The 72,089-nt window shown below is 36.9% G+C and overlaps 2 long non-coding RNA genes and 1 other non-coding gene across 7 annotated transcripts; 1 reads left to right on the top strand and 2 right to left on the bottom strand.

The window, feature by feature from the left end:
- The first annotated feature begins 36,462 nt into the window (after positions 1-36,462).
- LOC128132251 (uncharacterized) lies at positions 36,463-38,969 on the top strand. The gene is made up of 2 exons (XR_008230476.1): positions 36,463-36,952; positions 38,493-38,969. It is a non-coding gene; the product is annotated as an uncharacterized LOC128132251 (long non-coding RNA).
- A 4,409-nt stretch (positions 38,970-43,378) lies between these two features.
- On the bottom strand, positions 43,379-43,484 carry LOC111916810 (U6 spliceosomal RNA). The gene has a single exon (XR_002858671.1). It is a non-coding gene; the product is annotated as a U6 spliceosomal RNA (small nuclear RNA).
- Positions 43,485-46,336: 2,852 nt separating this feature from the next.
- LOC111916768 (uncharacterized) lies at positions 46,337-51,616 on the bottom strand. 5 transcript variants are annotated; one of them, XR_002858647.3, is made up of 8 exons: positions 50,800-51,612; positions 50,409-50,596; positions 49,505-50,330; positions 49,330-49,420; positions 49,018-49,230; positions 48,056-48,138; positions 47,908-47,960; positions 46,337-46,706 (listed from the first exon to the last, which is right to left on the bottom strand). It is a non-coding gene; the product is annotated as an uncharacterized LOC111916768 (long non-coding RNA). The 5 variants fall into 5 exon arrangements; XR_006188109.2 differs by having other exon boundaries at positions 50,456-50,596; XR_008230473.1 differs by having other exon boundaries at positions 50,256-50,596; positions 50,800-51,616.
- Between the last annotated feature and the right edge of the window lie 20,473 nt (positions 51,617-72,089).

Below are 72,089 nucleotides of genomic sequence, written 5' to 3'. Positions count from 1 at the left end.
TGAAGGGCTTTACTCAAACTTCGAGAGTTGACTATGATGAGACCTTCTCACCAGTAGCAAAGATTAAGTCTATTAGGGTTCTGCTAGCCATAGCTGCATTTCATGATTATGAAATATGGCAAATGGATGTCAAAACTGCTTTCCTTAATGGAAAGTTGGCCGAGGATGTTTACATAGCTCAGCCAGAGGGTTTTGTCGATGCAAAGTACCCTAATAGAGTGTGTAAGCTTGAGAAATCCATTTATGGATTGAAACAAGCATCTCGCAGATGGAATCTTTGTTTCGATGAGAAAGTTAAGGAGTTTGGCTTTTCGAGGAACGAGGATGAGTCTTGTGTATATGTTAGGGCTAGTGGGAGTATAGTTAGTTTTTTGGTACTGTATGTGGATGACATAGTACTCATAGGAAATGACATCCCAACTTTGCACGAGGTCAAGTCCTGGCTTGGGAAGTGTTTCTCTATGAAGGACCTTGGAGAAGCTACCTATATCCTATTGATAAGGATACTGAGAGACATGAGTAAAAGACTAATTGGACTTAGTCAGAGTACCTACTTGGATAAGGTGTTGAAAAGGTTCAACATGGAGAATTCCAAGAAAAGAGACTTACCGATCAAGCACAATGCCAGACTGAGTAAAACTCAGAGTCCGAGTAGAGAGGCTGAGACAACACAAATGAGTTGATTATCATATGCTTCCGTTGTTGGCTCGATCATGTATTCTATGACTTGTACTCGTCTTGATGTGGCCTTTGCTTTGAGCATGGTCAGTAGATATCAGGGAAATCCTGGCATGGCTCACTGGACTACGGTAAAGAATATTCTCAAGTACCTACGGAGGACTAAGGACTGGGTTCTTACCCTCGGTGGGAGTGATGACTTGAGAGTAGCAGGGTATAGTGATGCTAGCTTTCAGACTGATAGGGATAATTTCCGCTCTCAGTCAGGCTGGGTCTTTACCCTAAATGGAGGAGTAATTACTTGGAAAAGTTCCAAGCAGGAGTCAGTAGCTGATTCTACTTGTGAATCAGAGTACATAGCAGCAAGTGAAGCGGCAAAGGAGGCGATATGGCTGAAGAACTTCATTGGAGACCTTGGAGTTGTACCAGCTATACAGGAGCTTACGGAGATTTTCTGTGATAGCAATTTTGTGGTTGCCTTAGCTAAGGAACCAAGAGATTATGGTAGATCCAGACACATTGACAAAAAATATCACTTCATAAGACACAAAATAGAAGGACTCCTCGTGGCAAAGAGGGTATTGTCGGAAGAGAATCCTGCAGATCCCCTCACGAAGGGACTGACTAGGGTTCGACATTTGCAGCATGCGAGAAGCATCGGGCTGAGAGATGATATTAGTTTTAATAATTAGATAGTTTTCTGAAACTTGTAAAATGTAGTTAACATTTTATGATTAAATAAAAGTTGTTATTTATTTATGAGTAAAGTGTTACTATCCTATGTTGGTCGCTTACTATTGTTTCAATTTTGCATATTTTGAGTTCCAGAATAATTATTTTTATTCAAACTCTCTACAGTCGGTCATACGTTGGAAGTAGGTATTGAATTAAGACTGTCATGAATCTGGATTGTAAGATTTGTCTAAGGTGCATTAGACATAGCAATGGTTGCTACAACATTCATGAGTGCTCATAAGTTCTGAGTATCGGATTAAACCCACGCTCACTTGTATCACTTCATGGAATTTATCTCGAGTGATCGTGAGACGGTAATATCATATATATCTTCAAACCTAGAGATATGAGTCGTTGACTATGAGTTGGTTATCCATTGATTATACGAAAACGCATCATTAACTTGATGTCATAAAACTTGCTTTTGTGCATAATTCAACTGGTAGTTAGTACAAGCATATGAGTCGAAGTTTATATGTTCCTTCTACAATAGAAACGATATCTAGGCCCCTCGATGATTTAGTTTTGACTTATGTGCCGGGCCCAGTCAGAACCTAATTAATGTGTTCAATTTAGTTCTATCTCGAACAAATCAAAGATCAAGAAACAACTGTTGGACAATAAGTACGACAGTGTCCCATGTGTTTGTCCGGCTGATATCTTGAGAATACAGGATTATATGATCACTTATCTAAAATGGCGCTTCATAGTTAAGCAGAGTTTTAAAAGAGCTACGATTATTGGTTGGTTCCTGAAGTTGTACTTGCAACTATAGTTATCAGACTTATCTAAGTGGGAGATTGTTGGATAAGGTGTCTAAGTCCGTAACTATATTTGGTATAACTTGACCCGACCCGACATGGTCCATTTGGGTTGCATTTCACCTAACCATTTGTATGGATATATTTTTTAGAATAAGATGTTTATGATCCATTAATATATTATAAGTTATAATATATTAATATTATTTAATTAGTGTTGATCAAGAAATAATTTAATGATCAAAAGAGGCTAATTAAATATAGACTCTTACATATATATGGATTGGGCTAAGAGTATATGGAAGTCCATGGATAATCCATGGAGCTTTTAACCCATGGATCCTAGATAAATGAAGAGTCATGGGTATTAGGGTGTAACCCTAATCCTCCATAGTATATAAAGAGGTCCTTGGTTCTAGAATTGGCACTAGTGTGTGTGAGAAACAAGGGTGGGCCGATTATAGCAAGCATCATATTCTCTCAAGTATTTCCAAGTTGTTTTCGGTGATTTGTGACACCACTTGAGGCATCCACACTATTGGTGCTAGGCTTTAAAACTCCAAGCAATCAACCACAAAAGAAAGGTATGTTATTATACTTAATGTTTTATATTACAAGTACCCCATAACATGCTAGTTAGGTTGTAAACCTTGGAAATCAAATTTGCATGTATTTTAGAGAAAACATAGATCCAAGGTTTCTAAGGTTGCATGTATGCCATAGGAGTGTTAGTATGCTCAAAACCCTACACGTATTCCTCAAATAAGCCCATTACAAGTCCAAAAGTCCTTAGCCCAAATAATAATTTCAAAATGCCCAACATGGCCTAATATTCTAATTCCAAATTCCCATGTCTAGAACCATACTCCACAATGGGCCACGGGCCCAATAGTCCAGGACCAGTCCTCTAAGGCCCAAAATCCCAATGTAGCCACTATGCATGCGTACGCGCGGCATACCTAGCATGGACGCCCAGCGTACGCTGGCCTTGACTGAAAACGGGAAATTGACCCAGTACGCATAGCGTACTAGGGCGTACGCCCAGCGTACTGGCCAACTTCCTAAGGGTTCCATTTTTGACTTAATCCATTAAGTCCTCATGTCCATAATGTAGATCCAGGTCTTCTAGGCCACCCTAGTTCATAAAGCAACGGACTTTATCAGCTTGCATGCATGAGTGGGGCCAAAACATGATTTTGGGCCGTTAAACTAACTCCATGGCCTGTGGCTTAACCATCAAGGTCCGATATTTATGACTCTAAGAGTCTCCATGAACCCAAAAGGACAACTTTTATGGTCTGAAACTGTGAAGATGCAAGAAGCCTCCACAATGGAGTCCAAAAGTGACATACAACACCCAAAGATCAAATCTAAGCATGCAATGATCAAGTTTGAGGCTTTATGCCTCAAATAAGTCAAAAATGGTGCCAATCTCATGGATCTACAAGCTCCTTTTGAATCCTTGCCTCTTCTTCAACCTCCTCTTCTAAGACACCAAAATCAGACCAAGAAACACTCAAATGGCAAGAACACACAAGAATGGGCAAGGGTTTTCGAGGTGGTTGCTTAAGGGTGATAGGGAGGTTGGTCCAAGGACATAAGATCCTTTAAATAGGGATCAAACCCTAAAAATTTGGGTTTATGTAACATCCCAAAAATACAGTCTAAAAATTTCGTTTTAATTTAATAATAAAACTATAACCATCGAACATCATATATAAATCATAACAGTGTATCTAAAAAATATCATAACAATTGTCAAAATATCAGAGTATAAACATCTCAGGCTAAACAAATGATGTGTGCACTGCAATCTTCCCGACCTCCTCTTTTGAAAACTGAGTACCTGAAACCAAAATTGAAACTGTAAGCACGAAGCTTAGTGAGCTCCCCCAAACTACCACATATCATACAATAACATATATACACATATTGGGCCTTGCCCACTGCATTAGACCGAAGTCCAGAAACTGCATCAGACTGAAGTCCGAAACTGACTGGGACCCCGTCCCCTGCATTGGACCGAAATCCAGAACTAACTGGATCGGACCGAAGTCCAGAACTGACTGGGACCCCGTCCCCTACATCGGACCGAAGTACTGAACTAATTGGGACCCCGTCCCCTACATCGGACCGAAGTCCGAAAACTGACTGAACATAGCATATCGTAAATAGGGATGAGAATTTGGCCCGAAAACCCAAATCGAACCGAAACCCGAACCGAATTAGGCCTGAATAAGCAATTCGATTCAGTTTTCGGGTATCTATATGAGGCTTATTCAGTTTTCGGGTTTTTCGGTTCGGGTTACCCGAATAAGGGCTTATTCGAGCCAAATGGACCGAACCGAATTTGAAAAGTCACATTTTTCCCCTTGATCGATAGCTTATTATCACACCCCAAAACCACGAACGGCGGAAACGTTCAGGGGTGGAGGACGTCATGTACAGTATCACAACAGTGTAATATAATAAACAAGCAACAACATCATCCATTCCATTATAAGTAGAGTTTTAATACGTGTGTGTTCTTTCATAATGTACAACAATAAAATGAATAATCAAAATAAGGCGAGTCTTGTCTGTGCTCCATCTTCTCAATAACCTGGCCATCGCACATGTCTAACTGATGACCTGAGAATACAAGTTATTTTGAAAGCGAGTATTAGCTTTAAAGTTGGTGAATTCATAAGTAATTAAGTGTCGTTGTCTGGCTTATGAAAATCTATTATGAAGGCCATGTAAACCTTTAATGAAAATGTTGATGTAAGTATGAAAAACCCTAGAAAATCCCTTGCTTTCTATAAGTATGAAATGTAGTCTTCTACCAAGACCCGAATGTCTTGTTATGATAATGTAGTGTTCTACCAAGACCCGAATGTCTTGTTATGATAATGTAGTCTTCTACCAAGACCCGAATGTTTTGTTATGATAATGTAGTCTTCTACCAAGACCCGAATGTTTTGTTATGATAATGTAGTCTTCTACCAAGACCCGAATGTTTTGTTATGATAATGTAGTCTTCTACCAAGACCCGAATGTTTTGTAAGTAAAATGATAGTTTTTCCTTCAATTGTTTAGTACTAACATACTTAGTCTAACTCATCATTTATGTGAAAGTATCACAAAATAAAGTAAACAGGAAAATGTACTACTGTAAGTGTTGTCACTGGGTACTAGGACTAACAAAACATCGCATTAAGCGAAAATATGTAACCTAATGAACATCCGAAGATTGTCCAGAACAAGTATTAATGTAAGTGCCATTGCTGGGTACTAGGAGTAACACAACATCGCAATAAGCGAAAGGTATAACCTTATGAACAATAGAAGATTGTCCACTTGTCCTCTGTAGCAGCAGCAGGTGGGTGGAGGGGTTAGCCCCGGTCATCGATCTTCCTAATATAAATAGTAACCTTAGACCTCCGTAGATGGTCATCGACCACTGGTGCTAATCAGTGGGGTTCAGAATGGTAAGTCCCGCCAAGCTATCCCATTGAACCGAGACAGGAAAGATAATTTACACAGTAAGTACTAATAAATCATCCTCGTAGTCCTAAGTACAAGTATCCAGGTAAGTGAATACAGGATAATGAACCTATGTAAAAGTGTTCCTGTATGGTATTCATGTAAGTGTGTTCATGTAACAGGTAAGTATATGTAAACATATTCATGTATCATGCATTCCTAAGTACGTGTACTCATGTATCATGTAAGGTATTGGTATAGAATCATGAATGAACTGACTCTTGTGTGATTCCTTGTAGTAGTAATAATGTTTTGTTTCTTCTAACTATCCCTATGATAATTAACTGGAAAGTAAGTGATTTCTCAAGTAGATTTATGCACCCTCGATACACCAGAGTGTGGGAAACTGAACGAAGGATGAAAACTATAATCTCTAACATATAAATGAACATATGCACCTAAGTATAGTTTGATTCAAGAAGGTAAAATAATGGTTTTGCAAGATATCTAGGAGTTTTGAACAATAATTAAGAATGACTTGATGTCATTTTAAATAAACATTTCAAAACTAATACTTTTGTTATCAAGGTATTTTAAGATAGAAAACCACTTCATGTGTCACCTTTTGGAATATGTGAAATCTACTGAGTGAAAACACAGTTACAAAATATATAAGATCGATTTAATAACATATTTTTTTCTACTTGTATTCACCCCCCCCCCCCCATTAAAACGTTTAAAATCATTTAAAACATTGATTAAGGGGTATGAACTCACCTGTTGCGGGTGATACGGATGAACTGAAGAGGTAGGACTGCTAGGTGTCAAGTGAAGTCTTGAACACACTTACGATCCTAGTTAACATATAATTTCACATATATGTAACAAATTAGTCTATAAACAACTAATAAACAAGTCAAGACACCCTAGGACATGCTAGACACCTTTATCAAGTGTTATTAGCCTCTAGGATTTCATCTAAGTGTTTGTAGGGGAAGCTATAGTGTGTAGGGCTCAAGGAATACTCCACCATGAGGTTCACGACCCTAATGACCCTACTAAGTGAGTTTATGGTTGTAAACTCATGAGTTTACGGCCGTAAGCTCACACTTATGTTACCATTTGATGTTTGATGCTCTATAAGGCCCTAATAAGCATTTCTACTTAATGGCTTGGTCTATGGAAGAGTTTAGGGCATAATATAACTCCTTTTAGGAGTTTACGGCCCTAGGACCATATTCCCTTGGAGTTTACGGCCGTAAACTCCCTTGGAATGATGTTTTTGATGCTTTCAATTCCCATACTCACATATGATATGTTCTAGGCAATTGTTCAAGGCTTTAGGAGGAATTATGGCACCATTTGGCACCATTTATTGGAGTTCACGGCCCTAGAACCTTTTGGGCCATGAACTCTCTTTCTCCCTTGAATATTAATTGATTTGGTGGTCTAAACATGTAATGTAGGCTTCTAGTTTGAGATCTGAGGCTTTGAGGGACTTTGGGACACCTTTAGCTCTTAAAATGGAGTTTACTCCCCAAGTGTTCTTGGGCGGTAAACTCCCGAATCTTAGGGTTTTGTTTGTTTTCTAGTATCAAACACACTTATATACAAGCCTAAGTTCATTACCTAACACGGGGAAAAGACTACGTAGCATTTAAGCCACATATAGGAGTTTACTATCCAAGAACGTTCTTGGGCGGTAAACTCCCGAATCTCACAGATTTGATATGTAATCTAAGTTATTAAGCACATAATAAGCATTATAAGACAACTAGAGAAGTGTACTCACGATTTGGGATAAAAACCCGAAGATCCGTGAGAGAGAAAATGGCTTTTCTCTAGTTGGAAATGCGAATAATGAATGAATTTGGTTCAGAATTCTATTTATAGTCCTGAGATATTTTTGGCAGAAAGTATGTTTATTCCTGAAATGATTTCTAATATAACTGAGTGTTGGAATAACAGTGTTGCACAAAACCCTAGTGCAACCACTCTCCTGATATCTCCTTAAGTGTAAATCCTGAAAAACTGCCAAACTTATACCCGAAGTCTGGAATTTCACTGAAACTGTTCTAACCTCTATTGTCTTGATATGGTTTGTTCAGAATGGAAATTTCGGGTTGTCACATCATCCCCCTGTTAAAGGGAATTTCGTCCCGAAATTAGAATCTAAGCAAGTAAGTATGCACGAATGATCGAGTCGTTATCTGAACTTCCTAATCGATTGGTTCTCGCACTCCTAAGTGAAATCGGGTCCTCGGTTGGTATCCCAACGAACCTTCACCAATGGGCGATGGCGTTGCTTCGTCCGCTTGGCCACTCGGTCGAGGGTCACTACGGTTCTAATACGAAGGCAAGGATCTCATAAATCTCGATCTCGTCGAGAGGGATTACGAAAGTCCTAATGGAAGGATATTGTTTCAAGTTCGAGACGCGAAGGGGAAAGTGTACGTTACTGAGTTCGTGGAGTAGGTCTAGTTTGTGAAATGCAGGACCGATTCTGGTAAGAATCTCGGAGGTCCTAACTATATTGGATTTTTAGCTTTCCACGCTTTACGAAGCGTATTAAGCCGTTCCCAGAGTGAGGTTTCCTAAAGAATTTGGTCTCTCACTTGGAATTCCAAATGTTCTTTCTCTCGCTTACTTCCCAGTCAAGGGCCATCCCTTGCTGGGTCAAAGTCGAAAGGGATTCTGAAATTTGTGGGGAGTTCCGAAGGGACTATGATAGTAGGTCTGTAACTGTAAGGCCTAGAATTTGGCGAATTTTCCATCAGTGACTACGGTGCCGAAAAATTCCCAACGGTGTTGGATAATTTGACAGAGCACTCAAGAATTTCCACAAAACTAATGGTGTGTCTCAGGAAATTTGACTCTAAATTCCAAAACTCTTGATTAGAGAGCTTTGCGAAAAGTATCTCCGAGGGTAATGTTTCTATGGGTTCTTTCTTATTACGAGGGTAGATAAGTAAAGTCATTACATGTAGAAATGACGAACTGATCCCAATAAGAAAGGCGTACTCCACTCATTTAGCTCATGAATACTATGGGCGTATTGGTCCTATCCGAGGGGTATCACTACGGACTCGAAGTGTCCGCGTCGAGTTCGGAGGGTAGTCTTTAGGACATCCTTCCCTAACACTCGAACTGGTGATATTCGGATCTCAGGTCCATTTCTGAAGTAATTCTTTCCCTGTGTTTGCCCAATTAATAATTGGATTCCATTACATAAATATAATTACATACTTTGGATAATTACTACATTACCCCAAGCTTGGCTTACCCAAGCCCAAGGTCTAATCCATAGGCCCAAAGTCCAACCATGGCTTAAAGTCCAACATATGGCCCAATTTTGCAAATTGACCCAAACCTCTACATGGACTTCCTTAAGGCCCAATTGTTCAGTCCAGTCCGACATGTCTCATTCACAGGGCCCAATATGATACAACCATCTAGGCCCAAATTGTGGCCTAATTTTTTGAATTGGGCCCAATCCTTCATATGGGCCTTACCCTAAAGCCCAACTAATTACTCTAGTCCATTTGATTATTCTTGGATGGCCCATTAATAAGCCAATTACCAAAGCGCAAATCGAACGACCCAACTCTCGACCCAAGTAAAACTAGAGTTTCACATAGAATGACAATTAGGGTTAAGTGTTTCTCACTTAACCCGTTAAGGAATTAACCCACTAGGGACTTAATCCATTAAGTCCAGTATTGCTTAGATTAATTTTTGCCAATGATTATTATTATTTAATATTTCGATTATTAAATAATTCCCGTGTGCGTCCTGATAAATTCTCAAAGATTAGGGTTTTATTGACATTAGGGTTTTCCAAACCCTAATTAGGGTTTTCAACCCAAATACTAGCCCATTTATCAATTTGTTGGGCTTCTAGGTCAATTAGGGCTTTATTGGGCCTATTAATCCCACTAGAATATCATTAAGCCCATTGGGGGTTTATTGGGTCAATTAGGATCCATTAGGGCTTACGAGGCCCATTAGGGTTTCAAGCACCTTAAACGAATCAAACTCAACGAGGCAAGCACCCCGCCACCGACACGGAGGTCGGTGGCGGCAGGAGGCGGCAGCCACCACCCTAAGGTGGTGGTTATAGTTTTCTATTATTATTTCAGGCATCATTACACTTTACAACACAATAACACACACTCACACATATTAATATAAACATACACACACAACCACCTTGAGGTGGCCGGTGGTGGTGGTTCTCGGTTTTTCCGGCCAAGCTACACTACACACACACATATTCACCGAGTAAACAGAAGCACACCCATACAGACTTCCGGTTGAATCACCCAACCACCCTCCTGATGTGACAACCTGAAGTTCGTTCTGTCATCGTAACCCGTTCCGTCATTAAAAATCCGTCGTTTTTGAATTGTTTCCGTTTCGTTTCTAAATTAAGTCATTAATTTTGAGTTTGCTATTATGACTTAATGGTTGTGCAAACACATTAGAAACTCAAGAAAACACCCCAATCTAGTAATTAGAAAAATTTAGTTTAGACCACGTCGGGCTACGACAACTAAATCGGGTGTGACCAAAAGCCTCGTCTAACGTCAGTATCAGGTAGAATTCCACCAGGCCATAAACTCAACCCCTATATAAGGGATTAAGTGACATCATTTTGAAACTTTTTCTCTCTCTTAAATCACTCTCTCTCACTACTCTCTCTCTCTCTAGAACTCGAGATTGATCCAAAAACCCCTTTTCAAGCTTCAATTTGGTAAGCAATCTATCCTAGCTTGTTGTTTAACTTGATTGGCATGCAAATTTATGTTTGAATCACCCAAAACTGTGAACACCCATAAAGAGGGTTTTGTAGCATCACCCCTCCCAAAACTGTGAACACCCCTAAAGAGGGTTTTGTAGCCCCAAAACCCCTCCAAGCCACTTCTAGTGCTTAGAAACATGCATACATGAGCTTAGGACCCCAAAATCGCACCATTTAGGGGGTAAACTTGAGTTTACGGCCCAAGCACATGCTTGGACCGTAAACCCTCATTCATGGACCATAAACACCTTTTAAGGTGTTAGTTTGCCCCTAAACACCTCCAACAAGCTTCCATGAGAGTATAGAACCTTATAATCTTTCAAGAAATGCACCAAAACATACACAAATGGAACAAACTTGAGTTTACAGCCCAAGAACATTCTTGGACCTTAAACACACCTCCTTAGACCATAAACTCCTCCAATGGGTGTTAAAGTGCCTTTAACACCTTGTTGATGGGTTTAATACAAATAATCCTATGTGTGCATGCAACCCTAGTATTGGATCTATGTTTTCACTATTAGTTATACAGCTTTATGAACACAAAAAGAAACCTGGCATGCTACTATAATTTTCGAAATTCATATATAAAGCTAGAATACATACCTTTGTTGTTATATAGCAATAACAACTAGTTCCTTGAATTTCCTTAGCTCTTGAAAGCAAGTACCACAAGTGTAGTACCTCTAATGGAGTCACAAACACCATATGCAACTTGGATGAAGAGGAGAAGAAAAGGAGGCACCAAAAACGGCTGGAAACCCTAATGGAAGACTTGTCCACGTTTTTGGGGCATAGGGGCCCTTTATATACATGTAGGCTATTAGGGTTTACAACTAGGAAACCCTAATTTGACTGCTTAGGCCCTAAGCAGCCCATGGACTCCTTAAACATATCCCTTGGACGATTTCTAATGGGCTACCCATAGAATTCGTCCAACCTATATATTATTTGGTGATCCATAGCCCAATTATAATTATCTTATAATTACAACTTCAGTCCCCTAAGTTTAATTAATCTCTTTTAGCCACAAAATTAATTAACAATTAATTCTTGATTAATATTAATTAAACAATATGATTTCTCCTTTAATATATTATTCTCATAATATATTAATAAATCATATTTAAACCTTTCTCTCCTTAAATCATCCTACATATTGCTATAGTGAAGGCAACCCAAAAGGACCATGCTCATAATCGGGTCAAGTACATACCAAAACAGTTATGGACTTAGACACTAATCCAACAGTCTCCCACTTGGATAAGTCTAATAACTATTTTCCGTATGACTTCAAAACCTGATCAGCAATCGTAGCTTTCAAAAGCCGCTGTCAACTCTGATCTTATCAGATAGCGTGTCCTCTAGATAAGGGATTATATATTCCTCCATTCTCAAGATATCGTATAGACAAAAGACATGAATTTCAATCATTCTCTCTATACTTTTTTTCCCGACTTCCGATTCATGACGACTGATAACAGACTACAATTGAACACATCAACTTAGTCCCGGCTTGGCCAAGCGCTTAGATGTCATCACTAAATCATCGAGAGGCCCACATATATCGCTTTTATCCCACTTTGGGTAAAAGGAATGGATAAACTTCGACTCAAATGCTCGCTTGCATTTACTGATCGAATCACACACAACAATAAGTTTTATAACACCAAGTTACTGGTGCGTTTACTTATTATCAATGTGTAACTGACCAACAAATAACAACTCACACGTCTCGGTTTCAAAAATATACAATATTATCGTCTCACTAATCACTCGTGATAAAACCGTGAAGTGATCCAAGTGAGCGTGGGTTTAATCCAATACTTTAATCTTATCAAAGCATTCACGAACTCTGCAGCAAACTTGTGCCATGTCTAAACACTTCAGACAATCTACAGACAGATTCATGACAGTCTTTATTCATACCTACTCCCAACGTATGACCAACTGTGGATGTTTGAATAACCTAGTTATTCTGGAAGTCAAAACATGCAAATTGAAACATGACAACAATACTTAATCCTATATGGCCCCAAACTTGTGAGAGTAAATAAAACCCTTCTATTTATCCACCATATTGATTACTCATTATTTATCATTTAATGTTTCGGATAATCAACTCATTACTTGAATCATACCAACAATTGTCCCATGCTCTAAACATGCACACTTTGTTTCCTATGGTCCATGCTTTGTGAAATAGATCACCTGAAAACTTTTCCAATGATGCTCATTTCACAATTCCTTAATCCTAATTATTAGTGTAGGAACACAAGGTTCTTGCCACTACTAGAATATGCTAGATTCTAACATTTTACGCAACGATCCTTTCGTAAAGTCATAGCACAAAAGTCACCAAGACTTGGCTAATGAAATTACAAAGTGCTTTCTTAGAAATTGTTACAAGACAATTCCATAGATGTGAAGTCTCACCTTCAAAGTACATTCCTTTGAACATCCTTCTTGCATAAAAGTTTCTAATCTAGGCATAGACTCTCAATATCCAACTCCCAATATGGAAACATTTCCACATTTGCCATATGACAACTCATTCTTAATAGAATCTTATCTATTCGTAATAATGTCGATATGGTCCATCCAATACCATACTTTCAACTACTTACAAGCGATCAATCCTCAGCGAACTTTGGATCATCCTTTGATAGTTGTTAAATTCTTTCATTCAAAACCAATTCTATTCCCTTTTCCCTCTTAATGCGCTAGACATTTGGAAAATTTTAGAATGGTAAAATACTATAGCATTTACAATCGATCCTATACCCGAAGCGTATGGGACACGATGCATAATGTCTTACATAAAGATATGATACTTTACCAATCTTTTGCCATAATATTTTATGTGTCATGTTCTCACAATTCGAACTATGAAGAGGGATGCCGTAATCATAATCGAAATTTGAGAACACACAATGTATCCTTTGACTGAAGATATTAAAATTTCTTAATCTAAGCTTTAGATTTTGAAACGAAGTATAATATTCTCTCCCTTAATTATAGCAAAACAACTTTTCAACCCATGCAACTTTGCAAATGGAATCTTTGTTTTTCTATAATTAATATTGCTAACTTGCAATACTCGCCATAACAATCATACAAGCATAACACTTATGCTCCCACTATCATGATGATTATCATATAAGCATAACATTTATGCTCCCACTAGCTTTGACATGTATTCAGAAAACAAATGAACTTTCAGAAAACAATGCCTATTGAATCTCTGAAATTCATATTTCTAATACCAGATGCTTCGATAAGCCTTTATCTAAGCTTCTTAACCTTATACACCTTTGCCTTAGATAGCTCATATGTGTGTTTAAACAATTCATAACTTATGTTACTAAATTCCAAATGTTGAAACTAATTGCCAAATCTCACAATTCGAACTATGGAAAGGGATGCCGTAACCATAATCGAATTTGAGAATATAATTTTTTACAATTGCTATCTTCTTAAAATCTCTCTTAGTGAAAGCATTTCCTCACAGTCATTTTCATGAAGGAGGGAATCTTATGACACTTAGATTTTATGGTGTATGAGTTCCTATCCATGTGAATTTTCCAAAAACAAGGTTTGCGACAAATCCAAACTCATATGGACTGAACTTTCTTAATCTTGATTTCTTGCCCTATGGTAACACGAGTGCCCACCATGCCTTCCAAGTAGTTTAGTAACTTGTCCTTACATATCAATTTACTTTCCATCGACTAAGGCTTTAGTGTGTATTCAAATGAGAACTCATAGAACTCATATACACAATTAACTCAATTGGAATGGCACAGAAACAAAACAATGTCAGCACGATAGGTTGTAAACCTCAAGTCGTGTGCTAGTGATGATCGATAAGGTTTATTCTTGATTTGTTCTTGAAACCTTTTCAAGACCATTAAGACTCCCACTGACTTCTTGACATATAAGATTCTCTTGTCAAGAAACATTTCTTGACAAACAAATATTCAATAGTTAGTGAAGCATTTATCAAGACAAAACACTTCACACAATTGGTCCTAGTTGGTCTTTGTCTTATCCAAGACAGCACAACTTACCAATTTCAAATGTGCAAGAATAAGAAAACTTTTCCAAATTCCACATTTGATGAGTGTTATAAACCTACTTAAGACTTTTCACTCAATGTCACAATCTTGACTTTAAGACTTGATATTGGAACGAAGTATGATTGACTCTTTGATTTAACCATTTCTACAATTCTCAATTCCTCTTCTTAGACATGCAATCGCACTAAGACTCACTTAGAGGATCAATTGAGACATGGTTCTTAATCATAAAGACTTATCATAAAACACAATAAAAGGTACTCTCCCTTCTTCTTAGAATAGAGAAACTTTTATCTTTCTGCCTACTTGATTCTTCTTTATTCGTTCTACCATTCATTGAAACTCTTTCAATCAACTTAGAATTATACTTAATCTTATAAGTATAACCATATTTACTAAACTTTAGTAAATCATGACGAATATCTTTGTCACTCTTGTGGTAGACTTGATCAACGTACGACCTAGTGTACTCGATCTCCTAGTCCTTCAATTGACACTTTGCCAAAGAATTAGTCTAAGGTTCCCAAATGTGAAAGTTTTTCATTCATCATACAATGCACATTGCATGATTCCAAGTTTCTGTCCAATTGAAACTTGGGTGATGAGAAACTCTCCCTATTTGGTAAAATTTTGACATTTCCACAAATAACACAATTAAGAATCAAATCCATTATTGCTAATAATAGAAACATTCAAACATCAATTCTTTCATACATGCCATTGCAAGGATAAATAAATAAGATAAAGTCAAAATTCATTTTATTGCGGAAAAAATTTTGTCCTTACAATTCAACTCAATTGAAAAACTATGTTATTACATATTTCTTAACAATATATTCTAACTCCAAGTAGTAGCTCAAGAATCCAATCTTCAAGTAATGCGATCGAAATTCATTTCTTCACGATCAGATTCAGCTCACTTCTTCCCTTAAGCTTCCTCTCTTTTCTTCGATCCTACAAAACATCAAAATGCAATCTTATCACATCATGCATTAAGAATCTAGAATAGGAACTTAAAAGAGTTAGATAATGGATTTTACCTGAAGTAGAGCCAAACAACTTGACTCTCCCATCTCTTAGATCTCTCAGGTAATTTGGGCAGCTTCGTCTCCAATGCCCCTTCTCTTGGCAATAAAAGCAAATGGACTCCTTTGGCACAACACATCGGACAATCACAGACTTAGTTCTTTCTGCACTTCCAATGTTGCCAGTGTCCATTGAAGTTTGGGAGTTTGATTCACTAGACAAATTTGCTTGACCAGCACGCCAAATCATTGTTGATTCAGCAGCTATAAGCAAATAGGTGAGATCAATTAGGGTCACGTCGTGGTCCATCATATAGTACTTTCTAACGAACTCACTATATGATTCAGGAAGTGACTGAAGAACCCAGTCAATATCCAACCCACTTGAAATCTCGACACCCAACATGTTTAACCTATCAATGTATGACTTCATCTCTAAGACGTGCGCACACACAGGTTTCCCATCTTCGTGTTTACTTGCCAAAAGGGATTGAGTGAGCTTGAACTTTTCAAGCCTTTGAACTTGTGGGTCAGGGAGAATAATTGGAGGAGGTGGAGGAAGTGAAGCATGACTCTCATTTCCTTGATCGTATCTCGGAACGTCATCTTCATTTGGAAAGCTCGTTCCAAAGGATTTGGGAAGACCATTGTAAGACGTAGACATCTACAAAATGGGAGAAAATTCAAGTTAAGTTGTTTAGAATTCTTGATGTAACACCCAAATGAAACATCAAGCTAGGATCCAACACAATACTCTACAACCTAGAAGAGGGATGCCGTAATCTAGTTGTAAAATATTTGAAGGTAGGTAAATGACGATTTACCAATTTCCACCTTGAAAAACGAAAAGGAAGATTAAGTTTTAAATGAATTGAAACTCCTAGATCTTTTGAGACTCATTGAACTCTTCAATGGCATGTTTAATCTCGATTATGCCCTACTATTCGTGACTGGGATGCCGAGGATCACAAACAAGGTGTGAATAACCATACGAATCACGTGGTGCACCCAATGCTACAATCACCTAATCAATGTGCCGGTTAGCCACATACGCTCCATTGATCTATGACAAACATCGAGTCACCCTTCGCTACCAATGTCATCCCCAAATTAGTGTGCCGGTTAACCACACACGCTCCACTAACGTTTGACAAGGGTACAAAGTGTAATTCCATGGGTTAGCATACAATTTCACATTTTGCCTAAAGTAACTATGATTTGGGAATTTGAAAAAACAGCATTTAGTTACTTTGTACTTCATTATACTTATAATGGAAGGTTTCTGTCCTATCCTACCCGTTCGGCTAACGACTCTCCACTAGTCAAGAGTGCGGTGGGTAAGAGTGGATACCCATTCAATCGCCATTTTATAGGCAATTTCCTTAAACACCCCTTATAGACCAGCTTCGTGAATGAGGCCTACTAACGGTAAGACTGACTGTTTACTCATACATATATAATATTAGACTTTTAATGTCATATATAGTATAGGGTGTATTTTACACTTTTAAAATACTAGGTGGTTTATATTATACTTTTAATTAACCAAAATCATTATGGATTTATTAACTCTCTTTTAATTATACACTTAATTAATTTAATAAAACCATAAGGGTTTAATTTGAACTTTTCAAAATCAGGGTTTTGGATTTTAGACTTTCAAAATTAACTTTTAATCAACAATTTAAATTCCAAAACTTGAGGGCAAGTTTTGAAACTCTTCAAAACAATTAGGTTTTAATCTCACTTAAATTTTTTTGAATTTGAGACATTTAAATTAAAATTTTAAATATTAAAACTGTTGATTTAATAATTACCATAAATTAAACATTTAATTTAAATTATTAAATCACAAGGGATTATCTAGATCATGAGGATAATTACCAATAATACATCTAAGATATCCAAATCCCTTGAATCCCTCTCTAAATCTCGAAAATAAGGGATGGGATATTTCAAGATCTTTAATTACCATATTTAACAATTAAAAGATAATTACAAGATATGGGATTATCCAAATCCCTAAAATTTAGGATCTAACCTTGGGGAAGGAGGTAATTTCGAAATCCAAGGGTTGGAAAACCCTAGATTTCAAAATCTTGGAGGCTAAGGAAAGGATTTGGGAAACCCTAGCAAAAATCGCCATCTAGGGTTTAGCAACCCTAATTGCGAAAAATACCTAGCCTTTAGGGTTCATTAGCCATAAACCCTAATATGTCAAGTTCATAAATTTGAATAAAAGCTAATTGAAAACAAAAACCAATGGCTCTGATACCACTGATGGGTTTAATACAAACAATCCTATGTGTGCATGCAACCCTAGTATTGGATCTATGTTTTCACTATTAGTTATACAGCTTTATGAACACAAAAAGAAACCTGGCATGCTACTATAATTTTCGAAATTCATATATAAAGCTAGAATACATACCTTTGTTGTTATATAGCAATAACAACTAGTTCCTTGAATTTCCTTAGCTCTTGAAAGCAAGTACCACAAGTGTAGTACCTCTAATGGAGTCACAAACACCATATGCAACTTGGATGAAGAGGAGAAGAAAAGGAGGCACCAAAAACGGCTGGAAACCCTAATGGAAGACTTGTCCACGTTTTTGGGGCATAGGGGCCCTTTATATACATGTAGGCTATTAGGGTTTACAACTAGGAAACCCTAATTTGACTGCTTAGGCCCTAAGCAGCCCATGGACTCCTTAAACATATCCCTTGGACGATTTCTAATGGGCTACCCATAGAATTCGTCCAACCTATATATTATTTGGTGATCCATAGCCCAATTATAATTATCTTATAATTACAACTTCAGTCCCCTAAGTTTAATTAATCTCTTTTAGCCACAAAATTAATTAACAATTAATTCTTGATTAATATTAATTAAACAATATGATTTCTCCTTTAATATATTATTCTCATAATATATTAATAAATCATATTTAAACCTTTCTCTCCTTAAATCATCCTACATATTGCTATAGTGAAGGCAACCCAAAAGGACCATGCTCATAATCGGGTCAAGTACATACCAAAACAGTTATGGACTTAGACACTAATCCAACACTTGTATGGCTTGGAATTGGACCTAGAACTTTGTATGCTTAACCTACAACCACTAAAACCCATAAATCATGGAAAAACATGAGTTTACGGTTGTAAACTCATGTGTTTAAGGTAGTAAACTCCCAAGAACATCTTCATAGACCGTAAACTACTTTTCCAAGGTCAATTCAAGTCCTAATCACTTCCTAAGCCATGGAATCAACCCTAGAACCTTCCTATGTGCATTGTAATTTACCTAGGACCACCAAAACACCTTAAGACATGTCAAATAAGATTTTACGGCCGTAAACTCATAGTTTACTGCCGTAAACTCCTCAAATGGTCCTTAGAATGTCCAACTTACCTTCCAATGCCTTAAAACCAAGACTAGCATCACCCCTCAAGTGTTATAAGGTCATTTAGCACCCTAGAACACCCCACCATGAGTTTATGGCCTTAAACTCATGGGGAGTGGGTCATTAGGGCCATAAACTCTCTTGAGATTTTACTCTTGAAGAGTAAACTCCATATCCAAGCCATATACGTCCATAGATGTCACCCGGGTCACTCCGAACACTTGTTTTGAAATGTTTTCGCGTCTGGGAGTGTATAATTGTATCTGATTAGTGATTTATAGTCTAATTAGATACATTTGTGTATTATTTAATATTACGTAGGAACCTCGCACGTTTTCAAGCCTCAAACCAACGTTTAGCATCCTAGTCGACACATTCCTCGTCCGGTGAGTTCATACCCCTACACCTTTTCCGTGTTTTTCAATGTTTTCAGGGGGGGGGGGGATACAAGCAAAAGTACAAGGATATCTTGTACTTAAACTTATTATTTCATTTGAAATGTTTCATATTCCACATGCTTTTAACAATCAAAACCGCATTAACCAACAGTTTGACTTGCAGAGTTAGTTTTCAAATCTTAGTATATATTGTTATAATATATGTTTCTCACATGATTTTCCACTTTATTATTGTTAAAGGCATTAGTTTAGTACTTTTGATTTTGTCCTCTGTAACACTCCACAGAGATACGCGAGTGGAGGACCGCCCTTTGTAATTAGAATCTAAAACAGGATTTTCTGCATTATTACTTGTAAATTCGTTAATCTTAATAATTGGAGACACGTCCTCTGTAACACTCCATAGAGATACGCGAGTGGAGGACCGCCCCCATAACCAGAATCTCTTGGAGGGAGAGCGTGACTTGAGTGTATAGATCTATAAGGGGCTGACTACCCCGCACCTGGCTGCTAGTTATAGCCGAACCGAAAGGTTCAAGGGTGACAAAAGTCATAAATGGATAATGGAATACTTATTGCCATTTTTAGTCTATCGTATGGTTATGGAACTCGCAATTTAGATAACGGAGATTTACTTGTTGGTAATAGTGAATTTAGTAAGCTAATAACCTTAAGAATCAGTTTACTTTCCACACAATAGTTTTATATACGTGTTAAAACTAACATACATTTCAAGGATAACCAGGCTTTCAGGAAACCTCACACAAACATTTTAAGTATGGTAGATACTTGTACATTACATTTTGGATTCGATAACCAAACACAAACTTTTAGGAAAATAAGGGTTTTTCCTAGGATAACTGAACTGTTTTTAACTAGACCATGTAACTAATGGATAACTAAACTTCACTTTTAGGAAAACAAGGGTTTTTCCTAGGATAACTGAACTGTTCTTAACTAGACCGTGTAACTAATGGATAAATAAACTTCACTTTTAGGAAAATAAGGGTTTTTCCTGGGATAACTGAACTGTTCTTAACTAGACCGTGTAACTAATGGATAACTAAACTTTACTTTTAAGAAAATATAGGATTTTCTTGGATTCATAACTTTTACAGATAACCAAAGGAAACTCGTTCATTTTCAGAAAAACAAACCGCTTATGAACTCACCAGCTTTATGCTGATTTTTAAACTGCTTGTATTCTCAGGTTCTCCTTAGACAGGTATCCCGCGTTCTTTTGTAGAAGACGGAGCATATGGAGTCACGTCTTTCTTTTGTTTAAACTTATGTAACTACAAAACTTGTATTACTTTACTTTCAAACAGATGTAATGGATCTATGTAATGTAAAGTTTTGTGTTTACTATGCTTACTATGTACATTGGTTGCGATACTTCATGACATCCTCCGCCCCGGAACGTTTCCGCCATCGGATTCGGGGTGTGACACCTAATGACATACGACAGCAGCAGTGGCCGTTTCACGGTGACAGCCACCATGGTCGACTGCCATGGTGGTTCTCGCGACCCTAAGTCGACAAAACTCCCCCACAGCACGTTCACGTCGCAAACACAAGCCCTGAACCATGCCCTTATTCTCCGGTGATAGCAGGAATGCCACGAGCTCCCCCACCCACTAGGCGGCAGGCGACGGGGTAAATAAAAAAAGAATAAGATAAATAGCTAGCTGGACAACTATTTGAGTCTTCATCCACAGTGGCGGTACCGGCAGAACAAGAATGCGACCTCGCCGATCTTCACACCACCAGCGACGGTAGCTTGGCAGGGCTCGCGATTCCAACCATGGCTCAGAGGTGATTTGATCGGTCTTCAGAAAGTCACAGGTTCGTCGGCACTCGTCGGGGAAGCATCTCTAGTGATAGCAGCGGCGTCACGGCAGCTAGAAGGTGGCAGCCGAGAGCTTGGAGGCTAGAAGCGAGAGCTGCTAAGTGGCGGCTAGACATAAAGATGTTAGGGTTAGGGCTTCACCGGGGTGACGGGTTTAATTACCCGATCCCCATAACCAGTTTTTCATAATACCAAAAGTGGTCCCTCCCCTCCTCATTCCTTTCAAAATAAACCCGATAATTACCATTTGGACCCTTAGCTTTAAATCCTTACAACTTAGGTACAAAAGTTACCAAATAGCCCCCAATATCTTAATTATGACATATTATGCCCTTCCACCTCATTTCTTTTTAATTTAAATCCAATTAATTACCATGGAGCCCCTGACTTCAAAAATATTTATAAACTGAGTTCGGAACTTACACTTTTGACCCCCGACTTCTAAAATTGTGACAATTAGCTCTTCGAGATCATCCTTTTATATATAATTATTTATTTTAGGGCTACGGGTCATTAATTAATTAATTAATTAATTAATTAATTTAATAAATAAACGGGGTGTTACAACTCTCCCCCACTTAAATTAGATTTCGTCCTCGAAATCATTCCTTATCATTCCTTACTTGCCCAACCACTCTAGTAGCATGGTCACCAACTTGGGCACACCCTAGCCTTCCTAGGGTAGCCATGACCAATCCTCGTAAAGCCCTGAAATACTCATATGAACGAATTCCTTGCATCCAGGTCACATCTACTCCGTCTGAAATTTGTTGTCTAGAGATGGTCTAAATCCCTGACAGACCACTCATACTGAATCATTATCATTGAGTTCAGTCTGTTTATCCCTCAACGGGCTACTCAACTTCTGATAGTTCGAGGTTCCCACTATAAAATAAGATCACATAGCTAATTACCCTTGCAGACCACTAATACTTTACCAAGGCTTAGATAATCCCGCCGTGAGTGACTTGTCACTCCCCAAATCATCTAGCTATTCCTTCCAAACTTGCAACCCTAAACATAAATACTAAAATTGCCAATCGCTGAAAGTGTCCGAACACTGAACTGCCTGAAGCAATATGTTGCCACATGGTTGCTTTCCTAAGTCTAACGAGACCTCCTGGTCTCAGTTCGTTCACCAATTATCTGAAATATCGGGTCCCAGCCCGACTGCGGAGCCAAAGGACTCCCTATTTAGTCGCCTCACACAACTTCTGAACGAAATCCTTCTCTGAAACTAACAGCTACTAGTTATCTTGTTACTGTGGCCCTAGCGGCCTTCTGATCTAACTGATCGATTCCACACGTCGAATCCTGATGTTACCAAACCCTGGCTAAACGCGATTGCTATATGACCAATTGTAGCATTATATAACAAGCAACCTTAAGCAATCCATTGCTTCCTCGATCTCAAAACTGCAGTGGAGTTCTCACAGTCTTATCACTGGCTCAACTAGATCTAATCCATCCAGATAATTCCGAAATCCAATCCATGGATTTCTATATCCTTACTGCTACACCCGAACTAGTGGGTACTATTGTTCCTTTCGCATCCTAACAACGCACTCACGCTATCTACCATCCTAGTGAATGCTACGGCTACACCCGCAGATTTACAACACTCTAACACTGGATCAAACACGCGCTTGACCCGCACTCAACTGTAATCATGTCCTGACTGGAATCCCCAACCAGATTCGCTAAGGCTTGCTAGCAAACATTACGGGAACACGGTCTCCTTATTGACAAGTTTTTCTGAACTTTCATCTCACACTATCCTCAAATCATACAACCGCTTGGGTTTCTTCCTTCCCGACAAGGATGCAAAACTTATCCATCTTCATAACCGCTCTTGCTTCGGAATCCTTGGGTGATTCTCCCCCACTTGATTCAGCTAATGCCCTACAACACCCAAAGTTGGAAAATTTCTCAATTCTTCCTACCCTCCCATGACCAATCTGCTAGAACTCACACTTATCCTTGCTAAGGTTTCAACACCAGCTAATCCAAAAGATCACACAACTTCTAAAAGAAAATCCGAATAAATCTCCGGTAATAACCCGCTAGACCCAGGAAACTTCGAATCTCAATTGGAGACCTCAGAATCTCCCACTGCATCACAGCCACTATCTTCGCCGGATTGACTAAAATACCCTTCTAATTGACAAGGTGCCCAAGAAATTGCACCTCGCGCAACCAGAACTCACATTTGGAGTACCTTGCAAAAAGTCTCTCCCGTCTCAAAGTCTCTCGCACCTTCCTCAGGTGCTTCTCGTGCTACTCCTCAGTCTTCGAATAAAACAAGATGACGATGTACTCTCCCAATCTTGCGATTTGGGGATATGATCTTTCGCTATCCGCTAATAAGGATCGGTATTCAATTGGCATATGCCATTTTATTGGAAGTATAATCAAACACAAATGGAGGATAACCCAGAGTCACACTTACTCAACCCCGAGAACGAAAGACTCTATCGTGTAGTTTCCCGCACATGTTGTACTGAATCTAACCCTGCTGGTCTCTCAAAATTTGATCCAAAATATAGGGTCCCCTCCCGAGACCCCTCAATATAAGCAACTGATCTGATTCCCTCTTGCCAATGTGCTCCAAGTCCATATCTCGTTCTCAAGCTCTAGAAGTCATATCATTCAGGGTCTTGCACCCCGAGATACTCATGATCTCCCTGCTATCACTCTACATTATGTTTTGATAACTTACCTTCTTCATTTCCTCATATGTTGCATTCTGTGGTACCTTATAAGCTCTTTCCCGAGAGTTGGAAGTTAGCTCTGCCACAGTCTCAGTCGTCTGGTGGAGATCTAACAACTTTTGTGCCATCTGATGCGCCTCAATTGTCTTGGCACAATTTGCCCAGAATCTAGTCTAAACGCCATCCCATGACATAGCATCAACCACAACATCACTCAACTCACTATCAACCTCTTCCTATCAATCTCATGCTCTATCCCTCAAGAGACAGGAAGTAAGTCATATCTTATCTCCTTTCGAGACAACGTCTGGTACGAAAAGTGTTGGTGACATCTGCCAACCATCTGCTGCTAACAATGGGGTCCCTAACCCCCATGACAATCTGAAGTCTCACAAACTCTGAATTCCCGAAAACATCAACGTACATGCCTTTATCATGACTGCTATCTCAGTGCATAATGCACTCGGTCTCTCATCAAAAATCTCTATAATGTCCTCTTTAATCAAGCTGAGGATCACAGGAGTCTGCTCAATGATAATGCACATAATTCTCAGATGGAATGAACTCCCTCATCTGATCATCAATCTGCCCGGCTCCAGAGTCCGAGCCTGATCCGTCGTCGACACTAGAACTACCATCTGTTCTACCACGTAGCGTCACTATATCGGTAATACACCATCACTAACATCACAATACTTATCAAAACTCGAGGGATCTCACACACTACAAGTTCCCTGATCTTATCTCAGCCCTCCTTGATTCGAGTACGAATCCTCTGCTTGCAGTAATACGAGCCCATACTACCTTCCACATCTATCCGTACTTTCCTCAAGTACTGCCTCGACTCCACCAGGTCCCTTCTACTACTACTGTTGATATCTTGCTAATCTCATCCTAGGCTTGCCTTAGGGTAATCACCAACCCACTCTCCGCCATCAGCTGTATAAGAAGTCCTTGCTTTATGCCCTAACTAGCTCGCGAATACTATTACATATTACTCAGACTAGATAATCCTTCGAATGAGAGGTCCTACCCTACAACGGTTGGACTCAAACAAGAGCTGCGAAATAGAGCTAGACCTAACCTTCTGAAATTATTTAGTCCTTGCAATATGTAACTTAACACATTCGTTTACTAGTTAGTGAAAGACGACTAGAATTCCTAAAAACACAAAGCAAGCAGCATTTGGGCGTTGAGTACACATAATCAAGCATATAGTACTCTGCCTATCATACTGACTAATTTGTACTAGCATGCATTTCTCAATAAGCTGGTATACATATAATAGGCACATAAGGCATCCTTCCTAGATCCTTAGCCCTAAACTAGCATGCATTTCTCATAAAGCTAATACACATACAATAGGCACATAAGGCATCTTTCCTAGATCCTTAGCCCTAAACTAGCATTTAGTTCTCATAAAGCTAATACTCATATCATAACATGAACTTGTATGGGTAATTTGGGAGTACTTACTTGAGCTCGACTGATTGCATGCACCACACCCTTTTCTCTTTTCAAAATTTCTTTTCGCTTTTTCTAAAACTCTTTTCTTTATACTTTTTCTAAAATTGTTTTCTTTTCTCAAAATCCTTTTGTAAACATGTTTTTTCTCTTGAAAATTTTATTCCACTTCCTTAGTTTGAGTTCAGACACACCCGAAAGTGCGCCTGAATCCCTCAAACCAAGGATCTGATACCAACTTGTAACATCCCAACAATACAGTCTAAAAATTTTGTTTTAATTTAATAATAAAACCATAACCATCGAACATAAAATATAAATCGTAATAGTGTATCTCAAAAATATCATAACAATTGTCAAAATATCATAGTATAAAACCTCAGGCCGAACAAATGGTGTGTGCACTGCAATCTTCCCGAGCTCCTCTTTTGAAAACTGAGTACCTGAAACCAAAATTGAAACTGTAAGCACGAAGCTTAGTGAGCTCCCCCAAACTACCACATACCATACAATAACATATAAACACATATTGGGCCTTGCCCACTACATCGGACTGAAGTCCGGAAACTGCATCAGACCAAAGTCCGGAACTGACTGGGACCCCGTCCCCCGCATCGGACCGAAATCCGGAACTAACTGCATCGGACCAAAGTTCGGAACTGACTGGGACCTCGTCCCCTGCATCGGACTGAAGTCCGGAACTAACTGCATCGGACCGAAGTCCGGAACTAACTAGGACCCCGTCCCCTGCATCGGACCAAAGTCCGGAAACTGACTGAACATAACATATCGTAAACATATCAACTAGCATAAATACATATACTGCATCGGAACAAAGTCCGGAACACATAACACAAAAACATGCTTGAATCACAAAGACATCAAGCACTCTAACTACTGTATCGGACCGAGGTCTGGAACTAACTGAACATAGCATAACATAATAATAACATATAATATGAACACATATACTGCATACTGCATACAACCATAGTCCGAAACACATAACTCATACCATGCATGTATCACAAAGACACCAAGCATACTGAACTACAACATCATACTGTAGTCTGGAACTACTTCTAACTAAACGGGCCGACATTGTGGCCGTAGACCCATTCCTATTGGAAGGAAACTCACCTCACACCGTTGAAGTCCCGCAGACTCGACCCTAGCTGCTAGATGACAGATTCCCGATCTGTCAACATCAAAATAACACCCAATTAGTAATTGGGTTCCACTACATAACTATAATTACATACTTTGGATAATTACTACATTACCCCAAGCTTGGCTTACCCAAGCCCAAGGTCCAATCCATAGGCCCAAAGTCCAACATATGGCTCAATTTTCCAAATCGACCCAAACCTCTACATGGACTTCCTTAAGGCCCAATTGTTCAGTCCAGTCCAACATGTCTCATTCTAAGGACCCAATATTAAACAACCATCTAGGCCCAAACTATGGCCCAATTTTCTAAATTGGGCCCAATCCTTCATATGGGCCTTACCCTAAAGCCCAGTTAATTACTCTAGTTTATTTGATTATTCTTGGATGGCCCATTAATAAGCTAATTACCAAAGCCCAAATCGAAAGGCCCAACTCTCGACCCAAGTGAAACTAGAGTTTCACATAGAATGACAATTAGGGTTAAGTGTTTCTCACTTAACCTGTTAAGGACTTAACCCACTAGGGACTTAATCCACTATGGACTTAATCCATTATGTCCAGTATTGCTTAGATTAATTTCTGCCAATGATTATTGTTATTTAATATTTCGATTATTAAATAATTCTCGTGTGTGTCCTGATAAATTCTCAAAGATTAGGGTTTTATTAGCATTAGGGTTTCCAACCCAAATACTAGCCAATTTATAAATTTGTTGGGCTTCTAGGTCAATTAGGGCTTTATTGGGCCTATTAGGCCCGCTAGAATATCATTAAGCCTATTGGGGGTTTATTGAGTCAATTAGGGTCCATTAGGGCTTATATGGCTCATTAGGGTTTCACGCACCCTAAACGAATAAAACTCAATGAGGCAAGCACCCCGCCACCCGACACGGCGGTCGGTGGCGGCAGCCAACACCCTAAGGTGGTGGTTATAGTTTTCTATTATTATTTCGGGCATCATTACACTTTACAAATCAATAACATACACTCACACATACTAATATAAACATATACACGCACAACCACCTTGAGGTGGCCGGTGGTGGTTGTTCTCGGTTTTTCCGGCCAAGCTACACCACACACACACACACATATTCACCGAGTAAACAGAAGCACACCCATCCAGACTTCCGATTGAATCACCCAGCCACCCTCCTGATGACATACGACGGTAGCAGCGGCTGTTTCACGGTGACAACCACCATGGTCGGCTGCCATGGTGGTTCTCGCAACCCTAAGTCGACAAAACTCCCCCACAGCACGTTCACGTCGCAAACACAAGCCCTGAACCATGCCCTTATTCTCCGGTGATAGGAGGAACGCCGCGAGCTCCCCCACCCACTAGGCGGCAGGCGATGGGGTAAATAAAAAAGAATAAGATAAATAGCGATCTGGACAACTACAACAGCTGTGGATCCATAGTGGTGGTACCGACGGAACAAGAATGCAGCCTCGCCGATCTTCACACCACCAGCGACGGTAGCTTGGCAGGGCTCGCGATTCCAACCATGGCTTGGAGGTGATTTGATCGGTCTTCAGCAAGTCATAGGTTCGTCGACACTCGTCGGGGAGACATCTCTGGTGATAGCAGCGGCGTCACGGCAGCTAGAAGGTGGCGGCCGAGAGCTTGGAGGCTAGAAGTGAGAGGTGCTAAGTGGCAGCTAGACATAAAGATGTTAGGGTTAGGGATTGACTGGGGTGACGGGTTTAAATACCCCGATCCCCATAACCAGTTTTTCATAATGCCAAAAGTTGCCCCTCCCTTCCCTATTCCTTTCAAAATAAACCCGATAATTACCATTTGGACCCTTAGCCTTAAAATCCTTACAACTTAGGTACAAAAGTTACCAAACAGCCCCCAATATCTTAATTATGACATATTATGCCCTTCCACCTCATTTCTTTTTAATTTAAATCCAATTAATTACCACGGATCCCCTGACTTCAAAAATATTTATAAACTGAGTCCGGAACTTACACTTTTGACCCCCGACTTCTAAAATTGTGACAATTAGCTCTTCGAGATCATCCTTTTATATATAATTATTTATTTTAGGGCTATGGTTCATTAATTAATTAATTTATTTATTTAATAAATAAACAGAGTGTTACATGGCCTCTACGTCCAATTCTCTTGAGTACGCTGAGCATACCTGGTATGGTACACCCCGCATAATGCCCTTCTAAGCCCAATTCTTGTAGCCCAACAGTCCTATCCTAGACCAAAATAACCTATTACTCAATAAGATAATTAATATTAATACCTGGTAAATCTTGGATGTTACAAATCTCCCCCACTTGAATTAGACTTCGTCCTTGAAGTCCATTGTTGTTGCTGAAAATAACATAGGGTAGTGCTCCCTTATCTCATCTTTCGACTCCCACGTCCATTCCGAACCCCTGCGGTGCTGCCACTATACCTTCACCAATTCTACTTCCTTGTTTCTTAGTGTCTTCGTCTTCCTATCTAGAATGGCTATCGGTCACTCGATGTAGCTCAGGCTGTCATCCACTTGAATATCGTCGAGAGGCAACACTATAGAGTCGTCTACCAGACACTTCCACAGCTGGGAGACGTGAAAGGTAATGTGAATCTCGCTAAGCTCGGCTGGCAGATCCATCCTATATGCCACCTTGCCCACCCGGGCTGCAACCCTAAAGGGACCGATGTACTTGGGGCCCAACTTGCCCTGCTTCTTGAATTGGATGACAACTTTTCAAGGTGACACCTTCAGGAGGACCATATGCCCGACCTGGAACTCCAGGTCTGAACGACGCTTGTCGGCATAACTTTTCTGTTTACTCTGAGCAGATTGAAGCCTGCTCCGGACCTGTTGGATCCTCTCCGTCGTCATGAGTACCACTTTAGTCCTCCCCATGACTCTCTGCCCAACCTCACCCCAACATATCAGGGTCCTGCACTTCCTCCTGTACAACATCTCGAAGGGAGAACGATCGATACTTGCGTGGTAGCTATTGTTGTAGGACAATTCAACCAATAGAAGATAGGTATCCCAACTACCACCAAAGTCTAAGACACACGCCCGCAGCATATCCTCCAAGTTCTAGATGGTCCGCTTGCTTTGACCATCTGTCTGTGGGTGAAAGGTTGTGCTGAAGTGCAGACGAGTACCCAACACGTCATGAAATCTCTTCCAGAACCTGGAGGTGAACCATACATCTTGGTCAGAAATCACGGATATTGGCACTCCATGTCAAACTACAATCTCCCTAATGTAGATGTTGGCCAGCTTCTCGGTCGAGATACTCTCTTGGATCGGAATGAATGGGCGCTCTTGGTCAATCAATCCATGATGACCCAAATCGAATCCACTCCCCGTGCGGTCCGGGGAAGCTTCGTGATGAAATCCATGGTAATATCCTCCCATTTCCACACCGATATATCTAACGGTTGCGTCTTGCGGTGGGGCCTTTGGTGCTCCGCCTTGACCTTCCTACAAGTCAGACATCTCTCTACAAACTAGGCTACATCCCCCTTCATGCAGGGCCACCAATAATCAAGACGAAGATCTCTATACATCTTCGTCGCTCCAGGATGGATGGAAAATCAGGACTTGTGCGCCTCCACCATCAGGATCTGGCGCACACCACCTATGTATGGAACCCACACTCTGCGGTGCAGTGTCAAAAGCTCGTGGCTATCATAGTTGAAGGAGGAAACTTGACCCACAATCCGCTCGCTCTTACGATGTTCCTTTATTTATTCTTAGAACATAAAATACTTGTAATGTAAAACAATATTTGTTTTGGAACAATGTATGTTTTAATTTAGCATGTCTAAATTCATGTCTCGGTTATTTTATTCAAATGTTTGATTATTTACTTAATCGTTTCTCATAATGATAATATTCATATTCTGAAATGATTAACTTCTATTTATGAGACTAGATCTCGTAATAGAATTGTGAAGTAAATATTAACATTTTGTAAATAAAATTAAGTTCTATATGCAAACCCTTTTGATTTAAACTTATTTTAAATCAAACTCATCTTTGACATTGTTATCTTTATTATATAAATGGCACTCACATATTCCAACTTCAAGAAAGGGATCTTTGAAGGAAAATAATATAGTTTATTTGACATATGTGAACCTTATTTATATGTAAAGGATTCCTAATGATATTTTCACTAAGGTGTATAGAAAATAATTAAGGAACTATACACTTTGGTGTATGACTTCCTTTCTAATGAATGTCTGAGATTAAGCACAAGATGCCAAATCAACTTTATTAACAACTATAGTAGTTTGAATTATATTTTACGTGGTAAAACATAATTATGCAATCTTTGTTGAAGATTTCAAAAGTTGAGATACAAGCCAATAAGAACCATCTAAGGCCTTAATGATAATAAAGGATGAATTAAATCTTACTTGGTATGATTTACTTTCTAATCGATAGAAATATCCTCCTTGAATCTTTTTGGGAAAATACTTCAATCACTATTAATTGTAACTTGAATACAAATACCAACTAATAAATAGATTAAACACTTTATAAGATTTAGTATGGAAAGGCTCCATCCTCATATTACTTAATGTTTTATGGATTTGAAGCCGATGATGGATTAAAGCTTCTAAATCCAAAATCTACTAAATACATATTTGTATAATACTCTAATGTGGCTTAGATTATTAAATGCAAACCCTCCAAGAATAAGTCCTCTTATTCTTGTGAAAGCTAAGTTAGTAGAAAGCAAGCTTCTAATGACAAAGTAAGTGGGAGGTACATGGAACGTGAAGCAGCTCAAAAACCATAACCTTATGTAGTAATAGTTGGCACTAGTTTTAACAAGGATTGTTAAACTAGAATAATAGTTATTCACAAACATAAATTGTTCGGATTAGTGGTAGAAATCATCTATGACTTGAGAAATGTGGAATCTCTCATTGATGAGCTTTTATTGATGGTTTTTAGAAAATCCATCAAATACCAAGATGCTATGTTAGATCTTAATGACTTAGAGTCATGAACATGAGATATAATCCATGTATGAGAATCAAGTATGGGCTTGATTAAAATTTATCCCCATAGCAAGTCTAGAAGGAGAAAATGATTATTCTATAAAGAATAAATTACACGGATAACCATACACATTTAAAGCACAATTTTTTGTAAAAGGATTCTCTCATACTCATGTTATTGACTACGGTCCTCATCAAGCTCATGACATTGACTGTGATCAAACCTTTTTCACAAGTATATATGATTAGATCAACAATGATATTATTTGCTATAAATTCATATTTTTAATATGGGATATAGCAAATAGATTACAAGAAAGACCGCTTTCCTTAATAGACATCTACTAGAAGATATCCATATAGATTAGCCTGGAGGTTTTCTTAATCCATGTTATCCTAACAAAATGTGTAGAGCTTGATATCCACTTGTGGATATAAAGCAAACATCTCAATGTTGCAATCATCATCTTATGTAAAACCACAAGGTATGTTTTTATATCTAGATGAATTGAACATGTGTGTTTACTAAGAACTAGTACGAGCATAGTGAAATTCCTAATCTTGTATGAGTGAGACATACTTAATCATTTGAAGGCACATTCTGACTAAGCAAGGTCGTTTTGACCTTGACTTGGAAAGTGTTTCTATAATGAAAGACTTAGGAAGGAGAATATCATTTCTTGGAATGTAAAATCTGTAAGAGATAGATAAAATGAATGTTAAAAGTTTCATGTCCTTATACATATAGTGGCAATATCTTGAAAGGGATCAAGACACGAGATTCTTTTGGTGAATTCTTGGCATTGTCACATGACACCATTTTGAGCTAGCATCAAAAGTATATAGATCATGGGCTTGAGCTAGATGAAATGATTCATATTCTATTTTCTTTGCAAATGAATTCATCATTTATGCCATAGGATACTAATTGAATAGATGGTTAAGTCACTGGATAACTAAGAGAGAGTATTCTAAGAGTACTTTAGAAGAACTAAGAGAATGTATATGAGACAATCAGTTTAGAAAGGATCTTTATGGAAAGAGCTACACAAGATGTTAATCTCTAAACATATATAAATAATTATGAATTATAATTGGATTTTGACTTCATTATGAAATGAAGGGTAAGTTTTGTTGGAATGAGGTCCAAGCAAAACATAATGACACAATCTACTACAAAATAAGAATAAAGTACTTTAGAAGTTGAATTCAAATATGATTCGATGAATAGGATCATTGAAAAACTATGTTGATTTATGCCATTCAAGGATCACATAGAAATCTTTGTGACTTCGATAGTATACTTAATCAAGCTAAGAGACTCTATGTCACGAAAGAACATCAATCATATTCTCCAAGATATTTAACTATACTTAGAGTAAATTTAAGTATGGAGATGATAGTATTCACAGAATTCATACAAATTAAATTATGTCAAATCCATTGATAAAGTCACTCTTTTATGCTAAGTATGAATGATCACACTTCAGTTATAAGACTTTATTATTCTATAAATGGGTTTTTGATTTGGATTTAGTATTTGGATATTGGAACATTATAACAACAACTATTAGATAATGTTATGATATATTGGGATATAGTCATCACATTAATACTTGTTGTGTTCTATATTAACATGTTTAATCCATGAATAATGTTATTATTCTAAAAGTTCAAAGTCGGTTATAATTTTGGGAGCAATTGTAAATTAAGACTAATACGAATTGGATTGGTTGACTCTCACTAGATGAAAGTAGGAAAGTGGTTGTAACCAAGTTTCATAGGTACTTGTCAGAGAACTAGTATTGAACTGACCCGCATCAAGGTCATCTCATGGATCGCTATCATGAATGATACTTGATTAAAAGTTACTATCTTTGTATCCTTCACACCTGAGATACATAGTGGGACTTACGTGTAAGGAGTAATATGCTTTGATATGGCCAAATGTTGTTCCTTAACAGGGCAATTATAAAATCCATTTTCAGGTATGGTATGAACGATGCAAAAGGCTTATGTAGCCAAGATGGGATTTGTTCCTCTTATGTGTTGAGAGCTAGACATCTAAGGCACCTTACTAAAAGTTGAACAACTATTGAGATTGATAGCGATCTGTATCTCATGTTCAACATGATGTCTGTAGCAAAGGGATAACTGATAAACTTACCTTATGTCAATTGTAGCTTTGAGCTTTTTGGGAATTAGGCGTTAATAGAATGGCATAAATTCGTATGTTGTTAGGGGCAGTGAAATGTGTCTAGACGCTCACCACTGTCTATATCAGTCTAATATGAGTCTTTCGCAAATGGGAGAATGAAAGGTCTAATATGCTCAAGAGTTATATTAAAGTGATATTGCTAATTAACATATGATACTAATGGGTCACACTAACAACAACTTGATATAATTGGTTATTTATATGAATTATGATTTGTATGAATTATGATTGTATTATTCATTGATTTGTATAATTTAATTTGATTAAGGTTTAATTAGATGACCCATGCATCTATAAATTGTGAAATCAATCAGATTTGTTGACTTGTTGTCTTGAACTCTTGATTAGTTGATTAACATTTGTTTAATATCATTTCAATTTTCATAATTTATTTAGACTTGAATCTTGTAACATTCTTGATTTTATGATTTGTGTATTTGATAACAAAATATTGATGATGGCAAATGGTTATTAGTTTTATACTTTTGTAACATTTAGTTTCTTAATTCAATTTCAGAATCAAGAATCAAGAATTTCTTTGCATACGTTTTATAAAAAGAAAGAAGATAGCGAAAAACAACATAAGTATACGAAAGTGGATTTAAATTCACTATCCGTTGATCCGTTTGAACGACCAAGTATATAAATTTTATCATGTAAACAAAAGAGATGAAATTAGAAGAGCATACTTGCAAAAAGGACCTTTCCAACCTTTACATCATAAATTCTCACTACATACTTTTGGAGTTAAACCTCGAAGATTTATTCAATCATGGTTTGATGATAATAAATATTGATTAGAATATAATATAAAAGAGGATGATGCATTCTGTTTTTGTTGTTATCTATTCAAATCAACTATACCAAATCAAGGTGGATAAGATCAATTTGTGAAATCTGGATTCAAGGCTTAAAATAGGAAATCAGGAATAGATAAACATAAAGAAGGAATTCCACACACTATTGTTGTCCAAAAGTGCCAAAGTTTGATGAACCAAAGATAATCTATCACGTTTGCCTTTGAAAAACAAACAACTTTACTAGAAAAAGAATATTGTACTTGCTTGAATGCTTCAATTGAATGTGTTAGGTTCCTACTCCGACAAGGGTTAGCATTTCTTGGTCATAACGAAAAAGAAGACTCGGATAATAAATGTAACTTTCTTGAACTATTACAGTGGTTAGCCGACCGTTGTGATGCTGTGGATCGTGTTGTGTTAAAGAATGCCCCAAAAAATGCACAAATGAAATGCGGTGAAATCCAGAAAGATATTGTGCAAGCATGTTCAAATGTAATTTAAAATGTTATTATGTGAGATCTTGGAAATGATTTTTTTTGCAATTTTAGTAGATGAGTCACGTGATGTGTCATGTAAAGAAAAAATAGTATTGGTTTTGCAGTTTGTAAATAGAAAATGTGAAGTTGAAGAAAGGTTTGTTGGCCTTAGAAATGATAATGACACTTCGGCTTTGTCACTAAAGGCTACCATTTATGATATGCTTTCAAAATGGAATTTGAGTCCTAGTAGGATTAGAGGACAAGGGTATGATGGTGCTAGTAATATGAGTGGTGCATTCAATGGATTGAAGACTTTGATTATGAATGAAAAAAAATCTACACATTTTGTTCATTGTTTTGCTCACCAATTACAGTTAGCCCTAGTGTTTGTTGCAAAGAATCACATGACGGTTAATGATTTTTTTGATGTGGTTTCTCAGTTGTTAAATATTATTGGATATTCTTACAAACGACGAGATAAGTTAAGAAAAAAACAAGCAAATAAAGTTATGGCAGCATTAGGAGAAGGTATGCTTTATGTGGTTTATTTTCATTTGTTTATGCTAATGTAACAATTGGTAAAAATAGGAACGATCGTTCGATGCTATGTTTTGATTATTAAGCAATATGAGTATTTTATCAAGAATGGTTGAAGGAATTTAACCTCTTTTATTTAAATAAGTTCTTGTGAAATATAAAACAAGTAACTATTAATAAATTTTGTTATGATGTATGACTACGAACCATCACCGGTTTGTGAAAATTAGAATATAACATCATTTGTACGTAACAAACTTAATTTTTGTATCAACATGTATCTAGTTGATAATTAAGTTAGGTTCTATGTAAAATGTGTGCTTAATAGTTGTGGAGGATCTAAATTTGACAAATATACGAACCAAAGTGACAAAACGTGTTTAATGATATGGTTAACCGGTTAAATGTCACGAAATTATACATTAGTCAATAAAATTTATATTTAAATAAATAAAAATATAAAATGAATTATTATAAGGTATAATTAGAATGTATTTAAGTGTTTTTGAATAAAAAGAATAAAACATAAACATTAAAGTTCAAATACACAAAAACTACATTGTTATTTTATACTAAGTATACATGTATGTATTTGTACATATGTATTATTATCTAGTGAATGACTAGTTATGGGTCATGAATTAAAGTTATTTCATGTAAGGAATATGATGTCTAAATCAATTAAGATACGAGAATTGATGGAGATAAGCGCCAAATTAACTAATAAGTGCTTAATCACTTAAGACATTTTACTAAGAATGCTTCTTAATCCCTCTTCTAATTTTCGAGATTGAGACTTTCCCTCTCCTTAACTAGAACTCCTAACCAACTAAATAACTAGTAGTTAGTTAGTTAACTAACCCTATCTCTAAGAAACCACTCAAGCAAGTGGCTAGACAAGATCACATTATTTAAACTTATATCCCATCACAAGCTAGTCTAGGTTTTGTCCCCTTATCCTCTTCCACTCTTTCCTCCTTCATATCCACGAAATTTCCTCTTCATTTTACCCTCATTTGACCAGCTAATACTCCAGGAAATTACTCTCAACCTTCATCTCATTTTCAACCACAAGAACTTCCTTCCAAAGTCATCAAAACCGTGAACTAAAGGGTTGATGTCCCTTTTGTGTTTCAGCCACCATTTCACCAATCTACACCATCCTTTTGCTTGATATTTTTACCACCAAATACCCCTGGAAGTTAGTTGTTATGCTACTCAAAATTATAGATTCAAAACAGAGAGTAAACTACCCTTTTTCTTACTCTTTTGCTGTGAAGTTTTCGTGACAGCAACATAGCCAAAACAGTGGCTGTTTTGGAGCATCAAACCAACACCCAAAAGTTCTTCATCTTCAACCTTCCATTCTTCAAGTATTCACATAAGGTGAGTTCATACCCCTATATTTTCATGTTTTCTTCAATTTTGAAAGGGGGGGGGGGGGGGGGAATACAAGTTAGAACACTAAACATAACTTAAATTTAAAAGACAACTTTCTACAGAAAAGTTGAGTCCTGTTCACAGACTGTTTTGACCATCTTAAACTTAATATCTTTCAAAACTGTACAATATGCAAATAGTTTAGGTTTATACCTTTCTAAGGACTACTCGCACGCGTTCATACGATTTTTCTACAATTTATGGCGATTTTTATAAAACTGTCTATCATTTTAGAAGTGATTTCGGACCAGTCTGTGAAGATGTTCATTTTCACACTAGTTTGAGACCACTAAAAATCATAATAAAAATTAGGAACAAATTAGGCTCATTTTATAAACTCTCAGAGGTGACGGATTCAGTTTTCGACTTACGATGATTTTTCTATAAGTTTTCTAAAAAAAGGGACAGCAAAGGGTAAAACTGTCAAAAGTGGTTTATAGATTTATTAACACCTTCTAACATTTTGAGCAATGTTTATACATTAAGGAAGTTAAAACACGATCATTTAAATATGTTTAATTACAATTTTTACAAAAGTGATAAGTACAAAAAGGTCTTTACTATCAAACTTAAGGATTATTTCATACAAAGTTTCTAATAAAAACGTAAGAATATGAACAACAATTACGAAACATACCAAATTATCTTTTAAAATTTATATATATATATATATATATATATATATATATATATATATATATATATATAACCATTTGCATATATATGTTTTGTTTAAAAAAAAAACTTGTCTTCTGCATCAAAAATATACAAATATAGTTTACGAAAGTTTACCCCATTTGTATCCCGTTGAGCAAAGGGTAAAATATTATCAAATACATATCTAAAGATTTCACGTCGTTTTTCATAGCTATCCCAGTCTTAGGGGATGATCATTTATACAAACATTTTTAGCACAAAACACGTAAACTTGTTGATCAAATTTTGTGAGTTTCGTCTTCACGGTACCTTATAAAGTACACACAAAAGTCCTGTTAAATATAACCAGAGTCTCTTGTAGGGAGAGCGTGATAGTTGTGTATAGATCTATACTGGGACCGATAATCCCGCACCTTAGCTGCTTACAACAGCTAGACCGGCAGGTCTGTGGGTGACAAATGTCATAACGAAATCGACACCTGAAGAACGTTGCGAATAAGGCAGTCTGGGTCAATCAAGCATGGTTATAAGATAAAAATTAAAACTCACATAAAACAACAACGACACTTTTAGTTTACGCAAAGACAGTCTTCAAACAATTTTATATACAAATAAAACTGCATAACATCATTTTAAGTAGGAAAATTACTTATATGCTTCGGTCTTGGTTCATTTAAGGCCACATCTCATTTTAGGGAAAATATAAGATTTTTCGGAAAACAAACATTACTACATTTCATAGAAAAGGTTTACAAATATACATACAAATGCTTATGAACTCACCAACTTAAATGTTGATACTCTCTTTTCAAATAACTTGTATTCTCAGGAAATCAGTAAATCAGGTAACAACTGGCTTTGAGGATGGGACGCTTAGGCGTCTAAACAAATCTTTTGACAACATATTGTAATTGATGTTTTGAAACATGTAATACGTGCAAATGATGTAACTTTTTCAATTATATATATGTTGGTTGTGTTTGCTTTGAACATTTATACTCAACAGTTATGATACACTACATGATAGTCACCTGCCTCTGGACGTTTCCGCCATCCTGGTTTAGGGGTGTGACACCTAATTATTCCACTAATTCATTTCATATGTGGTTTATTTTAAGTGAGCTTGAGAGTGGTATCAGTTTGAATTAAGAAGTTGGTATTAAACGACCGTCTGTACTTGATGGGATTCTCATTTTGCATCTTTATTAATTATTCATACCATATATGCTTCCATTTGTGATGTACTTGAAGACCTTGTTAAATTTGTGATGTACTTTATTAAAATCGTTTGATTTTGTCTCTTGTATACATTTGATGGTTAATATCTTAAGAGTGACAGATCATTTGAGTACTATACTACAAATAAAAAAGACCAAGATATCGTAAATGCCATGAATCAAGTAAGTTGCTCCAAAAAAACACTCCAAGAAATTAGGGAAGTAGGATGGGAACCACTTTTAAAGAAAGCTACTTTATTTTGTGATAAAAACGAAGTTAAAGTCGTGGATTTGAAAGATGAATATTTTAATGGATATAGTCGTCGAAGAGGTTCACAGGTTAGTAATGTTTGTTGTTACCAACTACCACGTTGATTTATAAATTTAGTGCGTCTTATCATTAGTTTTATATATATATATATATATATATATATATATATATATATATATATATATATATATATATATATATATATATAAGGTTAATAACTTGGACCACTATCAAGTTGATGTATTTAAGGAGGTGATTGATATGCAACTTCAAGAGTTGAACCATCGCTTTAATGAAGTAAACACGAATTTACTTCTTTGTATTGCTTGTTTGTGACCAAGGAATCTTTCAAAGCCTTTGATTTAGATAAAATAATGAAAATGGCTACACTTTATCCGCAAGAGTTTCCAACAGAATATGATCTTCGACTTCTTGAAGTGGAACTTGGAAATTACATTAAAGATGTGCGAGAAGATGAATGATTTAATGATTTGGAGAGAATCGGAGACCTTTCCAAAAAGATGGTCGAAGTAAAGAACCATATAATATTTCCTAAGATTTATCTTCTTGTGAAACTTGCATTGATCTTACTCGTAGCAACAGCAAGTGTGGAACGCGCATTTTTAACAATGAAGTTGATAAAGACTGATATACGCCACAAAATGAGTGATCAATTTTTGAGAGATAGTTTAGTGTCGTATATTGAAAAAAAATGCTTTAAAAGGTATCGACAACGATGCAATTGTGAAAATGTTTCACGATATAAGACCTCGTAGGATTCAATTGTAAAAACTTTATTATAACTATGAAGTGATGTTTAAATATTTTAGTCATACAACCTGACCCGGCACCACTATTATTTTTACACTTTCATATATATATATATATATATATATATATATATATATATATATATATATATATATATATATATATATATATATATATTCTTTAAGTTTTATTTAGATAAGGAACCACATGGTTTTTTGTTCTAGATTCGCCACTGGTCGGTTTTGTGTTATTTTAAAACAAATTTAGTTTAAACGCTAGTTACTTGTGGTATTCTACAATTTGGAAAGAAGAAAAGCTCACAAATACAATCCATACCATGTCTGAAAGAACATTTCTAAAAACACCCGGTGTATGATTTTAATTTTCTTTCAATAGTTTTGTATTGTCAACCATCTGAGAAAACAAAAAAAATGTCATATAGTGTGAACATATGATTTAAAAAGAATTAAAGATACCAAAGAGTCTCACTTTCACCTAACCTAAAGCTACAATAAAAATCCATCCAACCATAAGAAAATTTTCACACAATTGATATATGAATAATAGATAGACCTTCTTAGTATTAATCACTAAAAACATTAGATATCAAAACCAAGTAAGAAGTTGTTGTAAGAGATTATTGAGATAAATGTAAAATTAACGATCTCTAACTTAAAGGAACCCACCATTTAATCATCTCATTAGAAAGGATGTAACAAATTATGGCATGAAACAGTGTATCATATCTGTTAAGCTAGAAATCCTTTTCCAGTTGCATTCTAATGTAGATACTGATTATATATAAATGACCATGAAAGCGTAATCATATATGAATATTTAAATCGGGAAACAATCACCTGTGATGAGGGATACCATATAGTAGACGAATCCCACATGATGTGCAGAAATTTAGTTGCATAGATAATATATTATAATTATATTTCATTTAAAATATTTTAGGGTCATTTGGTTATTACATTGTTGTATTAGGCACTATAGTCTCGTATATTTTGAATGACTCTTACAAAAATGATGTCTGTAATTTGAATATAACGTAATATCTTATGATGTTTATTGAATGATATTATCTTCGATTGAGCACTTTTTAATTGGAATCAACTTTATTATAGTTAAAAATTTTGGCTCCGTTTTTTTCTTTTCATTAGTTATAGAATACGATTTTTTATATATTAACTTAAAATATGTCACTATCTTAAAATAGATTGAGAATGAGATTTTTTATATTTACTTAAAATACGGCACCATTTTCTATTCAATAGTAAAACTAACAAAAGTCGTTAAATATGTATTTTTATGAGGTTCAGCCTAAATAGACAACCACAAATGAGAATTCGTATCTAATCAATCATCAACTAATTACATTAGATACTAATGTGTACATAAAAATTACATTTAAAATTTTAAACTAATAGTAAAAAAAAATTATTATTTATTATGATAAAAAATCTGTAAATCAAAAAAATATACATTCTATTTAATCGCATAAAAGTTTTATGTATGGCTTATTCACAACTATATATAACCATATTAAATTACATAATTGTCTCACTCTGCAACGCGCAGACATTCGCCTAGTGTGTGTGTGTGTATATATATATATATATATATATATATATATATATATATATATATATATATATATATATATATATATACTTTCTTAATAAATGAATCCTAAAAATGTCACTTCTCCATTTTCTAGGATCCTTCTTTGCCAAGTGGCACACTTCTAAAGCATTTTCTAATATCTTACCGCCCATATTAATTAATTAAAATCCACTTATTTAGGTAAGTCGTTCAAATTTTGAAACAAAACTCTCATCCTAATTTGAGAATCGTAATTAAATTCACAAGATATTAAATCCCTTCTATGTTTTCTTCTTCACCATCCACAAATCACGCCACTATCACCCAAATTTCGCCTTTTATTGTGTGGAAACCAAATAACCAGTGATACTAATTCAAAGTTTAAAATACCAAAATCTCTTAGGGTTTAATCTTATTGCATTTCCTCCTCTGCAATCTGCCCAATTTCTTCTGCCATGACTTCTCAATCCAAAGCCTAAGATGAAGCTCAATTGAAATGAAATCGGAAGGAGTAAACATCAGGTAATTTTCGTCAAACGTCTATATCAGAATTAGTTTTATACGATTATCCAGTTTTGTGAAAGTGTTGGAGTCTATTTAGGTTTCATATTTCAGTTTCATACAAACATTTTTTTTTCTTCTTTATCGTTCTTCTAGATTGGAGGCCAACATTGTCTATTGCATTGGTGAAAATATTGATTTGAGATTTTAATGTGGGTTACTATATTGCAAAAACAAGTAGAATTGAGTAATGCATTTTATGAGATTATATACAACGTAATGGTTGCAACTTGCAAATAATTTTGTGTCGATGATATGCTATAAAATATCAACTAAGGGATTCTTTGGTTGTCTCTTGTCTTGTTTTTTTTCCTAAAACCAACGACAAAGAAGTAATGCATTTTATGAGATTATATATTAGGGATAATGACTTAGGAGGGTAATAAGGTTTACGGTTTGTCCGTATTAGGTTACTAAGGTTTTTTTTTTGTGTATTAGACCAATATGGTTGTTATTACCGTTTAGAAATAGTCATTTTTACCAGTTAAAACCGGTAAAAGTACTATTTGTAAACGGTAATAACAACCATATTGGTCTAATACACACAAAAAAACCTTAGTGACCTAATACGGACAAACTGGAAACTTAATTACCCTCCTAAGTCATTAACCCTAACTATTTAGAAAACATGCTTACTAATCAATGTGACTAACTTGTTTGACTGAAAATAGTTGTTTCCATTTAAACTTATCTCACAACCTTTCCAAAACTTCTAAGTCCAAAAATTCATATGATTGATGGTCTTCATTACACAAATATGCAACATTTTATCAATAACTTCTTTTTTGTCATTTAAACGTTTACATGAACACATCCATATGTACAAACAATCTCACTTTGATACCTCTCATCAATGTCTACATTTGATAACGAATGGAAATGTAAAACCAACAGGGACTTTCAGAGGATGCATATTATCAATTATTTTATAATAAACAAAACCACAACATGAACTAAGAAACTGAAGTTGCAAAATGAATAAAAAATCAGCACATAAACAAACACATACAGACTATATACAACACATAAATGGAAGTTTATAAAGCATGAAACTTAATGACAGGAAAAGTAAAAAACTTAAAGAGACTTTATAGAAAGAAAGATCACCCTTACTTGCCACAAATGGTTGAAGACATCAACAAGAAGATCAATCTGACCATGGAATCCACATGTTGTCTGATCATGACTTCAATAGATGAACTACTAAAACGTAAGAATTGCAATTGAACTCTATTAGCATTTGAAAAGGGGATTAGGGTTCCAGAGAAGACGAAGAAGGGTTTAATTTTTTTTTTGGACCATTTCTCGATTTGTGCTTGTCATCCTTACGCAGGGGCCATGCTAATCTTCTCTGTATCGTTCCAATTTTATCGGATGTCCCCATATAGAGGAGTAGCATGTTATATAGGACGACGCGAGATCTAAATGAACTAGTTTACTATTCATGGTCATATATTCTCAATGTCTTTAAAATTAGGGTTAATGACTTAGGATGGTAATTAGGTTTCCAGTTTGTCCGTATTAGGTCACTAAGGTTTTTTTGTGCGTATTAGACCAATATGGTTGTTATTACCGTTTACAAATAGTCATTTTGACTGGTTAAAATCGGTAAAATGACTATTGACTATTTCTAAACGGTAATAACAACCATATTGGTCTAATACGCACAAAAAAAAATCTTAGTGACCTAATACGGACAAACTGAAAACCTAATTACCCTCCTAAGTCATTATCCCTTTCTATATATCTAATCATATTTAGCAATCTGTAGGTAATTTGAATGGTAAAGATTATTTTTTTATAATGGAGAACTTTTGATTATTTAAAAATAAGGATAAAATGCAAATTTCCCATTACTGTTTTGTGTTTAGATGTATGGTTACAGCCACCAATCTACCACAAGAGGAAAAAATTTCAGTTTACAACTTTACCCATATTGAAAGGGACCAATGTTTCTAATTTTTACTTGATATTACACATTAATTTTTTTGTTGTGTATTTAATTTGTTGCCACAATTTGGTAGACATAAGTCTTACACAAGATGTAATTAACGTCAAATTTTCCTAACCAACTAAACGAATAGACCTTGCTGTTAGAGCCACTCGACAATGAGGTTCTTCACAATAATTTGTAATTTTTTCTTTTAGACATAGTGACATTTTTTTATATATGTTTCAGTTCAACCGAGTACTTTGCTGAGTGAAAAATATTGGAAGAAAGTTTACAGAAAAATAATATGTTGAAAAGAAAAAAACGATATCATGCAGATGATGGTTTCAATATTGTGTCACTAACTCACTATGGTGGCTTCGTTTCACATATGGTCATCTCAAATAGTGTTGTCACTATTTCTAATAGTGTTGTCACTACTTCTGGATGTTAGCCACTGATGCATTTTTCTTATTATTGTGTAATATTAAACATGTTTGCATTTTCTTGCTTTTGTACCTTGTATTCTTTCCAGTTTAGTTGGAGTTTTTTTTTTTTTACATATTCTTAAATTTTTGTTGTCGTTTGAAAATTCTAGATGATTGTTACAATGTTATTATGTTTATGTCATAGAATTACTCTTCTAATGAAAAGCCCTTGGAAATTTATGTGATATTGAAATTGAGATTAATTATAATATAAAACCCAAATTAATGATGTGATCAAAGCTTTGTCCAGTCAATTTATGTATGTCGGGAATTTCATAAAACTTTTCGTAGTTTTTTTTTTTTTTTTGAACCGGCAAAATAGTGGGTAAACTGACCCAATAGATCAGGAATGTCTGGCGGGTCACCAAGAGGGGCGCCACTCACCATCAAAGGGAACGTTCATCGAACCCACGGCAATCCAGGAAAAATCCCCCAAATGTGCTCAGCCAAGAGTAGAACTCTTGAACTCACCACACTGAGACCTATAACCCAGGATGCATCACAACCAGCTAGGTTGATGATCACTTGCATAAATTTTTTCGTAGGTATGTAGCATTGACATGTAGGGTCATGTTTTTACTAACTAAACTTAGCAAAAAAAAACCTAAAACTACTAGCATTTATATATGACATGTAAATAGAAAATATTTTGAAACTATAATATTGAAAATTACCTTGAAACACTACCAAAATGATAGAAACTATATCGAATACTAAGATGATCTATGGTTAGTTTTGTGATGATTTATGGCCTTCTTACAAACGTTTTCAAACATGGCTAAACTTATTATAAAATTTAAGAGTGATTTTGTAATCCAAATTAACTATGGTTATATATTTACGATACCATTTAGTCAATTTTTTAACATTCGAATGAATAAACTAAAAGTCACCACCAAATGCTAGAAAAAACCAGCACAAAACATCAAGTTAATGAGTTTTTTAGGGCGTCGGTCCAAGTTACCGTTAACACATGATCAACCTATTTAATTTTCTATTTCATCGCATAACATTATCATATTACTTTAAATAATTAAGTTTAAAGTATCAAACTTTGTATAAAAATAAATGTTTGCAAATCTACGATTAAAGCTTAGTATTGTTATAGTCTATGTGTTATATTACTTTGTTGTCCGTGGATTCCACAGGTTATAACCTAGTATATATATATATATATATATATATATATATATATATATATATATATATATATATATATATATATATATATATATATATATATATATCTTGAATTTTAAAAGGTATAATATACAAAACTTTTTATAGAAATCAATTATGTATAAATAAATCATTAATAATTGTTAAAAGTTTGAAAACTTGAATTAAGAAAAGTTATTAAGAAATTTAATTTGGAGTAAAATGACAATTTTGAAATATTAAGTTCATGTATATAAAAGCAAATAAATATTTCTCCTTAAGAAAACTTTTCGCGAAAAGAGTTACCTACCACCGCTTTGCATGGGTATATATATATATATATATATATATATATATATATATATATATATATATATATATATATATATATATATATATATATATATATATAAGGCAAATATACTTTTTTTAAACTTTTTTTGCATTTTTTCCATAATGGACCAAAGAACCCTCATACTTGTCAAGCTAAATCTGGATACACAGTTACCATTTTACAGAAAGCTTGAGTGCCATTTGATTATAAAAACTATGTGCTTATCAACTTACAGGGGATAATGAATCAGAAGCAAAATCTTATACCAAGTTAGATGGTTGTTGGTTCTACTCCTCTGGATTTGTTTCCTACTCCTAATCATCACACAAAGTAAGTATCTCCATAAAAACAATTTCCTTATTATATTCATTCATATTCTCATTTCAGAATTTTCAGACCTGGGTCAACTATTAACCTGAGGAGAAAGTACTAACAAATTTATTACATCTTAGAATAACCTTAAAAAAACAAACATAACAATACCCAGATTTAAATAAAATTAAAAAAAAAAAAAAAAAAAAAAAAAACATTTAGGGTTGTCTTGACGTAAAATAACCGAACTCACTTGGTTTCTATAGCCATAAACAAATTGAACTCACGAACCAATTCAGACCACATAAGCTAAAAATTATCAAAAACCTTAAAACTCAAAAGGAAATGTAGAAAATAGGCTTACACGTTGGATTGTTGAAACCTTCATTAAACCTGCAACCAAATCAAACAAAGACAAAAATCAGTGAAAATGCAATAATCAATTACCACCAAGACCTATACACAAAGGCACACACACACAAACATAATTAGAGGATAACAACGCCACCCATTTATTTTCTGATTTTGGTCTATTTACATGTCATAACTAGATAGGAACCCCCGCTTTGCGGGGGTTGGATTCGATACTTATGTTAAATAAAACCAACAGAAGACAGTTGTCGGTTTTGTGTGAAATATAGTACATTGCCTAAATTGTAGACATAGTAAAGTATATTGCTACTCACTTCAATTCGTCCATTTACAAATGCATAATAGTTTTGAATATGTTGTAATATGTGATTAAAAAATGAATGTACATCGTAGCTATGGAAATTGTATTGTAGTTGATATCTTTCTATAAGTTGATAACTAACATTCAGAAACGATCAATCTAATAATAACAAAAGTAATAAGAATCGAACCAATAACATGATTATAATCTCATGCAACTCACATGTTTTACAGGATTACAACCATGATCTGGTAAATCACAAATAAACAATAAATATTGATTCATAACAAATCTGTTTGAAAGAGAACTTGAAAAAAAAAAAGAAAAAAAAAAAGTAACCTCAACAATGTTTAAACAAATGGCTTTGAAGAGGTGCAAAATAAAACGAAAAACAATAACATGTTGGTAAGAAGTTGTTTCAATACTCAACTGATTTTAAATAAAATTGCATAAGTTTGAGAAATCTTAACGTCTTCATTTGGTTGGAAAAAAATCTCTCCAAATTCTCATTGTTGTTTTGAATTAGTTAAACGATAATAATATGCATAATTTTTTCCGTGACTTTGTTAAATATTTAAGATAAGACCAAATGACCATTTTACTCTTACATTCTAAAGAACAAAATTTGACAATATTCTTTAACGTGAGAGGATTGGGAGGAAAAAAGAAGAAGGGCAAATAGGTAATTAGTGTCTTAACCAATTATTTCATTCTGTCCAGGTTAAGTGAAAAAGAAACAGCCATGTAAGAGAAAACCAAAACTGTTGAAAATAAAAAATAACTATAAAAACAGTATGCAGGGGCATTTTGGCCCAAAACTGTTAAAATCAAATTTTTTAACTATAAAAATAGTATGGAGGGGCAGTTTGGTCCAAAACTATTAAAATCAAATTTTCTTCACGATTATTTCCTACTGCTTACATGAGACCAGATTTGGAGGTTGAGCAAAAAGAACCATATCAGCAAGTACCTACCTGTACATGGAACCATTTTACTATAAATAGAGTATTTCTTTCCAATCGTATTCAAACAGGGAAGCGGGTATTATTATAAGGGAAAAAAGACTTACTCTTGGGGTTTGATGAACTCTCATAGGCCAAGAAGGGAACATGTCAAAAGTAGCCGATGGCCTTGGTACTGTTGTGTATAAAACTGCAACAAAATTACACAATTAAAAAAAATCTTTTACAATAAATCACATTCAAGAAATTAAAAACAAAACATAATCACACATTAAAAAAGATTGAAGTGGGTAGAAAATGGATAGCTAATCCATATCTTTTGACACTTTCAAACCCTCTTTTTCTAATTAGACATACTAATAAATGTATGTTCTTGAGGGTGTGGTTTTCAAGTAACAGATAAAAGTGAACACAAACTCAAAACTCAAAAACATACAGGACAGTGAAGCAAGTCCATCCCATGACTCCATTAAAGTTGATGACCAGGGAAATCAAAACTACTATTGTTATCTTTTATAAGAAGACTTCAAGTATCCCAAAGCTGGGACTCTTCTGGAAATTTTTTTATTATATTGTTTCAAACGGTTCCTCTAGCCTACCCTCCTGATTACTAATTATTACTTGTTTTCTTAAATCTCTTATTTGTTGTTGCTGCTATTTGGTTCATGTTGGTTGCCAGTTGCACCCTGATTTTATGCTTGATCACTTTGTCATACATAAAGAAAAGAAAGATGCCCAACGTATACAGGGGAAAAAATCCATTCATTGATTGGGATAAAAAAACATACAAAAGAAAAGCTCATCCATGTTATTTAATTCTCTAAATAAAAAACAGTGAATTACTATGAGTGTGCTTCAAATGAGTTGGACCTATTGGTGGCTTATTTAGAGAATTGTATTAAGATACTGTAATATTATTTGATGTTGAGCGTTCGAACAATGATGCATATATATATCAACACTGCAACAGTAGTTATATTTTTAACCCTATAAACACTAAAATGTCAACAAAATAAATTATCATTTCCAACAATCAATATAATGAGATGATGCTACAGCAAATACGAACCTCCTTTGAAGTCATTCAATCTGGCTAATGCAGAAAACGGATCGTCGTCGGTATCAGGAAGTGATGACTATATTCCTTTTTCTCTATTTCTTCACATCACCATGGCACCTCCGACCCACCACGACCGTCGATGAACACCAACAGCAATCCCTTAAAATGTTATGAAATTGAGGCTGACCCGCCACCGACTGAATCGCCACAGTAGCATATCGCCTGGAGAATCCAAATAAGAAAGAAGAGGTGGGGAAAGGAAGCAGATGGCAGAAGGAAAGGAAAAGAAAGAAAATAAAATAAAAGGAGTCGAGACGAAACCTGAAAGTATTCCACTGGACCAAAAAAAACCCTAAATCTTCTCATTTTCTGCAATCGACTCACTGACCGAACCGCCACAGTAGCATATGGCCTGGAGAATCCAAATAAGAAAGAAGAGTATCAACACAATTAGATCACCCTGAAGACCAATCGGGAAATCGAAGCAGATCTTTACCATTTGCGTTCATAAGAGGTCGGAGTGGATATTAGCGAAAGCAGCGATGGTGGAGAAAATGAGTGACCGCCCGGATTTTAGGTGAGAGAGACAGGAGAAGAGCACGGGAACATAGTCGGTAAGAGGCGGTGGAGGTGTCGAATAGAAGTACACAAATACGAACGTGATTGGGCAAAGAAATGGTGAAGCAAAATCAAAATAACAACCACGCTTCACCATGGAAGCAACTCTATGACGCTGCCCTAGAAATACATGAAAAACCGGACATCAACCCTAAGCGAATAGATAGGTGGTCGTAGATCATTTGATGAGGATGTGGTGGAGCTGGTGTTGGCGTGTCGGAAACGCTGGAGACGACAGTGGCGGTCAAACAAAACCCTAATCAGCCGTAGGATGACCTATACGTGTGATGAATCGTCTCGATTTTGCTTGACGGTGGCAGCGACGTGATCGAAGGCGAGCACTTCTTAGAAACAGTGTACAACAAAATCTATTGCCTTGTATGTCAAAGTTGGAATGAAGAACATATAGGAAGGAAGCAAGGTTGTGAATGTAGAATAAAAAAAACCTAGATTTGATTATTCATGTTTGTGCTCCCAGTTACACAACACACAGATCTAAGCAACAAAAATTAATCAATCTCCTCTTGTGAAATGACTTTAACCTCTATTAAAATATTATATATGAAATTAATTTTGTTAATCTCATACATTACACTCTATTTATTGTTTTATGAAACAGGTTGGATTACCAATTGGATTCCTGAATGTCCTGATACACCAGATCCACCTTCTCTAAGTCGCAATCAACAAAATCGTTTCTTCTTCTGTTACAAAGAAACAAAATCATAAACACACACATATACATAGAGAGAGATTGAGGGAAATGGGAAAGAACGCTGAACCTTATGGTGATAGAGATGAAGAACAACTGACACGAGAAATATATTACCGTGTTTCTTTGTGAAATATATAATAGGTGGTGAAGGCGATGGTGAAAAACTTATAGAACTGGTGTAGTAAAGCCGATAAATCCAAACATTTTTCTCAAAAAGCTTAGACCTCCTTCCTATTCAAAGTTCTTCATCTGCTACTGCAACAACAAATCAAAATTTTATAAATTAACTCAATAAGATCTGGTTGAGGTGTAGAGAGATAATCGAGATGAAAATTATTAGGGTTAGAATTTAAAGAAATGACCGATGAAAGGTGTATGTTTATATCTGACTACAGTTCCAATGGCGGTGATGGTGAACAATTTAAAGAATTGGTGTAATAAAGCCGACAAATCCAAACCTTTTTCTCAAAAAACTTAGAACTCCTTCCTATTCAAAGTTCTTCATCTGCTACTGCAACAACAAATCAAAATTAAGGTGATGGATTCGGGAGTTCCGGTAAGATCTGACCGATGAAAGGTGTGTTTATCTGTGATTGTAGTTCCAGTGGTGGTCGATTGAGGTGATGGATTCGGGAGTTCCGGTAGAGACGATGGAACATATGTTTGAGTAGCTTATGGAGGACGCCGATGGAGACGACGAAAGCGGGGGAGGCAGCATCGATTATGCCGAAGATTTCCATTGGGAGGAGAGAAATGGAATCAATTCCAAAGAAAGCGGAGAAATAAACAGCCCCTACTTCGATCCCTACCAACTACGTCCTAGGTTTTAATTAGGCTTCGTATAATCGTATCTGGATTTCTCATCCCATCGTTTTTGGAATCGACCTAGTTCTTCTCTTATGTCTTCGGTTCATACCTTACATACCCGTATCACACACTTTTCCATACCAGAATCTCGTTTGTTATTGCTTCTTCATGGTTAAATCCCAATTTAGGTTCTATTCATGTTGTTGGTATTCTTGATGTGCGAGATTGAACATGTTTCTTTGCTAACTATATATTAATTCGATTTTGTTTGTTGTGCGAAATGGAATCCAGTTTGTTTGGGAACTTCATATTAATTCGATTTTTTGTTTGGTCTTCTTCATGTTCTTGCTATGTCTAATATTCGTGTTGCTAGATTTGGCTAAAATTCCATGGGATAAAGGTCTACAGGGCTGTTATCAAGTATTGTTGGTTTTAGAAAGGATGACTGAATTTATCTTGTGGATGACATTTTTAATTGTGTTCTATTTCTTTATCAGAGTGTTTCAATTATTGAAACCAGAATCTATCATTACACATGGATAGATGATTCCTTTTTGCATTATTTATGTAATTTTGTGTGATACTGTACCAAAATCTTGTAGATTTTATGTTAATTTCAGCATTATAGGATTTTTACTCTAAAATCTTGTAGGGTTTTTTTTTTTTTTTTTTTGCTATAGGAATGGTGTGAAAAACAGTATGAGTTCTTTCCTCTTCGCGGAAGGCCAAAAGCTAGTAAAGTCATGAAAGTAGGCACTGATATTTGAAAATGATACCTTTTTTTTGTATTATTATTGTTATTTTTCTGCATTATATCATTTTTTGTATTATTATTGTTATTTTTCTGCATTATATCATTGTGTGATGTGTTAACAGGTTATAACAAGAGTGGAAATGCTTATAAGATCAGCTAAAGAACGATGGGCTTTGATAGATTATTGCTATTGTCGATAGATTATTTCCATTTCATGTACTTTTTCTTATGTAAACATATACATTTTCTTTATGAATTTGCCCAATTTTATTTCTGCTTATATTGTGTTTAATGTAATATAGATTGTTGGTCATGTGTTTCAGTAAAGTTTCAATAGAAAAATGAAGCTCTGTATAGGTTGAAAAAAATGAAGATGCAAAATGTTAATCAACAGTTATAAAAAATAATTTGTATAAAAGTATGTTGGAAAATGAAAAATATAAAAATATATAATGCGATAGATTAATATATAAATCATAATGATATTATTTTAAAACAATGTTGTTTTAAAAAAGATGAAAATGTAAAAAAAAAATTAAAAATTTAAAAAAAGAAAAAGAAAGAAAAAAAAACTCATTTCTATTCCATTTCATACTACAAACAAACAAGAGAATTAATTCTCCATAGATGTCTGTGATGAATTCTCTGTTATACCAAACAATGGAATCAATTCGTTTTCCCAAGTTTAATTATCTTTTTCTATATTTCAATTCTCTGTTTAAATTCCATTTATCTGTATCAAACGCATCCTAATTTGTTTGTTGGTGAGAGAAAGAGAAACAACGGAGAAATTCAAATTTTGAATCAAATGAGTGAATTTGGGTTGTGAGAGAGAATACGATGTCTAGAATTGATTCGTGTTAGGGTATCCTAACTGCATCTAACGGTCCGGATTGTAACTTCTTAGTTTTAAGCATCAAGTGTTGGATCTAATGACTATCAATCATTGTTCTTGTTTCTAAGACTATTGTCTTAATTTAAATGGTATATATATACCTCTTCTAATAAACAAAATCAAAAATTAACATTTGTTAATTTATCATAATTTATTATTTTTTTCCAATGCTCTCTAAAAAAGACACCTCAACCATTTTCATTTGACATTTTCTCATCATTATAAATTAAAAAATTTAAAAAAAAACATTTAGGTGTTTAATCTTGAAAACAGATCGCATAATTCTATTAACATTTGGAATTTGAAATTGATTCTTCCCTACCATGAGTATAGCATATGTGACTTCCCATATATTAATCAAATTCCTACACTCCACTTTTCTTTCGAATCCTAATTATTGTTAAAATGTCAAACCCTCTTTCTACTTCTATCAGACCCCCCCCCCCCCCCCCCCCAATCCTCACTCTTTCTTCACACAAGAATATGATGCTTAAAATCAAAAGCCCACTTCGTCCTCTATTGTAGTGAAGGGTTCTTACACTAGCAATTTTAGATCAAGCGATTCGATTTCTTTCCAATTATTTTGTTTTAAAACAAGAAGATGTTGGTGTTTCATAGTGTTCTTTTTTAAGGAGGGTGCGTTATGGTCGGCAATATGTTTGTTTTTTTTTTGTTATTAAATCTCAGTTATTAACCGGTTCGTAGCATGGAAATCAAATTGATTCTCGGCCCAACCTCAAACCCATAAGTTATTAAATATGTTAACTGTGTTCGAAGTCCATGGATTTTATGCATCTTTTGTATAATTTGTTGCTCTTTTTTTATCACCCGGAAACCAAATATAGAATATCTAGAAATTTATTTTTTGGTTTAAATATGTAATTTCTTTTGAAACCCAAAAAATTAAAATCTTTATACAAATGTCATATATTATTGGACTTATATTGGTGTCAAATTCTTTATTAAGCTAACGAGTAGACTTGTTTTTAATAGATGGTATTTTTTTCATGTTTTTAAGGGTGTGTATGTCTTCATCCAATCTAGATTTTTTTTTTGTTTTCACACTCAGTGGTTATGAAGGAATCTGATGCAAGCTTCCAGTTACAAGCCTAGTATGTTCTTTGTTCACAAATCTTTCACTTTTTCTAATTTCTTCTAGAACCCCAAACATGTTCTTGAGCGACCTTCCTAATTAGAGCTTCTTGGGAGATTGCTAATTTGCTACATTGTTCCTTCCTCTCACTGTACATTTCGTATACAAACAACATCACTTCTAAAGAGAGATTAGTTTATAAGATTCCTCTAAACATATAAACATTGGCAAGTTTTTAGTTTAAAGTTACTAAGTTATGTGGTATCATTATTTGAAGAATTAATTATACTGATTTGAACATTGAAATTACATAATATTTGGTGGTGGTTTCAGGTGGTATGAATCAACAATCGAATCAACTTTTTTTGTTTTTTTTTTTTTATGTTATGGCAATTGCTAGGTTCCTTGGTGCTAATATTGTAGTACTGATCTTACAATTCATATTATTTATGTTGTGGTAATATAACACTTGAAATAGGTATGTTTTCCTTTTAGCCCTTTGTAATTTAAATCTTGCATTTTTGGTCCTTATGGTTAGTACACGGGACGTACCGTAGGGTATGCTTAGTGTACTAATGGAGAGGTTGGATCATAGGTTCGAGTCTCGTACGCTGGGCGTACAAGGGTTACGCAAGGTGTACAAAGGGTTTAATGAAACCCAAATTTTAGGGTGTTGCACCCTATATAATCACTTTAAGTTCCCTGTGTTGGCCTCTTTAGCACCCTTCATTGTCCTAAAACCCTAATCTCGAAGATGGCCATAAAGTTGGCACTTTTATGCCATGGAGTGCCTTAAGGACCTAGATCCGCAGTAGATACACCAACTCATACTTGCACTCATGAATGGTTCCATCATGTAGCCCAAAATGCCCTAACTACCCCATAAGAAGATCTAGAAAACAAATGTCCAAGGCATAGACTCGATTACTAGATAGCGAAGGAAATGTGATGTTGCTTCTGGATCTACAACCTTCTCTTGGAGCCCTATAGCTTCTTCTTCTTCTTCTCACAAGCTTCAAATCACACCAAATCACTCAAAATGGTTCATACACTCACACAAAGCTCAATCTCATTGATTAGGGTTTCTGGACAATGGGAGATGATGAGGGAGGCCACAAAGGGTGTTATGTTCTTTAAATAGGGCGCCAAACCCATAAAATTAGGGTTTTATTCTAACAGTCCTACTCGTCGAGTCGGGGCTTCCCAACTCGTCGAGTAGACTTCAAACCCCGCGTCCCTCTCTATCTCTACTCGACGAGTTTGGGGCTACCAACTCGTCGAGTTGACTTGTGAAGATGATTAAATAAATATTTAAATACGTACCATAGATCTAGGTGTTATAAAAGGGATCAAGCAAAGGCCTTCGGCTTCAAGGGAATATGGTTTAGATCTTGTTGGATGTTGATAATATTGTTTATGCAATCCGAGCCCCTGGTTTGTGTTTTGGAGTCAAAGGATAAAATGGGAAAAGTGACATTTCAGACTTCTTTCTTGGAAAAAATATTTTAGTTCAGTATGTTTTAAGTTAAAAATAATTAGATAGGATTGTGGGGCTCTTCAATACATTTTCGTGCATATAAAGATCATCGAAAACGGAATTGAAACAAAGAGCTTATGGCCGTTTGAAGTTAAGTTGGAAATAGGGAGTCTGGTAGTACGTTACTAGCTAGTACGTTGGGCACACTAGGTTGAAGAACACTTTTTAGGGCATTACGTTGAGCATACTGTCGTAGAGTAAAAACCGTATTGTCATGGTTTTGAGCCCTATTTAAGGTCTCTAACCCATTGGGGGTCCTTCCTATCATGAGCCTCCACCCTCTTGAGCCTCTAAATCGAAACCCTAGCCTCATCTCACTTATATTGAGCCTTGACGTCATTTATGAGCTTATTTCTCCAATAGAAAGTGGAATCTTGAAGAACAAGGTAGTGGCAAAGCGTATGGAAGAAGGAATCAGACATAAATCCAACAAGATTACATCATTTATGGACCATTGTGAGTAAAAGATTCAAAATTGCTCATTAGTTTCATAGATCTTGTTAATTTTCATGTTTGTCTCTTTTTGATCACTTTAGTGCATAAAGTTTAGATCTGGAAAGTTTGTGACATTGTTATGGATAAAGTTGGAAACTTTATCCATCTAAAGTTCATATTGATTCAGATTTGAAGGCTGGAGACTTAGACTTAATGGATTAAGTTGGGAAAGATGCATTTTTGGTCCCTTTGAGACTTAAAGAATAGATCTTGGTTGTTTGGACCATCCTAATGGATAAAGCTGGAAACTTTATCCATTATGGAACTATTAAGAAACATAAAAATGAGATCTTGGTCCTTATATCCCTTCCATGCAAGAGTCATGATGTCTTAATGGATTATTAAGTTAGGGATTTAGCTTTTGGGCCTTATCTAGCCATGGAAAGTCATAAAGGTGGAAACCTTATGACTTAGAATGATGTTATGGGTTTAGATCTGATTTTGGATGAGAGATCTTTAAGGAATAAGTTCTTAATTTGAAGTATTGGATTCAGACAGAGTATGTTGGGCATACCAATGGGTATGTTGCATTTTGGGTATTTTGAGTAGTAATATGTGTTTAAGGCCTTATTTTTTTATAGTAAATGAGGTTTCCTCAATGCACTTATGGGTCGAAGGCACCAATGTCGGCCCACTGGGTTATGTATCCTGGTATAGAGGATGTTGCTATGTTGTATTGATCAGTTAGATATGTGTATTGGTAAATAGGATGTTGTTATGTGGTAGTAATCTGTAGATCTGTTTGTTTGTCAGTTGACCGGGTATATGATTATTTGCTTAGTGGATATAAGTTATCTGTTATATATGTCGAATTGTGTGGTTGGATTGAGGCAATACTGCTCTGTGCGGAAGCCAACAAACTCGGGAGCAAGCCAGACATAAGCTGAGGGTCCTAAAGGCAAAGCAAGCCAAACATAAGTTGAGGGCTGGTAAGGCAAGTCAGACTTATGTTGTGGGCTCAGGATCAATCCAAACATGGGTTGTGGGCCAGAAAAGCAAGATAGACTCATGTTGTGGGCTCATGGGTAATCCAACCTGATGGTTGTAGACCTAGTATGAATGTTGTTATATGTTTGGGTGGTGGTATTTTCGAGGAACTCACTAAGCTTTGGCTTACAGTTTTAGTTTTATGTTTCAGGTACTTCAGATGATTTAGGAAAAGCGAATGCATGATCATGCACATCCTTCAGATTTTGTGAGATTTGATTTTGGGATACTTTGATTTGTGAATTTGACTTTTGGAAACTAAGTTTGTAAACATTTATGGTTAGTGGTTTGGTTTTGAAAAATGAAAGTTTTTACCTTGATTTCTCTGGATGTTACATATTTAATCAAATAAGATTTATATGGACAATATTTATTTTTGTGTGTTTGATTCAATAATTGGCCCTGTGTATTTAATCACATGTTGATTATAATTATTTAAACACCCACAACAACCACTACCCATCACCCCCACCACCTTTTACAACCACCACCACCACCTACATATAATCAAATGTGATTAAACATTTTTAATCACATATAATTAAAGTTGATAAAGAACAATTATTGAATCAAGAACACGATGATGAATCTTGTCCACATATATAATATGTTATTTGTAACATCCTGTTCCAGACTGTGTTGTGATTTAAGGCTCGTAGGCCTTAATCTGAGTATGAGACGGCTTTGAGGCTCTGAAGGAAGAAGGTTTATGCCTTACTGGGATATGGGTAAGGTAAGTTGTGTGACAAAAGAGTTCAGTGTGTGATTTAGAGCCCAAATGTATTGTTAAAGGCGCTGGTGCGGGCTTTTTATGAATTTTGGGATCTAACTTCGAGTGGGCGTCAGGACGAATAAGGTTGATAGAAGTGGAGAGTTTCTCGGATGCAAAGCTCATCGGAAACAGACTTAGAATGAAAAGCGATAGCATTTTAAAGTTTTGGCAATATTGGACCCTAATGTAAATGGTTGACAAGTAGGTCCTATGCATGCATGGAATGCATGCGAGTGAGCAGCTGGGTACGGCCATCATAGCTTGGGTTATGCCCAGCGTATGATGGGAAATGATCGCATATGCTTTTTGACGTACGCCCAACATACAGGATGTACGCCCAGCGCACGTCTAGAGTCCAGAAACCCTAAATTTAGGGTGTGCCACTATATATAGAACATTATGGTTCGAACCCTAGCCTCCATGTTTGTTCCCCAACCTCAGAGAAGCCCTTAAATGCCACATATCTTCTTCCTTGGGGAGAATTGGTCTTCAAGAGGGTCATTTGGTGGTGTAAGCTTGGGATTTTCAAAAGAGGAAGTTGTCCAGGAAGAACTTGGGAGTTTGGAGCTCATGGATCTGGAATAACATCATCGTTTGGAGCTCTTTTGAGGTATAAAGTTCATAACTTTTTTTAAGAATGCATAGATCTTGTGTAGTGAAGTTTTGGAGTTGTTTTGGTCCCAAGTTTGGACCTTTATGTTGGAATCTCGTTTTTGAGCTTAGGGTTGCCACCCTCAGAGCTAAAAGGGTCCTATAAGTAGTAAAGTTTCAATCTTGATGGTCCTAATGACTTCATGCATGATATCTAACTCTTGTTATGGAAGTATATTGTTGCCTTTTGAGTTTGAGCTTATTTGGTGGATTGCAAGTCACCAAGATTATGAAATTAAGGATTAAGAGGATTATAAGGACCTAGATCTGAATTTGTATCTGGAATGAAGTAATAATCACTTAATGGAAAAAGGGCTTATCAGGAAGGTTATGCTGAGCGTACGTGCAGGTACACCCAACGTACTTGCCATCGAGTAGGTACGCTTAGCGTACATAGGTGTACGCCCTGTGTAACTTGTATGCGTTGGACTTTTTGTTTTAGGCCATGCTTTGGGATTGTGGGCCATTAATAGTCTGAAGTTATGGGCCAATGATATATTTAGGCTTGGGGTGAGGCCCATTGGAGGGAGTGGGCCCAGTTTAGCAAAATGGGCCTTTATTGGGCTTGTGGAGTTTATCTAATGTTGGGCCTGCCATTTAGATTGAGAATTAGGCCTTGATGGGCCCAATGGGTTTTAGATCATTAATGGGCTGGTCAGTGGGCTACCTCTAGACCTAAAGAGTGAGAGTTGGAGTTAGTTCATAATTGATATAATTGTGGGCTTTGGCACAGAGTTAGAGGCCAGTGTATATCAGCAACATTGCTAGAGGTTGTTCATCATACGAGATGAGTCTTCTCACTATACTTTACCTTGAGTGGTAGTTATGTATGACCTGAAGGTCTTATGTGATTACATTGAGTATTATGCCTTATGTGTTATGTTTTGCATTATTTCTTTGTGATTTATGTCATGTGAAGCTTTACAGATTGGACCAGAGGGTCCAACGATTTATGAGGCCAGATGGTCCTCAACCAGACCGGACTGGAGGATCCAACGAGCTAGATCGGACCAGAGGGTCCAACGAGCTACAGGGCTGGAGGGTCCCGCTGAGACACACGGACCGAAGGGTCCTACAGAGTATAGCCTCAAGTGGCGAATTTGTTGTATGTGGTATTCTGGGGAACTCACTAAGCTTCGTGTTTACCGTGTTATGTGTTATGTGTTTCTGGCCCTTATCAGGATCGCGGGAAGGCGGCGGCTCGATTATACACACAAGAGAAAAGAGTCATGAATGAGGATCCTGGATTTTGATAATTACTTTTGAAAACTATTTTGAAATATGTTACGATATCGACACTTGAGATTTTGTGAATTATTATATGTGATGTTGGCAATCTAAAAATTGAAAATTTTGTTTGAAAATTTACGGTGTTACAAGTTGGTATCAGATCCTTGGTTTGAGGGATTCGGATACACCTTCGGGTATGTCTGGACTCAAACTGAGGATTTGAGAAAAGTTTTCAAAGGGAACAATTTTTTCTAAAAATGAGTAAGAGAATTTTAAGAGAAAGAGGAAACGAGCAGTGTGTACAATCAGGCGGCGCCCGAACGGTGATTTCCCAAAATACCCTTACTTATGTGTCATAAGTTGTTATGAGATATGTTATGCATGCTAGAGAGTAGGCTAGGTATTTCATATGTTAGGGCTAAAGTGGCATGATTTGTGATGCCTTATCCTAGGAATTACTGTTATCTGTGATTTGCTTTTGAGTATATGCGAAGTAAGAATATCTAGTAGGAATCCTTTTTAGAGAGGGATCTGAGTAGAAGAGTAATATAGGAGAGATACCTAGATGAGCATTTGAGGAGCCTACTGAGAGAGTAGTCAGATACCCGTGAGGGGTAGAGTTGCTTGAGTTTGGTGATATCTTTTGAGCACGAGTATATCAAGCGGAGTTGTAACCTAGAGTGGTTATACATGTTGATAGAGATTATTCGATGCACGAATGTTGCTTGCTTCTCACTTTGTGGAACTCTCGGTGATGGGAGTCAACTACTAAGTGAATATGACGATATTTAGGATGTAGATGGTTGGCATCATTAGGAGTTCTTCAGCAGCTGATGGCAAAGAAGTGTGAGTACCTAGGAAGAGCCTAGGGGGTGACCGTGGTCAGATGAGTGCGCTGATAGGGTAGAGCATTTCGCTAGGGAGGGAACTCATGTAACGGGATGAACGAACGAGAAGGTTGAGCAGCTACTTAGGAAATCTAGGATGGTCCGTGTGGAAAGTATGGGTAGATGTGGCAGGTAGTATGGGCCCGTACTACTGAAAGCAGGGGACCCATACTTGATGCAGGGAGTATTCTGGAAGATCTAAGTAGCAGATTGAGATGAGATGTCATGGTTCGAGTACCATGGTTTGTATCAGATTGAGAGGAGATGTCATTGTTCGAGTACCATGACTTGAGGCGGATTGAGAAGAGAGAACATGGCTGGAGTACCATGATCCATAGCAGATTAAGGGGAGATAACATGGTTCGGGTACCATGATTCATAGAAGATCGAGAGGTGGTCACATGGTTTGAGTACCTAGACTCGTGATGGTTAGTGCTTCTGGTTTTCTAGTTATTTTAATGTGGTAGGTCAGACTGAGATCATATATGAAGGAGTATGGGGCCAGAGGGCCATGTTGAATGAGTTTCGATGGAGCACACCTTGAGAGGGAAATCGATTTAGTTTCTGAGGGAGTTTTGGTGAGATGCCATTTGGAGTCGCAAGACTCAGGGATGAGTAGAAGATGGTGAGCTATGGAGGAGTACGGTCTGAATTAAGGAATCAACCGATAGTGGGGATGCCACTTCCTGTGATCGCAGGGTGCTATTTTCTGTGAGGAACAGAAGGGATATGAGTTTATGAGTTGGAGGTAAACCCTATGGGGTAGCAAGTGTGGTGAACTTTTCACCAGAGTATTTAGGCAGTATGTTTGCTACGTGGTATCCTTATACTAGGAAAAAGTCAATAGTGGAACTAAGATGGATGAGAACAAGGAGGTGCCTTGTTGGAGGAAAAGTACTTTTATTAGCAGTTCTGGAGGATAGAAGGGGTATATCAGGGCGGTGAACCTCGTGATCTATGTTGGGTATCGAGTGTGGAAATGAGGTCTCTGCTCTTATGATAATTCATGTGATGGAGCGTTGGTTGAGGAGTCGAGGATGAGGAGTAGGATAACTCATTATTTCCAGACTAAGAGTCATGGTTAATACTGGATAGTTGGTATGTTCGGTGGTGGGACAGTATGAGATTTTGAATGACTAGAGGCAGTCATGATGAGAAGTTCTGAGGGTTTCATATGTGATTTAGAGTATTTGGTATTGCTTGATCTCTATCGGGGAGATCATTGAGCGTTGCGTAGCACATTCGAAGGGTAGGTGCGATTTTTTTTGATGGAAACAGTCTATGGAATAGATTGTTAGTGCGCCAATTGGCGATGGTTCGAACCCTAAGTGAAGGAGAACCGAGTATTTTGCTGAGGGGATCCGAGATTTGTTCAAGAGCGGTTAGAGGACTGGATATAGAAACATGCGGTGCGGATTCATGAGGCCATGGTTATTGATGGTCGATGCGAGGTGTAGAGTAAGATAATGCATGTGGTACGTGATCAAAAAAGGACGAGTGTCCCCATGGCAGGTGGCCGTTGGTCACATACCATGTGGTAATTAGAAGTTCTTCAAGGTTGTAATGGTAAATTTTGAGGCGATTGGGTCAAAGGATAGCTTCGACGATGAAGAACTTCGGGCATAGCATATGGGTTGTTATGTGCATTTTGGAAAGGGTAGGAGTGGATTGGGCAACCAAATCCAGGGTCGGTATGTGTATACTTGCATGGGTTTGGAGCAATAGAGGAGGAAGAATCGAATGTTCGTCAACGTGTTCTGAGTCGTTGATGATTCGTCCGTAAGAGTTAGAATATTCCAAATGTTGGGTGTTGTGGGGAAATGAAGATTATATATGAGATTATTTAAGAATGTGAATTGCAGTAAGAGAAGGAGGTTTGTCATGGTGATGGCCGTCAGGAGTAGTGATGTTTATTTCTAGATGGGTGTGTGATCACCTGTCTATGATTACCCACGGAACATGGGTTAATGGGTGCAGAGTGTGGCGTCGTCTTGAGGATGAGACTGTGGATTGGTAAGGGAAAGTACTGTAAGGCTGTAGGGAGCTGCAACATCCATGAGTTGGTATGAGAGGGTGTGGTGATACTAAGGGGATTCATAGTGTTCACCAGTCAGAAAGAGGGTGTGGTGATACTACGGGGATTCATAGTCTTCACCAGTTAGCAAGAGGTTGTGGTGATACTGCAGGGAGCCGTAGTATTTACCAGTCAGCAAGAGGGTGTGGTGATATTACGGGGAGCCGTAATATCCACCAGGCAGCAAGATGAGGTGGCGATACTGCAGGGAGCCGTGGTACTCGCTAAATAGTGAGGGAACATTATGGTACTGCCGGGAGTCGTAGCTTTCACTGGTCAGAGGGAGAGGGCTATGGAATTACGGGGAGCCGTAGTTTTCACCAGCCAGTGCATGATGCAGAAGAGTTCTTAGGCTTGTGTAGCCTCATCAATTGAGTCTGTAGGATCTTGGTGGTTGAACCAAGGGAGAGACCGAGGTCTCCATATTTTTCAAGGATCATTATATTCTGATTTGAGTCGTGGTTATCGCAACCGAAGGGAATTGGAGAAGTGGTGTACGCGTGGATTGTGAATCTCGAGTTACGAGTTGAGTACCAGATTGGAAGTGAGTGGTTCCAATTCTGTTGTTGAATTCGACTCTCTATCTTGAGTCTGAATTCTTTCGTGTGTTTAGTAAGAAAGATGAGGTTTCAGATTCGTAGATGGGTTCATTTTGAGAAGTATTGTTCTCCATCAGATGTCTTAGCCCGGAGTGGGACAGTTGCATCGGTATGGGAAGAACCTCGAGACGCGTGGAACCAATATGTAGTAGGCATCAAAGGTCGAAGGTGTAACAACCTCAGATGGGTTTGTAATATTCTCTTGAGGTAAGGCGAACTTCGTAACTAGTGTGTCACTATGAGTCGAGATAGTTGTTGTGAAAAGGAAGCAGATGAGACGTTTTGGTCTACAATGAGTAACCTTGGAGGTTTCAACCGTTGGGTCGGGAGCTGACCTGGTACTCCGAGTTGGGAGTGTTTCATCCGAGCCTATTATGCGATGAGCAATTATCAGGGTGATATTCTGCATGGGCGGTCTGTCGAGGAGATATACCACTATAGTTTCTAGTTCTTGAGAGTCAGAGCAGGTACCTTCACGGAAAAAGGGGTCCGTCCTTCTCCATCTTGGGAATTTCTATTTGGTTTCGGATGTCCTGGGGGGAGGATCGTTGAATGTTAAGAGATATTCCAGATTGTGCTACTCGGGTTATTTCTTTCGATATATACGAAGAAAAAGAACGATTTCGAGGGCGAAATCTAATTAAGTGGGGGAGAATTGTAACATCCTATTCCAGATTGTGTTGTGATTTAAGGCCCGTGGGCCTTAACAAGAGTATGAGAAGGATTTGAGGCTCTAAAGGATGAAGGTTTAAGCCTTATTGGGATATGGGTAAGGTAGGTTGTGCGACAAAAGAGTTCGATGTGTGCTTTAGAGCTCAAATGTATTGTTAAAGGCCCTGGTGCGGGCTTTTTATGAATTTTGGGATCTGAGTTCGAGTGGGCGTCAGGAAGAATAAGGTTGATAGAAGTGTAGAGTTTCTCGGATGTAAAGCTCGTCGGAAACGGACTTAAAACGAAAAGTGATAGCACTTTAAAGTTTTTGGCAATATTGGCCCTTAATGTAAATGGTTGACAAATGGGTCCTATGCATGCATGAAATGCATGCATGCGAGCAGCTGGGTACGCCCAGCATAGCTAGGGTTACACCCAACGTATGATGGGAAATGATCGCAGATGCTTTTTGGCGTACGCCCAGCGTACGTCCAGAGTCTAGAAACCCTAAATTTAGGGTGTGCCATTATATATATAACATTATGGTTTAAACCCTAGCCTCCATGTTTGTTCCCCAACCTCAGAGAAGCCCTTGAACGCCTCATATATTCTTCCTTGGGGAGAAATGGTATTCAAGAGGTTCATTTGGTGGTGTAAGCTTGGGATTTGCAAAAGAGGAAGTTTTCCAGGAAGAACTTGGGAGTTTGGAGCTCATGGATCTGGAATAACATCATCATTTGGAGCTCTTTTGAGGTATAAAGTTCATAACTTTATTTAAGAATGCATATATCTTGTGTAGTGAAGTTTTGGAGTTGTTTTGGTCCCAAGTTTGGACCTTTATGTTGGAATATCGTTTTTGAGCTTAGGGTTGCCACCCTCAGAGCTAAACGGGTCCCATAAGCAGTAAAGTTTCAATCTTGATGGTGCTAATGAGTTCATACATGATATCTAGCCCTTGTTATGGAAGTATGTTGTTGCCTTTTGAGTTTCTTATTTGGTGGATTGCAAGTCACCAAGATTATGACTTTAAGGATTAAGAGGATGATAAGGACCTGAATCTGAATTTGTAGTTTCATACTTACTAACTCGTGTTTGATTGCAAACCATGTTAAGAACCAGTTTGATGTTTACTTGATATAACTTGTTGCTATTTATATTTCCTTTACATTTCCGCAATTTATATTTCTGCAACTAACTATCTAACAAATCTAACTTATTATTGTTGAGCTAATATGATCCTTTGAGATTAACTTACTCCGCAACTATATCTTGTACCAACGTTTGTTTAAGTGTTTCTCAAAAGTTTTTCTATTAACAAGACCCATATTTATGCCATTAGGCTATAGTATTAGGCTTAGGTCGGTTTTCAGGTTCGGAATGACCCATTCCGGACCAAATGGTTAGTTTTCAAAAAAAGTTGGTTACGTTTATAAAAAAACCCAAAAAATGGTTATATTACTCAATTTCCCAAAAAAATATATATTATATGTGACCCAGCTCATACATAGGAAGCAACGAAGTATACATAAAAATAAGCACGAAAACTTTAAAAAGACAAGTCGAAATGTAGACAAATTTGAATTTATATTGACATATACATAAAAAAAAGCAATTAATGAAAGTTCTAAATTTATGTCGAATTGTTGACCACCTTGAATTTATACCGGCATAAAAGTTATTAAAGTGTATATATATATATATATATATATATATATATATATATATATATATATATATATATTATGGGTCTAATGCTCATAATAATAGCCCAAATATTTATTATAATTGTTGACCACCTAGTATCACTACCACTAGAGTTTAGTCTAATGCTCGACGAGACTAATTAATAGTCTAACAATTATTACTATAATATAAGCGTTAACACAATACTTTTCACCCACTATGTATAGAGAGGAGTCAGACATGGAACACCGGAGGGCAGGATCATTTTGGCATATAGAACTTCTGAAATCCAAAACCCAAGCGGCCCTCCAAACCAGATTCCCCGTACCGCGAGTGGTTAAAAAGATACTATAACGACACTTATATAACTCATAATAATAGCCCAAATATTTATTATAAGGTCCTAATAACATTACTATATTTAAATAAAAACTATATTTAAATAAAATCTGTATTTAAAATAGCATAGGCGTATCTTACCTACGAGGGGGGTTTAGCTAGAAGTTGGGCTCTGCAGGGGCAGAACGTTTGAGCCGAAAGCTCTTCTTCTCAAAGCCGTTAAGCGCTCCAAGGCTTTCTTCTAGCGCTAGGGGGGTTTTGGGAGGTTCAGAGAGAGTGTAGAGAGAAGAAAGAATGGGAAATGTGTGAAGAAAATGAGGGTGGGAGAGGTTCTATTTATAGGGTGAAATATGGCTGAACTTGGTGCCACATGTCACCATCTGGTGGCAAGACTTGGGGAGAAAGCAATGGCCAAGATTGTGTCACGTCACCCATTTTCGCACAGCACACTTCCGAATTCTAAAATCTGTAACATTCGCATACGAGCTACGTTTTTAACGTTCTTTATATCCACACGTAGGTAAAAATAAGATCTACAACTTTCATTTTGACTTCGTCGACTAATTCTCGACCAATCTTAAACTTAACAGTAGGAGGTGATTATATTATTAAATGACCACGAAAAATTCGTAACTCTTTCATACGGACTCCGTTTTCGTCTGTCTTTGTATCTTTGACTTCCTATTAGTGAGATCTTCAAGCTCATTTAGGTCGTGTAGGCCAAAAACTGCTTGATCTAAAATTCGAGTTTCGGACCGTGCACTGCTGTGCCAAATCTTAGAAAATTCATAACTTCCTCATTTGAAGTCAGATTTGGGTGTTCTTTTTATGCACGTTGTCGGTTTAACGTATACTACAAATTTTGTTTAGATCAATAAGCCCAAAAGGTCCTATATCATAAATTCACTATTTATGTCTCCCGGTGTTGTGCCGGTTTTGCCTTAAAGCTTCAACGAGCCATAACTTCTTCGTGATAACTCGGATTTCGGCATTCTTTATATGTACAGAACCCTTGTAACATATAGTACCACTTGGTTAAGATTACTCCTTCTAAATGATATTTAAAAAATAACTCATTTTTTATGCTTATTGTTTTTAAATTGACTAGCCCAAATCTGTGGGCGTTACACTGCTGCACTTCAATCACAGGTGCAAACTCGACCCTGAATTTGGCTAAGAAGTCAATCCAGGTCATCGCATCTAAAGCTGCATCATCTCCAGTGACATGTCTGACCTCCTCCCACAAGCCATATGTTCTGTCCTTTAGAAGACGGGACGCAAGTCAGACCTTGTCCTCCTTGGGACATTTGCTCGTACGAAAGGCGTTGGTGACATCAGCCAACCACCTGCTGCTAGCAATGGGGTGCCGACCCTGATGATAATCTAGAGCTCCACAAGCACGGAACTCCCTGAATGTCATCGTGCGCTCCCCTAACGTGGTCGCCATCTTGGTGCAGAATGCACCCAACCTCTCCTCAAGTATCTCTAAGATGTCCTCCTTGACCATACCGAATATCACAGGAGTCTGGTCTAAAATATTGCACATGACCTTAGATGAAACGAAATCTCTCATCTGCTCGTCGAGCTGCCCAACTCCAGAGCCCGAGCCTGATCTCTCACCGACACCTGAACGTTCAATTGGTCTATTGCGTAACGTCACCATACTGAAAATACACCATAACAAACATCAGTATACTCATCATAACTCGAGGGATCTCATATACTATAAGTTTCCTGGGTTCATCTAAGACCTCCTTGATTCGAGTATTGATCCTCTGCTTTCAGTAGTACGGGCCCCTGCTACCTTCCACATATATTCGTACTTTCCTCAAGAACTGCCTTGACTCCACTAAGTCCCTTTCACTACTACTGCTTTTTGTGCTAATCTCATCCTAGGCTTGACCTAGGGTAATCTCTGACCTACTCTCCGCCATCAACTGCATAAGAAGTCCCTGCTATCTCTCCCTAACTAGCTCGCGAATACTATTACATATTACTAAGACCAGATAATTCTTCGAATGAGAGGTTCTATCCTATAATTGTTAGACTCAAACGAGAGCTGCGAAATAAGGCTAAACCTAACCTTCTTAAATTATTTAGTCCTCGTAATATGTTACTTAACATAATCATCTACGAGTTAGTTGAAAATAACTAAAACCCCTAAAAGCCCAAAGCAAGCAGCATTCGAGCATTGAGTAAACATAATCAAGCATGTCCTTCTCAAGCTATCATATTACTGACTAATCAGTACTAGCATACAGTTCAATAAGCTCATACAATAGGCACATAAGGCATCCTTCCTATATCCTTAACCCTAAACTAGCATGCAATTCTCATACTCATAGAACAGGCATACAAGGCATCATTCCTAGATCCTTAGCCCTAATCTAGCAAGCAATTTTCATAATCATAACATAACAATTTTCATAAACTAGCATGCAATTCTCATACTCATAGAACAGGCATACAAGGCATCATTCCTAGATCCTTAGCCCTAATCTAGCAAGCAATTTTCATAATCATAACATAACAAGCTTGTATGGGTAATTTGGGAGTACTTACTTGAGCTTGGTTGATTGCATGCACCACACCCTTTTTCTCTTTTCAAAATCCTTTTTGTAAAAATGATTTTTCTTTTTAAAAATCTTATACCAAGTCCTCAGTTTGAGTTCAGACACACCCAAGAGTGTGCCCGAATCCCTCAAACCAAGGCTCTGATACCAACTTGAAACATCCCAAAAATACGGTCAAAAATTTTCATTTTTAATTCATAAATAAAACCATAGCTATCAAAATCATTCATCCAAAATCACAAGTCATCGTATCAAATGAGAGTATCATATCAAAACACATAACAACATATCAGAGTAAAACATCCCAGGCTAAACAAATGGTGTGTGCACTGCAATCATCACATGCTCTTCCCCTTGCTACCGGAAGTACCTGAAACCAAAACTGAAAACTGTAAGCACGAACCTTAGTGAGTCTCCCCAAACTACCACATACCATACACATAATCACATAATAACATAACATTTGGCCTTGCCCACTACATCGGGCCCCGCCTGGCATCGAACCGAAGTACGACATCAGACCGAGATCCGGCATCGGGCCCTGCCCGGCATCGAGCAAATATCAGTATACATATAGCATATAATCAAATACACATAAATAAACACATAACATAAACATATAAACATTCCTCGGGCCTCGCCCGACATCGGACCGAGATCCAGAAACGTATAAAACAGTCATCGAGCTTTCCCCGACATCAGACCGAAGTCCAGAATCACATATACAACTACATTGGGCACTGCCCGACATCGGACCTTAATCTGGGATATGCTAACATACATAAATGGGCTGAAATTGGTGCCTTCAACCCGTTCCTACTAGAGGAAAAGTCACCTCGCAAAGCTGACTGTGGAATCTCTCGGTAAGGAATCTCTGACGGCTGCTCTAACGAATGCCTGGGTATCATTATCCCAACAACACTTAGTCAAAAATCCATAATCTTTCTGAGGGTAAAATGACCACTTTACCCCTGGTGTAATTTGGACCATAACCTAGGCCCAATTCTATTTTATCTTTCCAAGCCCATTAATGGCCCACTAATGACCCACTAATGGCCAAATTTTCTAAATTGGGCCCAACTACTCAAATGAGCCTTCCCTTAAGCCCAAACATGTCCTTGCTCCATTAACTGACTCCTGATGGCCCACTAAGGCCCAAAATCTTAGTAGTCCAAAGATTGGCCCAAACCGAGGCCCAAATCAGAAAGTACGCATGGCGTACTCCTCTGTACGCTTAGGGTACATGCTGCATTGCTCGTACGATGTGTGTACTGGCTTGTATGCCCATCACACTTCCCTGTTAAGCCATAAACTTCAAAGGTGCTTAATCCGATAAGATCTTGATCCCAAATTACAGACCTGAGTCCATTAATATGTCTTAACTCATATGGGCACAAACTTGGAATATAACAACTAACTTCCATGGAAATGGCTAGAACTCATGCATGGTCACAAAAGGACCTTAAAGATCGAACCTTTACAAATATTCAGACACATTTAGCACTAAGGGTGGCTACCCTAAGCCTAGAAATGAAGTTGAACCATAAAAATCCATTCTTTGGACCTAAAAAGGTCCAAAACTCCATTAACATGGATCTAAGCATTCATGAGGGAAGTTTAAATCTTTTTACCTCAAATGAGTGCCAAATGATGATGTAATCTGGGATCCTTGAGCTCAAGATACTCAAGTTCTTCTTCTTCTTCAACTTATTCTTTCTTCTTTCAAGCTTCTAAACACCACTAAGAACTTCACAAATCCAAAAACACACAAGGATGAAGAATGAGAGGCTATCTAGGGTTTCTGAGGTTGAGAGGCTAGTAAGGAGGCTAGGGTTTGAGTCATGATGTTGTATTTATATGGCTTAAACCCTAAAAATTAGGGTTTGGAATCTGCTTGCATACAATACGCGTACTCCTTGGTACGCTGCACATACATGCATGAAACCCATGCATCCAATGTTGCACTACGCCCCGCGTATTCCAAGCGTACGCCCAACATACGTCTTCGGGTAGCCTAATCTTATCCACCCACTTGCTAAGGTCCAACTCAATAATCCACCTATCTATTTCATAGTCCAACAATTAAATACCAAGATATTAAATAATTATTACCTCAAGGGACAGATGTTACATGGTTTCTGGAGGTCAATACAAATTTAAAATCGTTAGCACATATCTTTCCTACTCGCTTCAATTATCAAATTTAGATCAAACTTGTCAAAATCAAATTACTAAAAAAAACTAAATATATAACCTAGAAATGAAACAATATATTTTTCATAGAAATAAATATCACAAATAAAAAATTTACACTTTATATAATATTATTAAGTTATATCTTACATTTTTATCTTTAATGTTCACCAATACCTCTTTCTGCCTTATTGTAGTGACACACATCTATCTAAAAAATAAGAGAAAGAACTATAGATAACAAATGTTGACATAGTGATCCTTCATTTAAAACACAACAAAATTATTCATAAAGCCGCTAGGATTCTTTTATAGACCGCTAGAAGGTCTCTATAGTGATAATCGGTGTGGCATCTATGAGAATGCATCATTTAAAGTAACAGTTTTGATTAATTGTAACATCCAGATTTCCAGGCATGTTAATTTGAGTATTTCTTTTGAAGTCATGAGGAGGGACTCGACGAGTCGATGCCTAGACTCGTCGAGTAGAATCACGATTGGTTGACTGGATTAATGAAGAGACTCGACGAGTCGATGGGTGGACTCGACGAGTCCGCGCTGTTATGTGAAATCCTAAATCTCAGGGCCTGAGCCCTATTTAAGGGCCCTTATGGCCGTCATTTGCGGCCACTTTACCCCTGAGAACCCCTAGAGGGCAGAGAAATCGTTTGTGGAGCAAGAGGAAGGCTAATTCATCATTCTTGAGTGTTTAAGCAATAGAGAAGGAAGGAGGGCATGCTAGGAGGATTGAGGAGCTTAGATCTTCTATCCTTTGGTCAGATGGAGCTGATAGAGGTATCAATTTGTGCTTAATCTCATGTAATTGTTAATTACCTTGAATCTAGGGTTTTCCCAACCCCCTTTATTTGCTTGTAATGATATATAAGTTGTCCCTTTGGGTGTTAGACTCTGGATCTGGACCTTTAGAGGTCCATAGAGCATTATTTATCATGCTTTTTGTTATTCCATGGAGGAAATGAACCTAGAATGCCATTTTATAAGCTATTTCATCAAATAGAGTCATATGGACGTTGCATGAGTGTCAAGGTTCGGACTTTACGTGGTTATTGAGCTTGGGAAGGACAGATCTATGGATTAGAGGAACAAATCTGACCTCAGAAGGTCATTTTTGTTTGAGTATGGAATGGACTCGCCGAGTCCATGAGTAGACTCGACGAGTCGGACCGGGTTGATCTGTGACTCATGTCAGTTGGTGCCCAGTCGAGTTGGGTGAGTGACTCGGTGAGTCAGATGGGATTTAAGGAATTGGAGTTCACGTCTGAACTCGCCGAGTCGGTGCATGACTCGACGAGTTGGGTCAAGAGTTGACCGTTGACCAGCATTAACCAGAGTTGACCTGTGTTGATTTAAGGGTATTAGTCAAACTAAGTCAGGGAAGTAATAATTAGAGATGTATTTATGTTATAGGAGGAAGCTAGGTCGGAAAATTGAGCACGAGTGTTTATCCGACATCTTCGAGGTGAGTCTTCTCACTATGCCTTACCCGATGGGGTAATTATGTGTGACC

Source organism: Lactuca sativa, chromosome 1, assembly GCF_002870075.4.
Source record: "Lactuca sativa cultivar Salinas chromosome 1, Lsat_Salinas_v11, whole genome shotgun sequence".
Taxonomy (NCBI): Eukaryota; Viridiplantae; Streptophyta; class Magnoliopsida; order Asterales; family Asteraceae; genus Lactuca; species Lactuca sativa.
Note: the sequence above shows the minus strand (reverse complement) of the source record. Positions and strands in the feature narration are given on the sequence as shown.